The 72089-nt window shown below is 32.4% G+C and overlaps 2 protein-coding genes across 4 annotated transcripts; one reads left to right on the top strand and one right to left on the bottom strand.

Annotated features, from left to right (window-relative positions):
• Positions 1-26940: 26940 nt before the first annotated feature.
• Positions 26941-29545, top strand: LOC101507213 (protein FAF-like, chloroplastic). Its single transcript, XM_004506168.4, has 2 exons — positions 26941-27109; positions 27661-29545. Exon 2 carries the CDS (start codon positions 27666-27668, stop codon positions 29247-29249), a length of 1584 nt encoding a protein of 527 aa, XP_004506225.1. The 5' UTR covers positions 26941-27109; positions 27661-27665; the 3' UTR covers positions 29250-29545.
• Positions 29546-33070: 3525 nt separating this feature from the next.
• LOC101507530 (serine/threonine-protein phosphatase BSL3) lies at positions 33071-50342 on the bottom strand. 3 transcript variants are annotated; one of them, XM_012717376.3, is made up of 22 exons: positions 49286-50342; positions 46375-46435; positions 46200-46278; positions 46016-46095; positions 45847-45941; positions 45646-45745; positions 44351-44420; positions 41964-42065; positions 41796-41877; positions 41155-41334; positions 38902-39178; positions 38102-38339; positions 37839-38009; positions 36986-37224; positions 35804-35888; positions 35620-35718; positions 35343-35542; positions 35182-35257; positions 34135-34270; positions 33909-34048; positions 33583-33705; positions 33071-33495 (listed from the first exon to the last, which is right to left on the bottom strand). In XM_012717376.3, exons 1-21 carry the CDS (start codon positions 49701-49703, stop codon positions 33622-33624), a joined length of 3012 nt encoding a protein of 1003 aa, XP_012572830.1. In that variant the 5' UTR covers positions 49704-50342; the 3' UTR covers positions 33071-33495; positions 33583-33621. The 3 variants fall into 3 exon arrangements, with proteins under 3 accessions (XP_012572830.1, XP_004506227.1, XP_004506226.1); XM_004506170.4 differs by having other exon boundaries at positions 33071-33705; positions 49286-50004; positions 50085-50342; XM_004506169.4 differs by having other exon boundaries at positions 33071-33705.
• Positions 50343-72089: the final 21747 nt, after the last annotated feature.

The raw sequence follows: 72089 nt of genomic DNA, 5'->3' as shown, positions 1-72089 counted from the left end.
ATAGTAGTACGATACATGCAATTGTTAATCAAAATTAATTATAGGTCAAACACTACGCAATTCCAAACTTTATAGCTACGTTACAATAATCAATTGGTAAAAGGTTTCAAATAGTACACTAAACTTTATTTCCAAGGTTAAGGTCCACTAATGATCCAAACTAGCTAATTCAATAATACTAGTTTTTTTTTATTGAAGGAATCTAGAAATTCGTCAAACAGGGACGGATAAAAATAACTAAATGTTTAAATATGTTTTTAATTTATGTAAAATACCATTTTTTTTACTTTTAGTCTTTACAAAAGATACAATTAGTTTTTAAGGTCTTTGTAATTATACTATTTTATTTTCTTTTGGTCTTTGATGATTTATTTTAATCCCTACTAAATTTATTCATATAGAAGTTGACTTTTGCAACTTAATTTTAGTTGTATAAGGATTAAAATAAATTAACAAAGACAGAAAAACAAAAATTGGTGTTACACTAGTGTATATATCACATCAACTAAGAAAAACCAAAAAAATTACATGGACAAAAAACAAATGGTATATCTGCAGATATTAAGAGCATAATCAAACTAATTAATTAATAATAAATTTAAATAACATTAAATTACATTTCAATAATAATTTTTTGGGAGAAAATAAAAAAAGTTAAATAAATAGATAAAAAATAGTTAACACAATTTTAAATAGATTTAATTGTAGTTTTGATTATCTTATTTTTACTAATTTTTATCAAAATAGTAAAAATAAGTTAAATAAAAAAATGATGATTTGACATATTTTAAATAACATGACATATTATCTCATAATGCAGAACCATTTATAATAGAAATCGATTTTGTGATTCGATAAAAATTACTATTAGACCTTTTAAATATATAGTAAATGGTGTACGTAATTTTTTTTAAATAATAGTCAAAATGCAACCTTAAATTTTAAAAATAATAGATATAAAATAAATAAAAATTCAGGAAAAAATTGCTGAAAGCAAACCGAGATATGCGGCTTAATTAACGATTCACTACGCCAAAAATGACATTTAACAGCGCCCCTTTTACAGCGCTTGCTAAACACAAGCGCTGTTGTAAATATATTTTAAAAATAACGAAGCCTTTTACAGCGCTTTTGTTGACAAGCGCTGTAAAACAAGCGCTGTTGTAGGTCATATAACGTTTGCGCATAACGTTATAAGGCTTTTACAGCGCTTGTCAAAAGAGCGCTTTAAATGAAGCGCTTTAGCGTATTAGTTACAGCGCTTTTTTCATAAGCGCTGTAAACACATGCGCTTTCAAATATTTGAACTACCTTATACAGCGCTTTTTTCACAAGCGCTGTAAAATACATGCGCTTTCATTGAATTTAACTACCTATTACAGCGCTTTTTTCACAAGCGCTGTAAACTACATCTTTCAAATAATTTTATACGTTGGAAACCCTCATATCCTCTACATCTTTCAAATAATTATATACGTTGGGAACCCTAATATCCTCTACGTCTTTCAAATAATTATATACGTTGGAAACCCTCATATCCTCTACATCTTTCAAATAATTATATACGTTGGAAACCCTCATATCCTCTACATCTTTCAAATAATTATATACGTTGGAAACCCTCATATCCTCTACATCTTTCAAATAATTATATACGTTGGGAACCCTAATATCCTCTACGTACTGTGCGGCCATCTACGTTGTCTAAGGTATTTTTTACACATGATCTGTTATGTTTTGAAATTGTCAAAAATTGTCAAAAACTCATACCACATGATCTGTTCTGTTTTGAAATTGTTAGTTGATATTGGTTTCTTTTTGAAACTTGTTGATATGTTTTGAAAGCTTATTATTTTTGTAACTGCATTTATATAGGTGGTATAATATGGATAGAAAATGGATGTTAGCCAATCGATTGTCAAAAGAGTATGAAATTGGAGTGAAGGAGTTTGTTGAGTTTGCAGTGAAGAATGCAAAAGATCCAAATAGAGTAGTTTGTCCTTGTTTAAAATGTTGTTTTGGAAAACGTGTTAGAGAAGATGAATTAGAAGGACATCTAGTATGTAATGGAATTGATCAAAGCTACACATGTTGGATAAGACATGGTGAGAAAAAAAAAAGGAAACATTAATTTTGAGAATAGTTCGACATATGCTTCAACTGACTTCGATACAGATACATATGAGCCGGACCGAGTTGATGAGATTGCAAAAGCAGTTGAAGAAGATCTTCGAGATTGTCCTAAAATGTTTGAAAGTTTGTTGAGTGATGCAGAGAAAGAATTATATAATGGTTGTACTAAATTCACAAGACTGTCAGCGATATTAAAGTTGTACAACTTAAAAGCGAGTAATGGATGGTCTGATAAAAGCTTTACAGAATTATTAACACTCATAAAAGATATGTTGCCAGATGATAATGAACTTCCCAGTCGAACCTACGAGGCTAAACGGATTTTGTGTTCTATTGGAATGAGTTACGAAAGGATTCATGCGTGTCCTAACGATTGCATTTTATTTCGAAACGAATATGAACTACTTAAGGCGTGTCCGAAATGCAATGTCTCTCGATATAAGAAGAAAGAATCTACTCCAGCAAAAGTCGTGTGGTATTTTCCTATAATACCAAGATTTAGGCGCATGTATCGCAGTGAAGAAGATTCAAAACACTTGACATGGCATGCAGATGAAAGAATTAGAGATGGAATGTTTCGACACCCTGCAGATTCCCCACAATGGGCAAAAATTGATCACGAGTATCCTGAATTCGGGATAGAGTCAAGAAATCTAAGACTTGCACTTTCTACTGATGGAATGAATCCACATGGTCTTCAAAGCATCTCACATAGCACGTGGCCTGTGATTTTGGTAATATATAACCTACCTCCATGGTTATGTATGAAGCGTAAGTTTATGATGTTGTCTCTGTTAATTTCTGGACCCAAACAACCGGGGAATGATATCGACGTATACTTGACTCCTCTAATCGAAAATTTAAAAAGTATGTGGGAGACAGGTGTGGAAGTTTATGATGGGTATAAGAAAGAATGTTTCAATTTGAGGGCTATGTTGTTCGGCACAATTAATGATTTTCCAGCATATGGTAATTTATCAGGATATAGCATTAAAGGTCAGTGTGCATGTCCTATATGTGAAGAGAGTACAAATTGGATGCGGTTGAAACATTGTAAGAAGAATGTGTTTCTTGGACATCGTAGATTTTTACCTTATAGTCATCAGTATCGTGGGTGGAGAAATGCATTCAATGGAAAATCAGAGGAAGGTAAAGCTCCTTTAGCACCGACTGGATATCAAATACTTGAAAAAGTACAAGGTTTGACCAATAAATTTGGCAAACCTTTTGCGGGAGAGCTGGTGAAAACTGGGTGGAAGAAAAAGTCAATTTTCTTTGAATTGCCATATTGGAAGTCATTGTATGTAAGACATTTCCTCGATGTGATGCATATTGAGAAAAATGTATTTGAAAGTGTTATTGGTACGTTACTCAATGTTCCAGGAAAGTCTAAAGATGGCGTCAATGCAAGATTGGACTTGGTCGATATGGGAATAAGAAATGAACTGGCTCCAGTAAAGAAAGGAAATCGCACATATCTACCTCCAGCCGCTCATACTCTATCTAGAAAGGAAAAAATTGTTTTATGTAAATTTCTACACGAAGTTAAAGTTCCAGAAGGATACTCTTCGAACATTAAAAATTTGGTTTGTATGAAAGACCTCAAGTTAAAAGGTTTGAAGACCCATGATTGTCATATTATAATGGAGCATTTGCTACCAATAGGTATACGTTCCATTTTACCTGAAAAAGTTCGACTAGCCTTAACTAGATTATGTTTCTTCTTCAGGGAAATTTGTAGTAAAGTGATCGACCCTCAGAAATTACCGACATTGCAGAGGGAAATTGTTGTTACTTTGTGTGAGCTTGAAATGTATTTCCCACCATCGTTTTTTGATATAATGGTTCACCTTACTGTTCATCTGGTTAAGGAGACACAACTTTGTGGGCCAGCTTATATGAGATGGATGTATCCGATAGAACGATATATGAAAATATTAAAAGGGTACGTAAAAAGTAGAAGTCGACCAGAAGGTTGTATTGCTGAACGATACATTGTTGAAGAGGCTGCTGAATTTTGTACTGAATATCTGTCCAATGTTGAATCCATAGGGCTTCCCATGTCTCGTCATTCGGGAAGACTATCAGGAGAAGGGATAACTGGAAGGAGACTACTGACTATATCAAGGACAGAATGGGAGCAGGCACAATTGTATGTTCTGCACAATGATGATGAGGTTCAACCGTATGTTACAATACACATTGATCAGTTATCTCGTTTGAACATGAATAGGAATCAAAATTGGATAACTCGAGAGCACAATCGAAGTTTTGTAACATGGTTAAAAAATCACATAATGTCAAAATTTGATATAGACCCCGGATCAATTTCAAATAGATTGAGGTGGCTAGCAAATGGTCCGAGCTTACATGTCTTTTCTTACACTGGTTATGTTATTAACGGCTACACATTTTATACCAAAGAACAAGATGATCAGACCACTATGCAAAATAGTGGAGTCACTCTCGTAGCTGAAGCGATGCATGTCTCAAGTGCAAAAGACAAAAACCCAATATATGCAAATCTATCATATTTTGGGGTTATCGAGCGCATATGGGAGTTAGACTACACAATGTTTCGTGTTCCCATATTTGGTTGCAAGTGGGTCGATAATAATAATGGCGTTCGGATTGATGAGTCAGGATTCTTGCTTGTCGATTTTAATAGGGTGGGATACAAAGACGAGCCTTTTATTTTAGCGTCGCAAGCTCAACAAGTGTTTTATGTCACTGATCCTTCTAATGATAAATGGTCTGTTGTCCTATCGACCAATAAAATAAGTGATGATAACAATAATGATGAAGATGTTGGTAATGATCTTTTATTTGCAACATCACAACAACCACATGAAATTGATTCAACTGATGATGGTTTATATCTTAGAGATGATCATGATGAGGGAATTTGGATTAATCCATCGTTTCGTATTGTAAATGGACAAACAAATGTGAATGTCACCAGGAAAAGAAGAAGGGCATCTTAATGTATATATATGTTTAATTGTTTTATATAAGCTATGCATGTAATCTGAACTGTGTTATTGTAAATATGCATGTAATCTGAATTGAGTGTTTTATACTAAGTTCTGATTAATTTATTTTCTGATTAATTTATTTTCTGCTTATATTTAGCTTGATTTGAGTGTTTTATACCAAGTTCATGTAACAATGAGTGTTTTATATTTAGCTTGATTTACATGAACTGAACTGAATATAAATTAGTAATTTACATGAACTGAACTGAACTGAATAGAGAGATTCTCTTTTGCTCAGTGCATATATATATATAGATTCTTCAGAATACTCATTTCTAATAATTCATCATCTCCTAAAGTATTGTGATAAAGACAATGATAACAATATTTTTAATCCAATAAACAATGATAAAAATGTTTTTAATGTCATCCCAACCCAAATAAACCAAACACAAAAATAAAATAAAGAGACATTTTACAGCGCTTATCTTAAAAAGCGCTGTAAAAGATCCTTTTAAAAATGCCCTCGTCAAACAAATAACATCGACTGTGGGTACTACGTATTGAGATTCATGAAGGAGATTGTTGAGAAGAATAAAACTATTATCCCAGAAACGGTACAGTATTTTTATTATATGATTTTCATATATAAATTATCTATATATTTGATACTAACTTAATATAATATGTTCAATTTTTATATTGCAGTACTTTGACAATTCCAGTCCATCATATTCTGAGGAAGATCTGATGGAATTAAAGGAAGACTGGTGTCAGTATGTGCTTGACATGCAAATTATTTGAGTTTCTGGGAAATAGCTTGCTGCTGGGCAAGGGATCTGAATATTATATGGTAGCTAGTGCATATTATGTATATTCTGTTAGTTATGTTATGTAAATGATCATAGGACACAATATATGAACATGCATATGGATCTGAATGTAGTTTAGGTTGTAAATTAGGTTATATATATATGTATCTGAATGTAGTTAATTAGGTTGTAAATTAGGTTATATATACGTATCTGAATGTAGTTAATTAGGTTGTAAATTAGGTTATATATATGTATCTGAATGTAGTTAAATAGGTTGTAAATTACAGAGTTACATATATGTTAATTAAGTTACAGAGTTTTGATTTCTGTTCTACTGATTGTGTGAACTGCTTATGGTATTTGAATATGTTTTGTTGTTGTGTGCACTGATTGTGAACTGATTTTGGATACAAAGATAAAAGACAGCGCTTTCTAAAAAAAATGCCATAAAAAGCTAAAAAGTGCTTTTCATTTCAAATATTTAATTTACAGCGTTAAAAAAAAAAACACATTTTACAGCGCTTTTTTTAAAAAGCGCTGTAAAATGTTGTTGTAAAGCGCTATAATGGTGTACATTTTACAGCGCTTTCTTGAGAAAGCGCTGTAAAATGTACAACAAAAGCGCTGTAAATTGCAGACCCATAATTTCATATAATGGGTGTGCATTTTACAGCGCTTTCTCAAAAACGCGCTGTAAAATGCAGACCCATAATTTCATATAATGGGTGTGCATTTTACAGCGTTTTTGTTAAAAAGCGCTCTAAAAGCAGACCCATAACTCATAATGGGTGTGCATTTTACAGCGCTTTTGTTAAAAATCGCTCTAAAAGCAGACCCATAACTCATAAATGGGTGTGCATTTTACAGCGCTTTGTTGAAAAAGCGCTGTAAAATGTACATAACAAGCGCACGTTATATTTACATGTTTTATAGCGCTTTTTTAAAAGTGTTGTTGTATCTTTTACAGCGCTCGATTCCACAACGCTTTTTTTAAAAAAAAAACGTTGTAAATGGATTAAAAAAAGCGCTGTAAAATGCAGTTTTTCGCATAGTGATTGATAAGTACCGCAAACTTCCATAATGCTTTTTGGCGTGATAAAGAGTAACGAAAAGAAATATGTAATTTTGCCTTCTTGAGATTTGGTTAAAATGGAAGAAACTAAAATAGTCTTATATTGTTTAAAATTATAAAATAATAAAGATTAAAAGTTATATGACTTTAATTTTTCATTATAATTCACCATACTTTAAATATGTATATGGTTCTATTATTTTCTCTTATATTTTTGTATTAGAGTTTTGTGAGATGTAATTCAAATATTTGCTTTGGAGAATGCGTGTGTATTGGGGTTAGGTGAGAGTATGAGAAAAGTCTATGTATTATAACGATATTCATATAGTGTTATTCTATAGTTGTCGTAGTTTTTTTCTTTTTGATTTTAGAGTTTTTTATTTTATATTATTATGTTTTGATTGATATTTTAATTTTTCTAATTGTTTGTTTATTTTTTCAACATTTATTTTTGAGTCAAGTGTGAGTGGTGAAGTCTCACGTTGAATAAAAATATGATAAATATTAGATATATAAAAGTAGTGATTCATATAAATTAATGTTTTAAGTTTTTTGATTAAAATGTAGTATTAAAAACTTTTGTGAATTTTATAACATTTGATATACTATTGCTCTCGTGCTCCAAAGAATAGTATACTCTTGAAATAGTAAAAGATTATATAAGACAAAGAACAAAAATCATTTTAAACCAAATATTAAGGTGCACCGTGAAATTATTTCCATGATTTATTATATGTATATTTTTTGAGTCATTTAATTTTATATGAAAATTCTTTAAATTCTTAAATTCTTTAAATTCAAGTAAAGCACCAAAACAACTCAAAGAAGCAAACTAAATACCATAAGTTTAAACATAACTTAACCTACACAATGTGTGGGTGAGATATTCTTGAATATTTTTTGTAGAGCTATAAGAGAAATATCTAAAATATCATACATGTAATCCTAATATGAATCAAACACTCTAACATGACATAAAATACATTTGAAGATTCATCTAGTTTATACAGTTAACACGTCTGATGAGTTGCTTTCGAAAAGTGTGTCTAGAGTTTGATCAAGACATCATATTGAGGCCAAGACAACACAAAATAAAAGCTAGAAAGACAAGTCTACAACTTTAATGAAAATACAAAGATAGAAATAATACATACAAAGATTAGATATCTAACAATTCTATCTACATAAAAATTGAAGTTGAGACCCCTTCATTTAATGAACATTTACATTCGAAAAGAGAAAGACATATCGAATAAATAATAATTAATAATAATAATTTAATAGAGATAGACATTTATTATTATTACTATTATTATTATTATTATTATTACTATTATTATTATTATTATTATTAAAATTATTATTATTATTATTATTATTATTATTAAAATTATTATTATTATTATTATTATTATTATTATTATTATTATTATTATTATGTGTTTATCTTTCTCTAATTAAAATGATCATTTAATAGAGAAGATTTTAAGTGAAAAAACAATATACATTGTATTTCTATCATGGTCTACATTGTATTTACTCTAATACAATTCTTTACTTTTAAGTGAAATCCTGTTAATTGTTTTATCAAAAAAAGAAAATGATATAGCACTTTACAAGAATGTTAATGTGAAAAGCATGTATCACTTATCAATAATCGTTGATTAGAGCCTTACTGACTGCATTCATATATCTTTATCCCTTTCACCGCCCACATATTTGGAATGTGATTCTTTCTCTATTATATAATATTTAATTTAATATATAACATATACTAGTATATTATTAGTAAAGGACTTTTTTAAATAATTTTGTAAAAGCATAAATTCCACCAAATGTGCTTAGGTTTCGCTCGTCCGAATTTGGTAGGATCACCCTTCTATTTTTTGGTGAGGGGAAGTTGATCATGTGAGAGCAAGACCAAAATATCCAACCCATTAATTAATCAATATTTCTTGATTAGTAAGGAACCTTTTTTTTTTTTTGTGGCAAAAGATTATTAGGGACTTGACATCTATTACATCATGATTCACTAAAACAATATAAACCGCAATAGAATTTTAGAAATACAAAATATGAAATTTATCTCTAATTGTGTATCTAAATTTGATGATTGATGAATTAGTGATTAATTTTATTTTTCGATTTTTACATGATACAAGCTCCAATTAAGCTTTGCTCTGTTTGGTAAGAACAAAGACGTGGTTTATAGCTATTGAGTTAAAAGGCGTTTTGGGGTCATTTTAGTAGGTTAAGAGTAACTATACATGTGGATTGAATATCGTTAGCATGTTTGGAACTGCGTTTCTATTGTTTTTCTCGTGTCCAAAAGCCATTTTAAAGTGAATATTAATACAAAGCTATAATTTTTAGCGTTAGTCGGATGTGCGGCTATGTCGTGGAAACAAATAGTGACCACATCTTTACACAATTTTAAGACACTAAATGTAAGAAGTGATATTATTTATATAGTGTTTGACATTCACTTTTACATATAATGTGAGACTCTTAATCATATTTTCTACTTTTCAACATGTGTAAGTTCATTTCACATTTTGTATTTTTTCACAAATGTGAGTTCGTTTGTTCATCAAGGTGTGCTCGCCTCACGGATTTTTTTTCCTCAACATACATTTGCATCATCGTTGACACTATAAACATCAACAGAACTCTTCGTTTGACCACCATATTGTCAAGAAGACTTTTGATATAAGGAATTTGTAACCTTTGTCGAACCATCGGCTCTTAAATTGATGTCGGATAATGATGGGGTTTGAAGACCATTTCATTGGGTTAAGAGTAATCAGCTACATAAGATAGTTGAACACTACATCTTCACCCAAAAATTTAAAGTATTAAGTATATAGATCATCTTACTTATTTGATGGTAAACATCTAGATTTTCATTCAATATGGACACTTACCTCACACTTGATATACCAACAATAACAAGTAAGTTCCCATAATCTAATAAGACTTGTTTAATAACGATTCTTGTAGAGTTTATAATGGTTTTCTTACTAACGCATAACATTTTTTGATATACTTCTTGAAATAACATTTAAGCACATACCATTTTTCTATATTTTTTCACTCATTAATCGACATCGATTATAATTTCATGAGTTATCAAGTAACTTAAACCAACTTATTTGATTTTTTTCCTAACATACTCTTAGCAATAAAAATTATGTGTAAGAGAACATAGTAGAAAAATATGAATCAAATATTATTTTAATCTCTTAAAGTGTATAACGTTGTTACTTTAGTTTCTCATACAACAAAAAATTCAAATTAATCTTCGAATTATCAAAACATAAGTCAATTTAGTCTCTGACGTCATAATGATCACATACTATTTTGACAGTAAATTGTATCTTTTACGAACTTTTATTATAATAAATTATATCTTTCAATAACTCTGTTAATTATTTAAAGACTAATTTAATATTTTTTCGAAATCAATTATAAAATGCTTAAATATTACACTTTCATGGACGAAAATAGTAAATTACCACAAAAATGCAAGTGAAATTTTACAACATTTCTAGCTAAAAGAAATACTTTGCTTAAAATAGATATTTTTATAGATAGTTAATTGGATGGATAAATAAAAATAAAATGTAGCTGATCAAGCAAGCACATATACTCAGTGGTGGTTGCCAGTTGCCATGTAAATATCTTGGAGTGGCATCTGCCTTGGCACTCTACAAGTCGACCATTTGGTTCAAATTGAAAAGAAATAGAAAAAATAAAAATGAACTTAGTTGATAAGCTTTGTAGGTTGAGTGGTGTTGCTTTATAATTTATTATATAGGCAGACAAGGCGCATCTGGTTACTCTATTTGCATTCCTCAGTTTGTGGCAAAACATACACTACTACTATACTTGCCTTTCAATTTCTCAATGTATTCATTATTAATTAAAAAAACTTATGTCACATGGTATTTCGTATGCTTTGGTATTATTCTATATTAATAATTATAAATATAATTGGTCTCATTATTTAGAAATAAAATATAAATAAATATTATCTATTTTTATTTTTTATTTTCACTATCATATTGAGTGATACTTAAGCAGAAAAAAAATATTTAAAAATAAATGTTATTAATAATTTTTAATATAATTTTAGTTATTTTTATTTTATATTATTCTTTAATGATTACTATATGCATAACTTTTAAAATATTATTATATTTTTTTATTCATAATAGTGAAAAACTCACTAATAGTTAAAATGGGTAGTTTAATAAAATGATTTTTCTGTTTTTTTATAATTATTACATTTCTTAATATTTATACAACAACTTTAAACGACATTTGTTGTGAGACAAATAAAATAATGTCAATTTATTTGAAATACCCATTGTTTAATTTAATTTAATTTGAAATATTTCGACGAATCAATTTATTAGTCATCCAAAATAATTTAAATATAAACTTAAATTTTTATTTAAATTGGAAAAATTAAATGTGATCAATGAATTTTTTTCATAGGTAATTTACTCATTTATATTTCATTTGAAATGGAGTACTACATGCTTTAGTTTTATTTTTATTTTTATTTTTTTGCTTTGAATTGATCAACATCATAACCTTTTTAGTATGCACCTAGTGGTGGATAAATTGGTCCTATATGTGTGTACAAACCACAAAACTTCTATACGTACAAATGCAAACTAAACAGAGACAAAAGAGGGTCAAGAAAGATAAAGAGAAATGAGGTGAGGCTTGTATAAAAAAGGGGTCCTCAAAATGAAGACGTGACGAGCATTCATTTGTTTTCCCACATACAAATATATTCCATTAAGGCTATGAGATTGTGTTGTGTGTTTTTTAGCCGCCAATCATATCTCTTCCTACAAAGTTGATTCCTTTGCTTCCTTCTTAAGCCATAATTTCGACCAATAAATGTCCTTTTCTGTCTCACCTATAATTGGTAACATTACTTATGTGCATGCTGTCCGTGCTTTTTCTTCATTTAGTAAGGTTATGGTGCAATATTGTCATTTCTTCTACTCTCTCTTTATACAACAATAGTATTCTTAGACTTAATTAAAAATTAAACTAAAAATAAAATTAAACATGTGATTTTTTAAGTTAGATTTAAATCTCATATAGAGTTTTTAAGATTTTTTTCACAATTAAGTCATTTTTACTTCATTGTTAACGTTTCATTCCGTTAACAAAGTTATTCTTTATGTAATAGCTCGTTTTCATTTTTAAAAGAACTCATTTGGTCGTTAAGTTCATCATTTGTCTGTTAGGATTCTTTAATGTGCATCTCCTTTCTTATTGTATTTCTGTTCAAACTCAAAAATTTCAGCTTTTTCTTCATCCTCTTTATTATCTTTTTCTTCTTCATCGTCTTATAATCTTCATCCAACATCAACTTGGAGATCTTGATGGTGGAGGTTTCAGAGGATAGAGGGACTTCAAAATACCTAAATATTTTTTACAAGAGCATGTCATACATGACTATGTTTTTCTTGTAGTCCTTCGTAGTGGCATCAATCATATTTTGCAATATGATGAAGGGTAGGTTGACCCTCTTGCACGCGAGGATATGATGAATGATCAAAGCATCGTTTTCAGAGACGTACTCGTGACTTCCACAGTGTGATAAGATGAAATGTTGGTTGATAATACTAAACACCTTGCATATGGGCTTTAGGGATGCATACAAGTGGTTTTTGCAGCCCTCCTAAAAGATTTCAGCATGCACGTCCTTCTTGCTCAGATTGAGAAATGAGTACCCGTTCTTACCGAAGATGGACGGTCCATCATTTGGGAGGTCAAGGATGGTGGCTAGAATATCAAGGGTTAAACGAATCTCAATACCCTTGAGAGTGGTCACCAAGAACGACTTCTTAGGAAAGGTCTGGGCTCTAGAGTAGAAGGCCTCACTACATCCGGGTAATAGCAGTCAGAGATTTGCATAAATTTGGTCCAACCAAGAGCATCTGTGTCGGTTTTGATAGAGGTGCCCTCGATAAGCAAGTTTTCAAGCAAGAAAACTCGACCAATTCCTACAGGTCGCATGACCCACTTTGCAAAGTAGGTTTTATGTAAGGTTGATAGAATGAATGAAGGGAAGCGTATTTTGGGGCCAATTTTGGGAGGGTGGGTGGGAGATGGAGAACATTATGGATTTATAGTAGGAGGAGTAGAACGTTCTGGTGAGGCAGAAGGAGAACATTTTGGAGAAGGTGGAGAACGTTCTCGAGGCTTTTGCTTAGGAGAAGTTGTTTTGCCTCTTTGGGGATTTTTTAGCTTTTTTTTTCCAAAAACTGGGAGAGAGTAATGGTAGTTTTGACCTTTTATTTTTGTGTTGGTGAAGTTTTAGATGAAGACGGTTGAGAAGGTTTTGAAGATGAGAATATTTTATTCATGGATTTTCTCTTTTGGTTTGGGGGTGTGGAGAAAGAAGGTTCAATTTGGAATGAGGAGGTGGATGGTTCAGATGGTTTGATACATGTTGATGTCTTTGTAGGGTTTGATGTGGAAGGCTCAGAATTGTCACTATCAGAGATGACAAAGATTGTAGGTTTTGAGGGTTTAACCTTAGAGGTACCGATTCCAGCGAATACTCTCATAGAGCGTCTCTTTGACTCCATATGTTTAGGGAAGGATGAACGAAGGTGAGGGGGAACTTCATTTAGGTTTGGAAGAGGACATTGAAAGAGAGGGGGAAGAACAGTTGACAGTGGGTTAGGGTTGGAATCTTCTCTAGGGCTGGATTTAGGAGAGGAAGATAAGTAATCTGAAAAGGTTTTATTAGACGGTTCTTAAGGAGGAGTTGGTCTTGGTGGAGGTTATGGTGATCGATTGTGAAATGGTGAAGATGAAATAGATGAAGAGGACGAAGGTGCATTAGGGCATACGTTATTTCGAGTAGTCATTTTAGTACGAGCCATTTCAATTTTTTTTTTCAGAAAATGGTTTGGAGGTTTTGAAAAGTTTGGGAGTTCCAGATTTTGGAAGAAGAAGAAGAAAATTGTTTTTAGGGAAGATGAATAACCGTGATGATGATTTACAATTTTTTCACTTTGTTGGGAAAGTGAAGTGACTGATTGGTGTTGGAAAAGAGGAGAAGTGACAGTGTGGCAGTTCTTTTGCATACAAGAATACACGTCTCATTAATGCCACAAAAAATAGATTTTGCAGATTTTTTAGGGAAAAAAAAGGAGAATGATGCGCGCTGATGAGCAGAAATAGAAAATGATGCACGTAGGAAACGCAGAACGTTTAACGTTCTCCATTTATTGCTGAATTAGATTTTAATGCAAACTAGTTGGATTTTTTTTATAATTCTCAGTTTTTCCTTGATAAAATTAAAACTTTCCTCTACAAGGGTCTTGGTAAAAATATCAGCAAATTGTTTTTGAGTATCAACAAATATTAATTCAACTTCTTTTTTATTAACAAGATCACGAATAAAATGATGTTTTATTTCTATGTGTTTGGATCTTAAATGTTGAATAGGATTTTTTGACAGATTTATAGCACTTGTATTATCAGAGTAAATTGGAACACTTGAATAACTTACAGAGTAGTCTTCAAGTTGATTTTTTATCCAAATAACTTTAGAGCAACAATTTGCAGCTGAGACATATTCAACTTCGGTTGTTGAGAGAGCAATTGTGTTTTGTTGAGAAAACATTCTTATTAATGCTTTTGTAAGAAACTCACATGCTCCACTTGTGCTTTTTCATTCAATTTTATATCCAGCATAATTAGTGTCGCAGTAAGCTACAAGATCAAAATGAGAACCTTTTCATACCAAAGGCTAATATTAGTAGTACCAATGAGATATCTAAAAATTATTTTGTCGATAGTTAAATGAGATTTTTTAGGTGCTGATTGAAATATAGCACATAATCCTACTGCAAACACAATGTCAGGTCTACTAGCAGTTAAATAAAGCAAAGATCCTATTATGCCCCTATACTTTGTTTCAGAAATAGATTTTCCATTTTCATCTTGGTCTAATGAAGAAGATGGATGCATATGAGTAATCATAATTTTAGCTTCATTCATTTTATATTTTGTTAAGAGATATTTAATATATTTTTCTTGACATATAAAAATGCCATCTTTATGTTGGTTAATTTGCATGCCAAGAAAATATCTTAATTCTTCCATCATACTCATTTAAAATTCACTTTGCATGAATTTTGAAAAAGCATCACACATTTTCTCATTAGTTGAGCCAAGGATAATATCATCGATATACACTTGAACAATAAGTAAATCATTTTAAACATTTTTCTTGAATAGTGTAGTGTCAATCTTTCCTCTAGAAAATCCATTTTTTATTAAAAAGGAACTAAGTCGTTCATACTAAGCTATTGGTGCTTGTTTTAAACCATGTAGAGCTTTGGTGAGTTTAAAAATATGACTTGGTTTTGATTGATCTTCAAAACCGGGAGGTTGACGCACATAAACTTGTTCATTTAAAAAACCATTTAAGAATTTACATTTAACATCCATTTAAAAGAGTTTAATAAGTTTATGAGATGCATATGCAAGAAGAATTCATATAGCTTCTAAACTTGCGACGGTAGCAAAAGTTTCATCATAATCTATACCTTCTTGTTGATTGTAACCTTGAGCAACCAACCTTCCTTTGTTTCTCACAACCTTACCTTCTTCATCTAGTTTTTTTTTAATACCCATCTTGTTTCTATAATGGTTTGATCGTGTGGATCTGGAACCAGATTCCAGACTTCATTCTTCATTCTTCATTCTTCTCGAGTTGAAAAAGTTCTTCCTTCATCAATTCAATCCAAGATTGATCAACTATGGCTTCTTTGATGGATTTTGGTTCAATTTGGGAGATCATTGCCATGTTATTGTTGCCCTCATCCTTGAATGACATTCTTGTTCTAATTTCATCAACAGTATCTCAAATGATTTGATTTTGAGGGTGACCACTAATCGTTCTCCAGCTTCTAGGAGGAGAATGAAACGAAGATTGTTTATCAATCTGGGTTTCCTAGAGAACATTTTACTACTATTGTTGCCCAGAATGTTATTCTTCTTCCTCATCTTTTTACTAATATCAAAATCATCAAATAATATATGCATGTTGATTTCAATAATTTTGGTTTTTAAATTGAAACACACGATACCCTTTAGAATCAGTTGAGTAACCCAAAAATATAGCTTTGTCCGATTTTGCATCAAACTTTCCAAGAGTTTCTTTGTTGTTCAAGGTATAACAATATAAACCAAAAATGTGAAAATATGATATGTTTGGCTTCCCATTTTTCTAGATTTCATATGGTGTTTTGTTTATGATCTTTCTTATGGATACATAGCTTAAAATATAGCATGATGTATTGACAACTTCAGCCCAAAAATATTTTTCAACATTAGTCTCTTCCAAGATTGTTCTTGTTATTTCTTGTAAGGTTCTATTTTTTTTTTCAACAACTCCATTTTGTTGAGGAGTTCTTGCACAAGATAGATTATGAGCAATACCAAGTTCTTCAAGGAAGGTTTTAAAAGAGGCATATATAAATTCTCTTCCATGATCACTTCTTATAGAAATTATGCTAGAATCTTTTTCATTTTGTACCTTTTTACAAAAGATTTTAAAGGCATCAAAAACATCATCTTTTTGTTTTAAAAATAATACCCAAGTGTATCGTGAGAAATCATCAATAATGACAAAGCCATATTTGGTTCCTCCTAAACTTGTTGTTTTAACAGGGGGAAATAGATCTATGTGAAGCAGCTCAAGAGCTCTATTTGTGGATATAAACACTTTTGAACGAAAACTACTTTTGACATGTTTTCCCTTAGCACATGTTTCACATACTTTATCTTTTTCAAAATTCAATTTTGGTAATCCTCTAACAAGTTCTAGTTTTGAAATTTTTGAAATAGTTTTCATGCTATCATGTTTCCGCTTATGCCAAATCCATTTATCTTTATTGATAGACATGAAGCATGATTCATCAGGTAGTTCTTCAAGATATAAAACATAAAGATTTTTCTTTCTAGTTCCAGAAAACACTACTTACCCATATTTTGTTGTTATGATTTCACAAAAGTTAGGTTTGAAAATAACTTCAAAGTCATTGTCACATATTTGACTTATGCTTAAGAGATTATGTTCCAGACCTTCCACATATTAAACATCACTTATTTGGTCAAAATTTTCTTACCAATTATTCATTTACCTTTAACCCGAGCTTGATTATCATTCCCAAAGGTGATTGATCCTCCATCTTTCTTGACGAAGGACATGAAACAGTTTTTATCACCTGTCATATGTCTTGAACAACCATTGTCCAAGAACCATGGTTTTTTCTTAACACTTCGAAATCCAACCTACATGTTTTGTTACATTAACTTTAGGTACCCATTTGGTCTTGGGGTCCTTGAGGGTTAGTTTTGAATTTTGATTCCTTCTTAATATGGCATGTTGATTAAAAGTGGTCAATCTTAGAACAGGACGAACATCTAGTGATTTGTTTTTGAAAAGGTTTAGAAAACTGAGTTTTAACTGGTTTTGGTAAAATTCCAGAACATTCTCCTTTTACTACATTAGCTGGAGACTTTTTTTTTCTTGATTTTCTCATCTATTTTCTTAAAATAACATCCCAATCTTGCTGCAATATGAACATTTAATTTTGCATTTACCTTCTTTTCTTTCCAAAACAAGAAAAATTTCAATATATTTTAATTTTTTGAGTTTGATTGCAACCAAGACCAACTTTATCAAATATACCTATTTGATATCCCATGATTTTTTGAAATGTTTAAGTGACTTTAATGAAATTTGACAAATCATTTTTAAGAAGTTAACTCCAGCTTTAAGGAGAACGTTCTCCTTTTGAAATGCATAATGTTCTAGACTTTCTTGATTTTCAATTTTAAAATCTTTGAGCTGAGATTCTTTCAGATTTTGAATGATCTCTTTAAGCTTATCATTGAGAGCTTGAGTTTTTTCTTTCTCTTTTTTTTCTTTGTGAAATATTTCTTTTGAAGAACTACACTTTTTAACAAGAAAGATTGAATCATTTAGCAAGTTGTCAAATTCTTTTCCCATTTGTTCACACAAAAGACAAGGTTCATAATTTGTTACCTCATTTTCTTCAGTATTTTTTATTAAGCATATGTTGGCTTTTTCATCAGATTCATCTTAGTTATCCCATGTGGTCATCATTGATTTCTTTTTGAAAAGGAAATATGTTTGAATCTTTTTTACTTAGGGGACATTCAGATTTGTAATGTCCCAACTTATTACACCGTAAACCCTAATGTCCCAACTTAGGGGACATTCAGATTTGTATGTTTGAATGTTTTGGGACTTTCTCTTTTGTTTGGAAATCCCTTCTTGATCTGATCTCTTTTTCTCATCATTCTTTGAATTCTACAAGTGAGAAGGACAATTTCTTCATCAGCATCTTCATGTCCAGTTTTTTTTTATTCTTCTTTTGTTTGTGCTGATATACTTTCTTAAGATTCTTTCAAGGATATTGCTTTTCTTTTATTGGTTGGTTTGTCTTCTTGTAACAATACTTCATGTACTCTTAATGTTCCAATTAGTTCTTCTAATGCAAACACTTCAAGATTTTTGGCTTGGCTTCTATCTGTCACCATTGGTCTCCATAAGGTTGGAAGACATCTTATGATCTTTCTCACTATGTCTTGTACTGAGTAAGCCTTTCCAAAAGAACGCATCTCATTCACTATTGTTGTGAACCTTAAGTATATTTCATCAATGGTTTCTCCTTCATTCATTTCGAACAGCTCAAACGTCCTTATGCCAATGTTTATTCTTGTTTCTTTGACATGGCTTGTTCCTTCATGATGATTTTCCAGTGTATCCCATACTTCTTTAGCAATTGTGCATTCATTAACTCTTCCGCTTTCCTCCTCGCTCAAGGCACATGATAAGAATAATTGAGCTTTAGAATTTATGAGTACATTAGTTTTATCTTCAGGTGTCCAGTCGGTTTCTTTCTTTTCAGCAGAGATTGAATCATTTTGATCAACTCTTGGTATGAAATCTCCATCTGTAATGATGCGCCACATTCCTGTATCTTGAGATTTCAGAAACAGCTGCATGTTGTTCTTATAGAAGTAGTAACCAATTCCATCAAAATAGGATGGACTGTTTGAAAATCCTCCTTCCACAATGTATTTTTCTTTTGACATTTTTTTTCTAGATCTTTTACTCTAGCACTTGTTAAAGTGTTTACTCTTTAGAGACCTTGCTCTTATGCCAATTGACATAGCAATGTCAATTTAAAAGGAATGGGTTTTGAATTGTAAATTCACCTATTTAAAATTTTCTGTTAAAATCTTAAGAAAACAACTCAAGAATGATTTTGGTTATGAAAACATAAAACGGAGAACGTTCTTGGTTCTAGAAAAAAAAATGGAGAACGTTCTTGGTTAGTTAAAATCACAGTTACAGTTTGTCTATTTAACTTTATAATCAAAATGACTGAAAGTAAATAGAGATAAGGAAGAGATACTACACAAAGATATATCTTGATTCACCCAACTCGAGCTATGTCCAGTCCTCACAACTATGAGATTTTCCACTAAGTATTCAAACGGAAAATGTTCTTGGTTTTACGAGGTTCTTGGTTTTACACAATTTTTATTATGATCAACCTTGATCTGTAACAACAATTCCTTTCCACCCAGAAAAGATTCAATCAAGTCACCTGTCAATCTTGAGAGGATTTTACAATTCACCTTTTAACCATAAAAGGATTTTTACAACAATAATCAAACTATAAACAACCCTTATAATTTTGAGTTTACACAGTAATGATTTAAAGAGATTGGTTGAATCTGATTACGCTCAACTCGTGTTTGAGATTAGATTCTTGATAAAAGAACTCAATAGTACGATCCAATATATGAGAATGAATTCAGAATTGTTTCTTTTGCAAATGAGAAGCTTTCAAGTATGTAATTGTATGTGATTGATGAATTTCCTTAGCACTTGAAGTTATGTGTTTTCCTTGAGCTTTGGTTCCTTTTATAGGCTTCAAGGAGGTTGGTGACAGCTATTATGACCGTTGAAAAGGTACCTTGTTGTCATGTGTCAGACTTGATCGAAGACCAGACTTTTAAACATTGAATTATTGTTTTGAACATTCTGTGTTTCTGCTTGTTTGTTAACAATGTCTGATTTGTAGCTTCTCGTTCTTGATTGTGATGATCATTTGTTTATGCACACAAACATCTCAGAGATGTGTTTAATCGATTCAGATTAAGATTGTCTTTTGAATCATGCAAACAGGCCAGAAATGATGAAATAAGATTGGAGAATGATGGTCAGTAAGTTGGAGAATGTTTGTATCATTCTGGACTAATATCATCATACATGGAGAATGATGTTGTTCATTCTGGAGATGGTTGTTAATCATTCTGGAGAAAGATGTTAGTTGTTGAAGATCATCTGTAACATGTTGAAGAATGTTTATCAGTCTAGAGACTGATGTTACACTATTGGAGATTGATCATTTGACATTTTTACTTTGAGTTGTATCTTTGATCCTTTTGAGTGATTTTTTTGTTCATGTGAGAGTTGTACATTCCTAGTATATGAACCATAAATCCATTTGTAATTTACAAGAACTTTCCTTACATTAAAAATGTTATTGGTTCAAACTTGTTCATTTTTAGCTCTTTCTTTGAACTGATTTCTCTTTCATTTGCTTTGTACCTAACTTGGATACTTGGATTATTACACTCAAAAGCACATGTTAAATTAACTTATAATTAGAATCATAATTAGCGTTCTTGAAAACCAAATTCCTATATAAATTATATACGTGACAAATGTTATTTTGGGATTTGGGATTAATTTATTATGCCACAAATGTTATACGCAACATATATGTTTATATTTAACTTATTATTTGTTTACATCAAAATATTAATTTGGGATTTTGCCTCAACAAGTCTTACACCGGAAAAATATAAATATATATGTGTATTTCATTGTTAATGCAATTCTTGAAAACCAAATTCGTATATAAATTATATACGCGACAAATGTTTGTTATTGGTTAATTATTTAAAAAAATGTATTTCAAAAATTAATTAAAAGATAAATAGGTTTAAGTCGTACAAAGAATAATATTTATCATTGGTCAATTAGTTGAACAAATCTTATTTCATTGAATAATAGATAATATTTTATTACACATTGAGTTGGTAAAATTTCTTAAGGGAAAAAGGGACTCAAGAACAACTAGGTTAAGTTTAAAGTAGAAGATAATAATCACAATCAAGATACATAATAAGATTGGTGGTGAAATGTTTTAATTACATGAAGAAGGGTATTGGACTTGAAAAAATTATCACATGTGTAGAAGATGTCCTCTTTTTTATTGTACTTGGATTAAAAACTATCTTGAACTTTGAGGTTGAATAAATTGAAATGAATAAGGCATTTGTTCATACTGATTTGGAGAAAGAAATCTATTTAGAGCTTTTTTTATATATATAGACAAATGTTAGTAGTTAGTTAAATTATCATTTTTAGACTTTTCTCCACGGTTTGAACCGTGGTCATTTGACTCCTTCAAATCTTAGATAATAATTCACAACCAAGATACAAAATAAGATCAATAGTGAAATATTTTAATTACATGAAGGGTATTGGACTTGAAAAAATTCTCGCATGTGGGGAAGATGTCCTCTTTTTAATTGTGCTTGTATTAAAAACTATCTTGAAGTTAGAGGTTGAATAAATTGAAATGTACAAAGCATTTGTTCATATTGATTTGGAGGAAAAAATCTATTTAGAGCTTTTTCTTTTTTTATAGATAAATGTCATTAGTTAGTTAAATTATCATTTTTACACTTTCTCCATGGTTTGAGTCATGGTCATTTGACTCCTTCAACCCTTAGATCAAACTAATTGAGCTACCCAACCCTCTATTCAGAGCCTTTAGATGCTCCAAATTCATTCATGTATCGATCTTCAATTACAATGTCCTACAAGTGAAAAAAAAAATGAATAGATGAAGAAAGTTATACTTATGCATCTTCAATTTGTAATTAGATGTATGTTGTGGTATGCATAAAGATGAATAATTCTTGTGATTTGAAGTTGTCATTTGATTTCTCTTGAATCCTGATAAAGATCATTGTTAAACAATGAAGTGAATCCTCATGTATTAGAATTATTTTCATGATAAACTTAGTTATGTTTTCGAATTGATCAACATGTATTAGATTTCTACACAAAATCATATATGGTTGACTATTTTGAACATAGAAAATCTAGTTTTGCATATTGAGTTACCTTTATCGAGTAGTGCCTTGACAATCAAAATTTAAAACACAAATGTGTAGGTTTAACTGCCATTAAAGCTAGATATGTTGCTGCTATTAAAGCTTTCAAATGACTTTTGGGTATAAAGAAATTCTTGCAATATTTTAGAATCTTTATATAAAAAATCTGCATGGCAATTGAGTTAGATAGTTTGTCTTCTTGGATTTGTAATAGTGGTGCAATTATTAGTTACATGAGAGACTCGCACTTAAAAGTAGATTACTATAATTTTAAGTTTGAGTGGTAAATTTCATATTAGAGAAAAATGTGTTAAATGAAGAATTAATATACAAGAGAGATGATTTGTAAACTCAATATCTTTAAATATTGAATAAAACTGTAGTATATACATTTGATGATTCTAGTATTTAATATGTTGTTGTTCCTCGTAATCCTTTGACTCCTAAACATATTTATATGTTTTAAATTATTTATCGAGTTTAAAATATTATCATATTAAAGTTGCTTACAAACTAAAAATAATTTAAGTTGTTAGTTGAGAATGGTCATTACTCAAATTTAAGGTGAATTGGAGCTTAATTAGTCAAGTAAGGGATCAGTCAAACTAGAAACCATTAATAATAGAATTAAGAAATTCTTTCTTGATTCTTTTGAGTTTCGCTAAGGTTATATGAATGTCAAGACTGATCAAAATCAGGTGAAATAAATATTTCGACATCTAAAACTCATTTCTTTATTTAAATTTCAAGATACCAAACACAACTATAATATATAGCACGCCCAAAAAAAAAAGAGGTCAACGAATGAATTGTGTTAGAAAACATCGCAAAATGGAGAGGAAGTAGCTGACTAAAAAATAAAGATAATTATTGTTAAGAGCAAATAGCTAATTGATCAACTAACTCTTATGTAGGGATGACAATTAGACCCAGACTCAATGGGTATCCACAAAAAAAAAAATCACAATGGGTAGGGTAAAAAGCCGAATAATGTGTATGGGCATAGGGACGGGTAATTACCCACAAAATTAAGCGGGTATGGGTGCAGATACGGATACTATAGTATTCACCTCGCCTCGCACCCGCACTTATATAAATATACTATTTACTTATTTATTATATTGGTGTTTAGTTTAATTAATTATTTTCTTTTATGTTTTAACATCTATTAATATTATTGGACCACTACAATATTTATAATTGAAAGATAAACGTTTGCAAATTTTTTAAGAATTTGATTATGATGAATATGTAACTATTTGTGACTTTATAACTAAGAGTTATGTCTTATTAACCGTGACTTTATAACTATACTTGCGACTTTCTATCAATTGTTTTTACAGATCTCGAATAATATTGTCGTATGACTTGCAACTTCATAAATTATTATTATGAATATTAGAATGTGTATTGTAACGAGTGTTCATTTGAAATGTTTTAAGTTAGAAAATATTTTGGTTTATAATACTTTATGATTAGAGTTAAAAATATTTGAATAATTTTTAAATTTAACCACAACAATATCATTTATTTATCGATATATTTTCATTAAAGCGTGGGTAATAGGTATGAGTACGAGCACTTAGATACCCAAAGTGTAAGGGTACGGATATTAAAATTGATACCCAAGAGGGTACGGACACGGGTAAGGGTATTTTTTTAAACTGCGGGTCCAATGCAAAAGACTTATGTCTCGGTGTTGCAATGAGAGTAATATGTGTCTCAGTGCAACATTATATTTTGTTAAGTCATGAACATGCTTTCTTTCTTCTTCATCTAAGCGTTCAACATATGCATGTCCCTCCAAAGTATCAGGTAATTCATGGTTGTGAATTCCACAAATTACTTTAATTATCCATCTTGAACCATCTTTTAATGGTTTTGATCTAAGCTTGAAAGGACAATCATACTTTTTTGTTGAACTTCGAGTTGAACTAGCAACATACTTGTATTTTTTCCCTTTGTCACAACCTAATATTAATTTATTTCTTCTTCCTTTCTCTCATGTCTCTATATCTGGTCTTCTGATAATAACAGTAACTTTATTTTTTATACCGATTTCTTTTGTCCAATTCACAACAGCATCCCTTGTATCAAATATCTGAAATAAAATAAATTATAATTAATCACAATAATATATTTTTACAATATTAATTATATTTATTCATATTTGATCCGTATCAAAAATATTTGTAGTATCGACACATGTTTTATCCATTAATAGTAGCAGTTTATCCATATCTGTTAACATTTTAAAAAATTAATAAAATTCAAAAAACTTAGAAAATAAATTTAAAAAACTGTTATGTACTGGAAAACTTGTATTTGAAGTTTTTCGGAAGCCACTTATGTACCGGATAACTTGTCAATTAAGTTTTCCGGTACACAACTTTTTCCTTCTATACCGGAAAACTTTGTTTTAACTTTTCCAGAATATACCTTATGTACCAAAAAACTTAAAAAAAAGTTTTTCAGAATTATACTGTGTACCGGAAATCTTGTTACAAGTATTCCGATAATTATCAGAAAACTGAAACTTACCGAAAATCTTTTTTACAGCTTTAGAAATGAGAAAAGAGTGAAAAAAATTTACTTTAAATTTTGTGAAATAGTAAAAAAAAAAAAAATTGAGAGTATTTTTGGCATTTTAAAATTTTTTTGGGAATACAAAGTAAATTTTTCAAAGCATATAGATAATAAACAAATTGTAAAAGTGCAATTATTATTACTACATGTGTTAAAAAAAGAGGGGGTAAGTTTGGGAAAAGAATCTTCTATACATTTTGATTGTCCAGGATCATGTTCTTCGCCGTCTTTCCTCCGACAATCCAAATTGATGCTCTACATTTCTTTTAATTTCTTTTATAATATAGTTTTATAAATATAAAAGTGATAGTGTGACATTAAGTGGGTCTAATTAAGTATCATTTATATATTTTAAGTTACTTCAAACATCAAAAACAGTGGAAAACTAATGAATGAAAATGGAGATGATTCTAATTTCAAATTTCCAAGTAAATCACAGCAATTGGATTAATATGTACTTCCACTTATATATTTAGAGATAATTTGTTTTAATCAATAAGAGCTTATAATTAGTCATGATAGAGGTAGTATCATTATTAACATGTGGTTGATTAAGGTTAATGTACTGTTATTTTAAAATTAAGATTATTTTATCAGTAAACAAAAAGATTAAGATTATTTTAGTGATTACAACTAAATTTTTATACAAAGTCACAAGACTATAAATTACTTCTTAATATATATATATATAAATGGATAATGTTGCTTATAAATAAAGTCGGAGGAGTATTTTTTGAATTTAATATTGTTGTTATTTTCTAATTTGTATTTATGATAATAAGAATCAACAAATAATTAATAAAATTATTCTTCTCTTTTATTTTGTTATGGGTTATACTCAAGTCAACTCAATCCAACTAAAGATTATCCAATTAGAGCATAATAGCATGACCAAAAGGAATATAAGGGAATGACCACCAAAGCTCACCTACACCTCTTCCCAAGACCACACGATGGCAATCATATCACGATCTTAGCTATATGATTGTATTAATTATCATCTATTATCAAGAACAATTGTTTGAAATTAGTAGACGATTCGTAAATCAAATATCATCGAACTCATAATCCTAACATAGATCTTTCATAAATCTCATCGAACATCTTACGAAAGAATACTTGGTGTAGAAGAAAAATACACATTATTTTAACCTTAAAACCTTACACTCTGTATAACACAAATTTATTTGATTGTTAGAGAATGTAAATCTACACTACCTCCAATGAAAAAAAAAAAATTTGTCATTGCTATTGTTGAGTAGTCGTTCATCACTTTTTTTGCTACAAATTCAAATAACTCTAGAGCACTTTTATTTATTTGTTTCTTTATAGTTAATTTGATAAGTGGAATAATTTTAATAGATTAAATTTTTGATCATAATCTATTTCACATGACTCAGTTTAAACCATAGTATTTCTTAAATAATATAGTTCATTTAATAAATAAAATTTTTAATAAATTAAGATTTTAATAATATTATATTAATTTCTTTGGAAGAATCTAATACAACAATCTATTGTGCGGAATGAGAGCGAGTAACAATTGGAGTATTTAGTGATACATATCCTAGTATATTTTTTCTTATGATAAAATATAATAGTATATCTATCACAGACCAATGATTTAATAATTGTCCAATAATGAATCAAAATATAAGCCTTCATCCATAATATCCAAATCCTGTTTCAATCACCAAAAAATTCTCTTGCTGAAGATATTTTTTTACAATTTTTATAAGTATAATAACTCGTATTCAATGATAGACTTTATCAATGCTTGATAATTACATGTACATAAATTCTACTATAAGATACTAGTACAGGAATTCATTGATAATTTAAAAAAAATAAAAAATAAAGAAACATTATCATTTTCCGAATCCATCAAAAACCTATGTCCATAAACAAATAATCTAAAAGAAAAAAAGACTCTTTTAAGTAAAAAATAAAAAATAAAAGACTGGAAAGCAATAAAGAGTGTCATTATCATGGTGTAAAATGGGGTCCACTGAACATGGTTCTTTAAAGCTTTTAGAGCCCTACAAATACCCTCATTCATTCTCCCTCTTCATGCATTGCCATCAACCAAACCATTCCTTCCTCCTTCACTTTTATATTATATACATTAATTAATTAATTTTCATCTTCTTCAATATTTCATTTGCAACTTGCACTCTCACAGTGGTCTCTACCTCTCACTAGAGAGAGACCTCTGTTGTTTCTTTTGCTATCTACTTCCAAAGGTAATTAATCATCATTTCATTCGTTATTTTTTTTCATTTTATTTTATTTTATTTTATTTCAATATTTCACATACTTTGTACTTTTCCTACTTTGTGTTTTCCAAAACAATACCCCACATGCACGTTACCCAACTCTTCCTTGTTACTTGAAATTCTTTTAATACTATTAGCTATTTTGATTTAGTTTTCTTCGATTCATATAAAAAATTAAAATATGTTGTATACTAGTATTTCTTAAATTAATTTAGTAGTATTTATTATTCTCTATAAATTATGTTAAATTACTTCATTTTAAGTTTTACATAAAATAATTTTTTTTATAATTATTTTATTTAATTAATATTATTTACTTCATTGAATATATCATTACTTTATAATACTATCATTCTTCTTTTTAAATTTATAATATTTTTTTTAATTATGTGAAATAATGAAATGAGACACTCGTAAAAACATAGATGAAGTATATTAAGTGAGGAATATTTTTAAAATTGGCTCCTTTTGGATTTAGTTATTTTGTGCTAAAAATATTGTATTGTGTATATATGCAGTTACTATGACCATGAAGATAGAAGAAGAAAGTATGGTGAATAAAAAGCAAGGCATAGTCACTATTTTAAGCTGTGAAAGTGACACTAATTTGACAGCTTCTTCTCTTAGAAGAACTCTATCAGCTGACATGTCTTCAAAGAAATGGATTCCTCAAAATGAATCCATTAACCCCATCAAAAAGATTGCATCATCTCAACAACTCTTTCAGTTGTCAGATGATTACAAAGAAACTAAGATTGCTGATGAAGCTGAAGCTGAGAGAGAGAGGCTAGAGATTTGGAGTTCAATCCAACGTAACAAAAATGAAGAGCAACAAAAAGGTGGGTCATTTGATACTTGGAGCTCACTCATGTCTTTGAAGACTAATGATGAAATTTCCAAATCTCTTCCTCCTTATATTCACCCTCTTGCGAAGAGGACGAAAAGTTCTTTGTCTCGAAAGAGCCTTGAAATTTGCACTGAGAGTCTCGGATCTGAGACTGGTTCTGATGGGTTGGTGTCATCTAATTCTGCATCTGAATCAGGAGATGCAGAAGAAGATCAACAACAACCACAAGAAGAAGTCAAAAAAGTCAAAGAAGACGAAGATGAAGAAGAAGAAGAAGTGGTGGAAGTGGTAAGGTATAATTATAGTAGTGTTGCTACTACTAAGAAGTTGCACTCACCACCACGATCTTTTCCTCCACCACTTCCATCACTCTCTCGCCAAGATGGCCCTTCACTTCACATGAGGCCACACCGCGACAATGGAAGATTAGTTTTAGAAGCAGTGTCTCTTCCTTCGCTGAACAATTTCTGTGTTCGGCGTCAGGATGGTAGACTTGTCCTCACTTTCGCTAATCAAAACGAAGATGTTGAAAATGAAAAAGAAAATGATGGCGTTGGTGAGTTGGATGAGGAATTTGAAGGATTCGGAGAAGAAAAAGAAGATGAAGACAAATATGAAGATGAAGATGAAGACGAAGATGAAGAAAATGGAGAATATGAGAGTTTAATAGAGAAAGTGACGTTAATGTCTTGTTGCAAAACTACTATAAAGAGAAGTGTTGATGGAATAGGATCTTATAATAATAACAAAGTGAATAAGCCAATTGGATTAGTGAATAGGAATCCAAAGTGGTCAAAGAAGTTGAATAATGATGAAGAAGTGGATAACAACAATTTTGAAGAGGAAAATGTTCAAGTTGTGGAAGCTAGTCAAATGGTGAAATCACTTCCACCTAGACCAAGAGTTGCTAGATTGATTCCATCACCACAAGGTGTAGCTCCAAATTCATTCAATTTAAATTCTTATCAACATTATTGGAGGACCACAAACCCAACAACAACAACAACAAAAGGTGCTAATTATCCACTTGGCCATTATCAAGAGAATAACATCATCAACAACAACAACAATAACAAGATTGTTGTGTCTCCAAGGGAAATGAACATGAACATGAACATGAACCATGTCTCAAATGAGAAGCAACAACTTTTGGTTCTTAGAGGAAAGAATGGTGATTACTTGGTTCATAATTTGAAGAGTTGCAAGGATTCAAGAAGGTCATTTCTATTTTGGGAACCATATTGCATTGCTACCTCTTGAGCTTAATACACTCAACAAAAACTCTATTACTACTACTACTATACTACTATTTGCTAATTAATCCAACAACATATCCATTGCTTAAATTATAACACTATTTAATTATTCCATGTGTATCCTTTTTATTATTATGCCTACTCTGTTCAACTCTTTGTAATGTAGTGTAGTCAAATAAAAAAAAAGGGAAAGTCAGAGAAAGGGATAGTGAGAATTATTACTACTTCATTTGTAACATCTGAAAAATGACTTGAACAGTGTCATATCATATTAATATATCTATCTACTACTCTATGCTATTATTTTTTTTAGTTTTTATTAATATTGTTTTAACTAATTATAAATAAATAAATAAATAAATAAAAAAGGTAGTTCAACAATTGAACTCTAAATCTCTTAATTAATACTCTTTCAACATCTCAATTCATACCACAAAACAAAGCATGTCACAAAATCTTATTATTGTACAACATAATCTTAGCTCATCTTTGACTTGGTGGATTGTCTTGTCCTGTTCTAAATGATATCATCTATCTATCATAGTTGTTTCTTTAGCTTTTCAACTTTTTATGCTTTTGTAATCCACAAGCCAATGAGGTTTTTGAATGGGTCTTGTCTTGTCTAATTGGTCTTATTTTTTGGGAACACTATGATCATTCCTTGATTTTATTATGCCCCTCCTAGATGATGGGTGACTAATTAATATTAATTATATATATAATATATAATATATAATGTATAATGATAGTAGTTTTAAAATGAAAGGTGAGAATGATAAATTTTGACTAATAGATAATTATAATTAAAAATTATTTAAGTAGTATATGATTATTTAAAAAATTTATATGATTTTTTTTTTTAATCTTAGTTATTCGTATAAAGATTGAAGCGCAGTCGTCGATATCTAAAATTGATTAATCTGACAACCAACAGTTGAGCATCAAGAAGAGAGACACTAGCCATGCATGCATCCCTCAAAACTTTGGCAAGGGCCTACAATTACAAAAAGTAAATATTATTGCCATATGTATTTGCAGTGCCATCGAGATATTTTAAAATGAGACGATTAAAACATGATGTAAAACAAACGATTGAGATGGTGATGGCAGCATTCACATTATTATAAAGTATAATATTAAATAGCCCAACCGATACAAAAAACAGCACATTCATGTTATGTCTAATCTAATGCCTTTTGGTTATTAGTTGTGTTTGACGTGCGATTATAATTTAATTTGTTTGATGTTGTTTTTTAAATTCCCTTTAAGTGAATATTATGATTTATAACTATTTTGATTTACTCTAACAAAAAAATTAAGTTTGGATTCATTTAATTCACTTATTGTTAATTTTTATTAATTCTCTATGTTTCTTTTAATTTAATTTTTAATTTTTTTTGTTGGATCGGAAGTTTATATTATATAAATTTTACATCTAAATTTTTATATAAATTTAAAATCATTCAATATATTATTAAAACTCATAATAATTAATAGAATCAATACAAATGTAAATTGTGATGTATTTTAATAACATATCAAATTATTTAAAATTTTACCTACATAATTTATTTAAACTTTCAATTCAAATGAAAAATTGAAGAAAAAGAATATAAAATTAAGAAAAAATAGAAAGAATTGAGAGAACTTTGAATCAATATATATTTCAAATTCAAAAATACTATTATTATTTACTATTATTAGTAAATAATTTATATCTCACATCTATTTTTATATAATTTGATTTTTCACATCTATTTATTCTCACTCATTCATATATTAGTAAATTCGTTAAATTCAAACTTTTTCATGGCATTTGTTTCCATCTAGTAGTACTATTAGTTGAACGACAGCGGCAAGTGCTGAGAGCTAAAAGCTAATAGAAACTAATTAGAGTCAATACTTTTAAAATATTTATCATTATACATAATATTCGTCTTTTCAATCTAATTTATATTTAATTTATTTATTTTAAATAAAAAAATCATATAATTATATCATTCATATCATATCCAAACAATTAAAAATCAATAGATATTCAAAGTTTATCACAAAATTTTAATTTATTGCTTTTGAAATAAATTAAAAGTACAGGTTTATTCAAATATACTATCTTTATTTTTGAAATTTTAGCTAAATTTAAATATTTTATCTTTATTATATTTTGGATTTGGTACCATATTTTCACGCTACTATATTAAGGTACAGGTTATCGGTTAGCAAAAAAAATTTATACTATGATGTGATTTATTTATTAACTTGTGAGGTAATCTCATGGTCAAATGATAACACTAACTAAATGAGAAAGAGAAGGAAAATTAAAAATAAAAATTTTAAAAGAATTACTTCAATAATGAAATTTTTTTTGAAATATTTTCTGAATTGTAAATTCTATCGTCGGTGTATTATATGTATAGAATTGTTTTTATGGATAAAATTGTGGTATTATGTTATCATTATCGAAATATATATTCGAATTTAATATAGAAAATATTTAAGTTTAATATGAGCAGGTGACATACTATTTGTACCTCTTTCTTATTACATAAATTAAATTAACCAAATGGTATGAAATGAATGGACACCCTTTGTAAATCAATTAGTGTGTTTATCATATTAGTCCTATAATATAAATAAGGGAGAATTACTTCTCAAATTCTTTATCTTGTTTACAAATCACAAATAATAGTTCAGTTTATTTTTTTTATTTCTTGTTTCAATTTTTTATCTTTTGAAAAGCCCACAAAGTTATCATTTTTCCATTTTCTATGACAAAATTTCTCCCAAAACTTATTATTTTCCCAAAAACTTCTCCCACAAAAATGAGTATAATCATAGCCCGTGTGTGTGGCAAATGATTGTTGAAGATTACATTAATCCTGAAAGCCACAAAAATGAATATAATATGTTTTACAAGAAGTTAACTCAATACTTAACCAAAAGGACCAACTAAACCTAACATTACCACGTAAAGGGTCAAATTAACTGAAGAATTAAATATAAATTTTAATATATCGGTCAATAATAAATGTATTGCATTTTATGTTTGTTAACATATCACAAGTTCTTTATAGCGTTAATTCAAGACTTAATATAAGTGACCAAACTTAAAAAACGTATGGAACAAATATCAAATTTAACTAATATTAATTTATTTGTCAAAATTTTGAACAAAATCTTATAAATAAGAAATAAACGTATAAGTGAGTATTCTTATATTTACGTCTCAGACGTATGAACTAATTATGAACAGTTAATATTGAACGTAACAAACTTTTTATTGACATAATCGAAACTATCAGACTTGAGTTTAGATCATTTAATTAAACAAGCTTAATCCTAATATGGAGTTCATTAATTTAATTAAATAAATGAGTTTAACATGACATTCAATATATTGAGTCAATAATTCACAAATAGTTTGGCTCATTTACACCCATAATTGCACCCTAAATTTAACGTAACCCAAAGGGGTCCATTATCACTTTTCAAAGCTACTTTTTGTAGAAATTTCTGAGTTTCTCCATTTTAAGAACGAGCCACATAAGAAATGGGACCCAAATACCACCTACAAGAACGTTACTATAACATTATTTGGAAAATGTTGGTATCAACATTCCATTATGGCTAATTTGCACGGTAACTATTCTTATGAATGGAACAACTAAAATTTTATGTATAAATAACTAGTAGTCATGCAGTAAGGAGGTCTCAGATCACATGAACAAATCTTCAATAATAATAATAATGATGAAATATAAACTTAATTCAGTCCCCCAAACTCTTTGCTGCACAAGGAAAAATACATTTTTACCAAAATTCACATTTGTCAGAATATGCTGATTCACACAATTAATTGTACAGTACATGAATGATAGTAACACAAAGCAACACCTATGATACACGGACCCCCCAAGAAAGATTTCTCATATATCTCACCATTGCAGTAAAAAAAATTAAAACCCCATTGTCCTCATGAATGAATGATAACATGGGGCGATGAGTAAAAATATGTAAAATCAATGAGAAAAATAGCCAACACTGACAATCCATGACACAGACAACCATTAACTTGATTCTGTACCTATGCCTCAATTTACAATGGGTGGGTGGAACCCCGAATTCAACTGCTAGCTTCGTATATGTGGTGAACCTAGCAACAGGTACCGATTTTGCCTCTCGAACGTGTATCTTCTAAAGGGATGCAGAGTGACTGGTGAGAACCAGGACTATGAAAGCCTGCAAGCTTTCTGCGGTATTAAAGATCAGAAGCTCGCATACCCCGTAAATGGCATCATGCTATGTACATAACACAGAAATTCAGGCAATAGCACAACCTGTTATGGCATAAACGTTGGGGGCATTCGTAATTATCACTATATCCAAGCCAGCGAACCTCGGTCATTTGCTACTGGAGGACGACCTCTGGTTGGAGTTGGTGGTCTGTTAGCATTCAACTCCTGTACATATTAACCCCCAAAAAATTGTTTGCAATAAGTAAATTGCAGAAAGATAATTCAATCCCATACTATTTTGCAATAGGTCAGTTCAAAATTCACTTAGATGTGATAGTTAACAATGTGTATTTGATAGGTACAATATTAAGTAGCACTAAGAAGGAGCCAACTGCAAATCATTTGATGAATAATATTTGAAGGAATACCTGCATCCATGTATCTTCAATATGGCGTTCTGGTGACGTTTCTGGTGAAGAAAGTGCAGGTGGTAATGGATGAATCAGTTTAGGAACCACCACAAGATCTCTACCCAAAACTAATATTGCCCCAGCATTATTTGCGGTACCTATTTCCACAAGTGCCAATATTTAATAAGAAAGATCGTTTAAGGAGGGAAGTGCAATATACAAAGAACAAGCCAGAAACAAATACCGCAGTAATTTGTAGCTGAGAAAAGAGTGATCAAATGTCCCTGTGCAAAACGCTCAAAGCCATCCATCACACATTCGTGTGCACGAACAATCAGTTGCAGATCATTGTTATTGCAAAATTCCATGACACGATCAGGCTGCAACAGGAAACACCAATTAGGAGGCCATAATACCATGACAATATAGACAAATTAAATCTCTTGATATAGCACAAATAAAGAAATTATAGTACAGACAATATCTATCTAAAATCAGAAGTGCCTGTAACTAACTACATCCATCATAAAAGGGAATCTTAAAATTATAGGAAATATAACGTGCTGCCATTGACTATAGCATCAGTAATCGAGAAGGGACTACATGAGAGATGTACAAGCAGTACAACTCCTTGAAGCTACAGTACAAATAAATGGAAATAATCAGTTCTGTTATCTTTCCTACTCCGTGTCTATACATAAAGTGTCACTGGCTAAATATTGGTAAAAATCAAGATTTGTTCCCTCTCTTAAATCAATCAGGATCGTTTGATCCCTGTGTAAACCTAAGCACTAATCATTGGTTATAAAAGGATCAAGTGTATTGTTTCTTATTTCTGCATTTAGCACATAGAGATTCTGAGGAGATTATGGCTCCTCAATTTTTTAGGATTAGTTTGATGAACAGACCTGGTTTTCTCCTATTTATTTACCCTCAGTAACCAATGAAAATCATTTCGCCGCACAAAGCATGGCTTCAAATATAATTGTCTAATAGATGTGCCTTACTATTGCAAACGTTTTAGGGATAAACATTGTACAATTGAATTTAAAGTCTTATACAATGCTTCAAAATTCAGTACACCTATTCATCAATAGGATTCCTAGAATGACGAAACAATTAATACATGAGCATTCTAAGTTGATCAAATTCAATCAAATAAACTGTATTAATCAGTATTAATAAATCTATCATCAAATGTAGTATCTATTCATATAAATATCCAGGCAAATTGCAACAAATAAACAAAATAATAACCATTTCACAAAATAAGCAGGTAAAAAGCACTCACCCCAAAAGTAACTAACCCCGGACCTCTAGCATTTGGCCGCAGCCCTTCTACGCTGTCATTCTCAGTAGGATCAGACCTAGAGAACCATTTCATGCTGTCATTCTCCAAAAAATCGTAAAATAGATTGTCATCAATATGTAAAAGAATACAAATGCACTAACCACAATAGATCCATCAGCACAATTGATCCTGCTTCCATTGTAATAGGACGCTGAATATTCTCAATTTGTTCCAAGTGGTTTATTGAACGACCAATACCCCCATGCATGCAAATAATTTTTTTCTCAATTAGAGCTGCAAGAGGAAGCCAATTAAACAGACGGTTTATCCGGTGCCATGTCCAAATTCCATCCCTCTCACCCTGATCAGAAAATTAGAATGTTTCTTCAGTACCCACAAAATAATATAAAATATTTTCCCATGTATGAAATTCCTTACCATCCTCTCAATGCACTCAATTCGAAAACCAAAAAGGGCATTAATATCTGCAGCTTCATGGTTTCCACGTATTAAATGAACATTGTTTGGATATTCAACCTGCAAATTTCACATAATCATATATAAACCTTACAAAATCAAACATGATAAGCAATACAAAGAAACAACTATACATCCATAGTACCTTCAAAGCAAGCAAAAGGCTTATCGTTTCCAGGCTGTGTTGGCCCCTATCAACATAATCTCCTAGGAATAGATAATCGATATATCTGATTGTCATCGACACAAAATTAGCAAGAGAGAAAATTGAAGGCCTAGATCGTTAAACATGACTAGCTATAAAAGAAGAAAAAATCGGGCACTCGTTATTATAATTTATAACAATATACTATTAGACCAACGTATGAAAAATCATTCGTTTATATGCACTAAATCTAACAACTTATCTAGTAACTAGTAAGCTATGCTATCCAACGAAAACTGTCGCAACAAATTCCCAATCGAAGCACAATGTTGAGATCCCACATTTACAAGAGATATGGTAAATGAAGTCCTTCATCTTATAAAGGCTTGGGCAATCCTTACCTTTTGAGCTAGCTTTTTAGGCCTAAATTCTAAAATGTTTTGGGTTGGGATTAGGTCTAGCCGAAATTTTAAGATCTTTGAGGGCAAAGTTAAGCCTAGTCCAACTTTTAAGATGATATTAAAGCCTATCCTTGATATTTGCATTACAAAACTATTGCACAGCACACAGTATTTATATAGGCTAGATCTTCTAACTGATTTTAGAATTTCTAACAGCACTAACTAAAGCTGACACACAGCGGCTAACTATACGACATGAATTCATTGCTGATTTCACAGCAAGGATGCGATGTGTGCGGCTAACTATACGACATGAATTCACTACTGGGTCAGAGCTCATTGCAAAGCACAAATACCAATACTAATACTCTAGATGTTCAGTCTGGGACATGAGGAAGTGTGTAAAGATTCCACATCCACTAGAGGTATGGCCATAGTAGTCCTTAAGTTATACAGGCTTGGGCAGTCCCCACTTCTTTAGCTAGCCTTTGAGGTTGAGTTAGGATCAACCAAAAATCTAAGACAAATAAAGTAATGTTCAATCTAGCATGGATTCCACAGATAATCAAACAGAAATTGGTGACAAAGTAGCACAAATAATTAAAGAAACATGTTGTCGTTTTGACCTCTCATTACACTAATAACCATGCTTTAGACACAGGTAAATAACCTATTGACCTTCTAAGCTACAAAATAGACATCAAAATGCACCCCATTAATGGCCGAAAGTAACTACCCATTACTCACATATAAAACCATCCCTGGGAACTAAGGAACTTACGCAATGTCACCAGCAGTTGATGGAGCGCCATACTCATCAAAGAGGCGCATGAGATCCCCAAACTGCCCGTGTAAGTCACCAAATATTTTAATTGGTGCCCTAAGCTGTATGACAGTTGGTTCACTAGAAAATATCCTCTCTGCACTATCACAAAGATCTGCAATTTCATTGCAATCCAAGAAAAATTGCCGACGAACTGGTGGTTTCCAGCCACGGGGCTTTAAGAGGTGTGCTATGACCTACGTAGAAGGTCAAGAAACTTAATTAGAAACAAACTGAACATAAAATGAAGCCAAGCTTGATGAATTCAATAAAATAAGTATGAGAAGTGATTCAACAAAATAGGTATGAAAAACCCAATGGGAATCTATATTCAGTACAACACACTCGGATGAGGATGTGATGGAGTGCAACAACAAAAGGAAAGTTAATGAACATAACTTATCAGATGTTCTGCACCTGACCCATTGCAAAATAATTAAAGGAAATATCAAGGTTAACTCATTTCTGTTGTTTTAAACCAATTAGAATAATGCATTTGGTCCATTCCTGAACTATTAAATGATATTTAAATATATATATATATATATATATGTGTGTGTGTGTGTGTGCGCGCGCGCGCGCGCATGTGTAACTTTTTGAATAGACTTTATTTTCATCATCTGATGATGTGTTTTCACATCATTTAAGTTTGATAATGATAACCACCATTAGAGAGGTTGAAGAATTTAATGAAGTGACAATACAGAAACCATGGTGTCAAAAATGTTACGGTAGAATGAGAACATTTTCCACCATTGCAGGTACATGTATCCTTTGCACTCAGTATAACTAGCTAAAGAGACAAATATACCTTCTTTGGGACACTATTGATAGACATCTGTCGATCTAATAACTTTCTAGCAGCAGTTGCACTTTCTGGAGTCCCATAACTGACCCGCCTGCCTTCATTTTCGAACTGATCAATTGAAAGCTGCCTAACCATGCCACCTAATGCTCCACCAGTCTCTGCGGCAATAACCACCTGGGAAAAATTTCGGACAACATTGCACTTGAATATTTCATGAAAGCTTGACAGTATAAATTTTCCTTTGGTAATCAAGATGTACTACTCACAGCTCTGTGATGCAGCCTGACTCCACCAGAAGCAATGCTATTTGGCCCTGCAGATTCAGGCTTAATCATGGAAGATATTTGCTTCCCACTAGGGGTAGCCTCAGCCCCACGGTCCCGATCAGGTGATTCAACTTCTCCATTCTCTTGGCGTGCCTTGGCAGCAGCCAGTGTGGCACTGATAGCTTCAGCTTCTGCCGCAGATGCTTCAACAAGATACTCAACTCCTTTGCTAGTTCTCCTGTTAAAAGTTTTTCATAAGTTATGAAGCCAAAGAAGTAACAATTTAATATTTCCCCCAATGAGACAATAAAAACTACAGTAAATTATACTTCCCTCAGCCGAGAGATACTTAAATCACGCTACTCTCTTCTCTATTTTCAAAAATCACACTTCCCTCCCAATCCCATGATAGATTAATTAAATGTTAACAAACCTCTTCGGGGAAGTTTTATTTCTGACTTCCAGTATAATTTTGCAGGTTTAAGAGTTCAGATGATAAATGAAAATTTTGGAAGAAGTTCCAAAGCCAAATAGTAGGAGATTTTTCGTTTAATATTTTAAAGTATTAAAATTAATAATAGGGTTTTCACAATTAATTGCCAATGACACTCATAGTTGCAACAAAAGGAAAAATCTATTGGGAGATTAGTTTACATTGAAAGTATTAAAATGAAGCTCATTTCATCTTACAAGGGAAGGGATTGTAATTTAAAAATTTATGGGAGGACAGTATAATTTAAGTATCTCTACTCAAGGGATAGAGTGTTATTACTAATTAACCTAAAAGCTATCATACATACCTAGACCCCTGAAGCAAGGCATTTTCAGTGCTGATATCAGTATACATGTCACCATTTACAGGAGGAGCAACTGGATTTCCCAAAACAACTGCGCCATCAGCAGTTGCATCAGACATTGTTTGCCCTGTCCTATCATCAACAAATCCATATCGTCCTGGTACTCGTCCCATTTGTACATCAGACGCAGCTGCTGCAGCAGCAGCAGCATGCGAAGCAGCACTTGTTGTTTCAGCAGCAGCAAGATCTTCAGCAACAAGCAGGTCATCCAGCAAGATTCCTGCAGCATAAACACAATGCATTATGATCAGTCCTGCTCATAAGGTAAAAAAGTTAGAACTTACCACAAAATAAAACTGTGGAGTATGAAAAACATCTAAGCAGGGACGGACCTATGTAGAAGCTAGTGTGGGCAATGGTCTCCACTTATAAATGTGTGTGTTATTATAATAGTCTTCAAATGTATTAAAATTATGAAAACAAACTTAAATGTGTCTTTTATTAGTCACTATAGTCTTTAAAAATGTCTTTAGTTAATTAATTTAGTCCTTATTTTTTGTTAGTTACTTTGGACTATAACACTGCTAACAAAAAGACATTCAAAAAGGTGTTTGTAATTTTGATAAATTCATATACTATAACATTACATGCGACAACATTTAAAAGAGATATATGGTGCCTCCACTACTAAATTCCTGGGTTCATCCCAGCATCTAAACTTGCCAAATGAACAGGGATTGATGGGAAATGCTCAAGAACAGCCCAAATAATATTATCATAATATAGATCAACAAGATAATTTGATGTGTGCAGAAAACAGCAACTGAGTTAATGAGAATTATCTCTCATAATTGTTCCCTCATGTTATAGTCTATGCCAATCTAAGTTGTTAATACATAATAGCGCTGCAATCGCACCAGTATGGCACAGAGCAATCGCACCAGTATGGCACAGAGCAGTGGCAGTGGCTGGCCACCACTGTGAGGGTAGGTGCAGCGCAGATTAAAATTACAGGTGGAGCGCCAGAGTTTGCGGCACCGGCGGGATTATTGGAGTGGCACAACAAAACCACGTCAGTGTAGGGTTTCAAAACCCAAAAATACCTTTAAAATAGAGACGTTTTCAGGGGCATTTTCGGTATTCTGTGCACTAAAAACTCTATCCGTTGTTTCCTTCTCTATTCTGCTCAAATTCCAAAAGTTCCCTTTCCTCCAGAACTTCCATTATCTGTGAGCAGAACAAGAATGCAACCCAACCTCTGTCAACCCAGCCTCCGCCGATCCAGAAGTCGTTGACCCAGCCACCGCATCTATCTTCTCCTAGCAGCACTCCTTCTGCGCAACCCAGTATGTATTTCTGCCTTGCTTTTATTTTTTTTCCCTTTTTTTGAGAATAGAACAGTGGAGGCACATAAAGGGTGTCACTTTTAATTTCTCCCCTCTGTTTTAGGCTAATAGCGCGGAGCAGGTCTTATTTATTGTGTTTTTCCCCTGTTCAGCCACTGCAACTTCAACTTAGAGACTTAAATTTCTGTTTCCTTGACTTCTGTTGTATTTGTATGTATGTTTTCATTGCTAATTATGAAGATTTCGTGAACTGTAAGCCATTTGTTTAATTTTACATTAATTATGTGCATTTATAGTATTAATCGTGTAGTTTGTCCAAAAAGGGTTCAAATAGTGGTCATTCCACCACACACTATCCCTGTTTCGGGGTCGACCAGGATTGACAACTATGATGCCAATGGTAAACTAGTTGAATAGTAATACCCCGTGTTTCTCTCAACAGTCTAGATAGATATGCTCTACACAACTCTATTTTTCCAAAAGTTTCTATCTCCCAACTCTTCTAGCATCGTTTAAGAATTATTCATATTCTGATAGAAGACAATAAAATTTTCTACCACCATATCCAAAGAAATGAATTTAATCAAGATTTAGTAAATAAAGCATGTAAACCAAACACGGAAACAAAATCCACCATCAAAGTCTTATGCCATATGATAGAGTTATAGTGAAGAACAGAATGAGTCAAGGCCCACATCCTGACCCAGTACTCTATCATCATATCATGAATCAAGTACAATAATAGACCATTTAAATCTAAGTGAAAACCAAAGAGAGAAAAGTAACTAAATTGTCACCGGATAGCAGGCTGACCTAATGAATTGCAATGATCAAGCTGCCACATGACTCAAGCAAATAGGAAATAGATTCCATGAAAATGAATCTACAAAAAATCAGATTTATGACTTACCCCCACGTAAACCACCATAAATAAAAATTAGGTCACCAACAGCAGCAGCTGCATGCCTGCAACGCCGGACCAACTCCACTGAGGCATCTCCACCAGCTGCATCAGCACTGTATCTACCCGTTCTTGGACTAGTAACAACAGATTTTGTATCACACCAAACACCAGCAGCAGTGTCCAACACTACAATGGAAACAATAAATGTTAAAATAAACTTCTGAATATAGCATCGACCGACACAACAATAAATCTTGCCTTCACCAAAAATAAAAAGAACACAAAATTACCATTTGTAAAATATAACTAAAGGTTACAGCAGCAACTAGGCACCAGCAAGCTACCCTACAAACAGTAGCTACAACAGTAATGAAACTCCAAAAGTATTTATTATTATTACTTAAACAAAGTCATCCAGATTTCCACAAGAATACCCTCTTTCTACATTTCACCAAAAATAAGTCACTCTCTTTGTCAAAATATGAAAGTTGCATGTACACAAGAATGCAGGAAGAAATAAGATAGAGAGCAAAGACATAAGAACCCATAGCTAGTTTGGTATACTTGCAATCATGATCAAACATGGCTAAACATCAATGTACCAGTCAATGAACACACAAATTTTAAGCACCACCACAATCAATTACCTGCAATACTCGACGAATCTTCTACCATCCGTCCTCCACCAAGAGCCCCACCAGACACATGGAGCCTTGCATTAACAAACACCTAGAATCATCAAAAAAGTAAATTATGGTCCTTGGAATATATGAGCAACTAAAAAATAGAATAAAATAAAAGGAACTGTATCTCACCGCTGCATGCTGATATCTTGGAGATGGTGAGACACCAGGGGCAATTGCCCATTCCCATCGGCCATCTCTATGCTTAGCGAGTCCATATGCACTAGCCAATGGCTGTATTATAAAATTTGGGAGGAGGGACATGGGGGAATCAATATACGGCAAAATTTTAGAAGTAAACAGTTTAGATGAGTCACATAAAAATATCTATAAGAAGTTTAACAAAGTTACATGAATCACACAAGTAGTGTTTGTTTATAATAAAATGGCACTGGAACACAGAAGGAGAAATTGATATGAATATCATCTGCTTGAAGGAAAGCATCCAATTTTAACTTGCAAGTGATAACCTGCCTGCCTGAGCAATTAGTGATCTGGTGGAGTTATTGGAACTTCAATACCCAACCACCAAACAGTACTCAATTAGAAAAGCATTCAATTATTTACTGGCAGATTCCATCCTTATCTATAGGCAACTCAGATTCTGAAATTAACTCTGTGAGCACTAAGATTCAGCCACGATACAAATTCGGAAGGTAAAGGCCAAAATGAACAATAAAAATATGAAAGAGAGCAAGAGAGAAACTATACTTGGTCAAGCAAAGGCAATCTACGAAGATATCATTGTGTTACTACTAGTTAATTGGATTTGTGTTGCAGAAAAAAAGTGGAGTTGTATTGGGTCTTGGAAACTAGGTGTCTAAAGATATTGCTTGGACAGTTTGAGTGGTTATGGCATTTTCCCCTAAAGTGTCAAGAGTTGCCTTTCTAGGGCAGCAAGTTATTAGCCGTAAGTATGATTTAAATTAGGTCGATGGAGATATCAACCCAACAATCACTTCTATTCAGTCTCAAACTTATCCATTGGTGTTCATCTCCCAGAGATAAGTGTCTTTTAGATCACTGGTTACTCTTAATCTATGTGATGGCATCGTTCCATAATTTTATAATTTTGCTACTACATGGATTTTTTCCCTATAAATAATTTCTGTTGTACTGATGGTTTTTGTTAAATTGGGGTTATCATTTTAGCAGAAATTGGGTGATAGAGGCAGATAAGTATCATTCTTTGGATTTGTATGAGTGTACTGACTTCCCTGCATATTGTAATAAGAGTTTAAACTCTGGATTGTTCTTGTTTACCTCTCTTCAAATTTTTCACTCACTCCCTAGTTCTCAAGGTTCCTCCTAGCAAAAACTATCTGGGAAGTCCACAGCTCCTACTCTGAAGAAGTCCTTGGCTTAAACAGCACTTGTTAACGGGCTTAATACAAATTATCTGCTACAGATTTGCATGCCTCACATTGATCCCTCCCATGACATGTGAGTAATGTGCAATTCAAGCTCATAAACAGCGAATTTCTGTATTGAAAGGCAGCCACCAATCTACTGATCAATCCAGATTTCAAAACTGTCCTGTTGCATGCCTAGTATCATTGTTTTGTCTGTTTTATTATTTTTTCAACTCTTGAGAATATCTTGTCCTCACCCCTGGTGTCCTTACATCTCAAAGTTTAAATAAAGAAAACCAACAAGCGCAGACCTATCTAGTGTGTGAGATCAGACAACTTGAGCAAACTATCATAGTATCATATCCTACCTCTTTAGCTTAAGATAAACTCTTTTCTTCAACAAATACACAAATGTAAATTGTAATTAACTCTGGATGGGTCACTGTACAAGCAAGCCATTGACAAAAGGATAAAGCAAAAAGTTATTGTTGGGATGTGGTACTAAAGTGTTTTGGGCTGATTACTGTTTACTCTCATTGAGCCCAGGCTGGGGTCAATTATTCTTTGTGCCATAAGGTTGAAGCTAACCTCAGCTGCAAGTTAGTTACAAGCAACCGCTTCTGTTGATATTGTTGAAAAACGGTTTTCTTCTTCAACCAACACATATATATAGATTCACAATTCTGTGATTAGATTAATTAATTTTCATTCTTCATTTTGTAAAGGGAGAGAAAAGAGAGCTTTAAGAGAAAAGTTGAGATCAAGCTTATGAGAGTGATCTTGTCTCATTATAACACTTTGATTCATAATGAAATCTTCTTAAGCTCGGATTTAGTCCCTCAGACATAGGAGTTAATCTCTGAACTGGGTTAACAAATTCTTGGTGTTGATTCTTTTCTTCTATATCTGTTTTGTTCAATTGGTTTCTGCACATATAGTAAAATTCTGATTTCTTCAATTTGAAATCCGTGTGAATCAATTCTTGCTGCATGCAAGCTTTGATTAATTCAGAGTTCTTAATTGAGTTGATTTTAATATTGCATCAAGTTACAACAGATATCAATGACAAACTCAGATACTTTTATGACGAAACAATTTAAAGATTCTTTGGTGAACCAAATTAACAAAATGGGAAAGGGACAAGTTCTGAGCAGACGGATAACTCACAACGCTATTGCCATCCCTCCCTCCACAAAGCAGAAGAAGCCCATCAGAGCGTGCACTTGCAGTTGCATACCTACCCAGAAGTAAATGAAAAAACAGCAACTCAACCTCACATTATAAAAAATTTCAACCACAACATGATAGCCAACTATAAACAAATACAATAAAAGTTTTCCAAAGTTATTTCATGATGACATCAACCATGGTTCATAAAGTATTCTACTGTGCTATCAGAAGACATAGCAACAGTGAGCTTACTTCATTCCAGAAATAAAACATTGATATTTCTTAACGATGTAACTAAAATGTGTCAAGATTGATCATATAATAAGTAAATAACAAAGGAAAAAAGCTCACCCAAAGTCAGTTTGTCTCTAATATGAGCAAGTAAGGGTGTATCCGCCCTTCGATCATTTAGTGGGTTAAAATCACGAAGAGCTTTATTAAACTGAAAGTGAATATGCATCATATTCCCTTACTTGCTCATGTTAGAGACAACCTCAATTTAAAGCAACCTTTTCCATTACAGAATGATAGTATTTAAAATTTCACACTTTGCTTCCAAAATATTCCACATAATATGTCAAACTTCAATTCATACAGCCCAACTCAAGATTTGCAAAGTCATTGTCATCACACATAAAGGCAACCATACATAAAGGTGATCCTGCTCTGATATCAATAAGCTCCCAAACTGAAGAAAGAATAAAGCAATGACTAACTAATAAACCAGCCAGAACAGAACACACAAAGCAATAGTAAACAAATGAATATTATGCTTGACATAGCTGAACTAGTAAAAGTACAGAAAACACAGTTTTCACTCATTCTGTATATATAAAACCAAATGTATAGATTGAAAAAAAGAAGAGGGAGAGAAATAGGACATTTAAAACAAATATAAAGACATTATTGATCTTAGACGTGAAAATAGTTTAAAACCAGGTGGAACCCTCTCATCGACATCCAAAATTATACAATATGATACCAAGCGAAACAAAACAAAAAAATCAACCCAAAAACATATCAACCTAACAAACAAACATATTTACATAATCTAACAAACTGGAAACAAAGGGCCAAATTCTATATTCTAATGAACCTAGTTAATGACTGCCCTCACACGACCTAGTTCAAGACATCAAAGCTTTGAAACAAGAAAAACTGCCCTCAGAACCTATCTCAAGACATTATAAGTACGGAATAGGAAAAAGTGTTAAATACATAGCATTTTAAACTAATATGAACATAGTGAAGTCAAAATATTAGTCAAAAAAGTAGAATGGTGGACTCCGTACATGCATGGGGGCGGACCCTCTCCTTCTGGCTCCAATTTGCGCCATTCATATGGCTTGGCAGCTGTGTCTAAGGCCCATACATCAGCCAAAGGTCTCTTTCCTGTAAAACAGGGATAAAACAAACGTAACATACAATACAATAAATTTACAATCAGAAAGCAAACAACTGAGTCAAATATGCAAAAGCAGTTGGGTGTCTACCATCATTGCCTCCAATTGCCATGAGATACCTCTGCCCCACCAAAGCCATAACATGGCCATAGCGTGGACCTGGTCCAGGCCCTGGAACACCAACTCTACATAACATCCAGAACTCACAGATCAGATAAATGCAATTATGAAGGTGGTAAAGATAGGTTACTAGTCTAACCTATGCCATCGTGGTCGTTGCTGTGTGAGATCAAGAACATGAAGGTCCTCTGCTGACAAACCAGCAGGACCAATGCCGCCCTGTATTAAGATGCAACATTCCACTAAGAATAAAGCTAATTATTAATGGAAATGAAACATAAACCAATACTGAGTAAACATAAGAGATAACCTTTCTACACTACCTGAATAACTACCATCGTTCCCACAGCAGTGGCTACATGTGCAGCCCTTGGGGTCGGAGGCTCTCCAAAGGGAGTTATCCTGCATTAATTTTTTCAATTAAGCGCTAAAGCAATGCACATAAGGGCATACAAGCATTAATCAAGGCCGAAAAAAATAATCTAGTTGTAAGTTTACCTAGACCATTTATTAGTCAGGACATCATAACAGTGGACGTCAGCTGTGGCACCAGCTAAACCTGCAGGGCAAATGTAATATGCCAGTCATGGTGAATTTCAAGCATAAGCACTTATTTATTGAATCAATATCAGTTCTTATTCAAAGGAACAAATGTATAAAAGCTAGACAAACCATTACTCAACTTGCACTATCCCTCACAAGGTGAGAGAATGTAATGCCAAATTCCCATTAAATTAGGAAATTTAAGGCTGTGTTTGGATTGAAGTTTTTGCATACACCCGTTTGATTAAAATTCATTTAGCACACAAACATTTGGTAACAAAAATGATCTTGTTGTAATGTGATTTGTGTTTGGAATTTTTTTTTTTTTTTGCAAACGTATGTTACATAAAATGAAATTTGTTTAACTGATATTAATCAAAAGTACTTTTGGATACGTAATTACCAAAAAGGTATTAGCATTATAATGTAGTATCAATAGCATATTTAATATCACTTTGTCACATAAATTAATTCTAATCTGCAAAAAAATTAATAAGTTCCATTAACAAGCATATTCAATTAATAACTATAATTTTGGAAAGGTAATGCACATTGTTGACACATTTAATGTGAAAACCACTTTTCTTAATTCTTGTGAATTCATCAAAGAGGTCTTTACATATAGGGACAGAGGTAGTATAAAATAAATCAGAATTGCTCTTAATTCACCATTGTCTTTTTCATGGTTTTAAAAGATATGCATTAAACAATTAATAACCTAAAGTAATGCAACCTTCTGTTCTTTCAGATCTTAAGCAATTCTTGTCATCCAATCACACACTTATATTTAAATAAATAAATGACGTGAGGACATTGAAGGGCATCCAAACGAAATAGGAATTCCACTTTCAGGTAGAGACAGAAGGGCTTGGAACAGGAAACCAAAAAGGCATTAAATCATGATATAGAGCAAGTATTATTGCTTGCCTAGAACCTTTGTACTTGTAGCCTGATAATAAATAAGAAACCAAACATTCTTAGTCTGGTTTTCTTATTCTTATTCTTTGATCGATGAAGTATTTTAAATGTTATATAATTGAGATTATTACAAAATAAATAAATTATCACCTCACAAACAGCAACAGTCAACTATCAAACATGTGAAACCAACTCATGTTGTGGAATTAGGGAGAATTTACTATTGACACTGCTTCTTTATGTGATTTATGAAACCAGGCATTTAGGTATTCAGAAAACATACAAAGAAGCAAAGTATGCAAACAACAATATCTAAACAAATATATAACAGTTCCTTTTTTAAAATCCAATGTTCTATGAAGTGAAAGTAATATTTCCTCAATTCATAATCAGCATTTCAAAAAATATATTTAGCAGTGTATATATGACATATGCAAGAGGCAATGGGAAAATAGGAAATTAAAATTTTCAGACACACTGTACATAGTCCACAGTAAGTGGGACTACGGGTCCACTGGCCCAACCAAGCTATGAGTGAAGCCATAAATGATAATTTAAATAGAACCTGACACTCAAAATAAGCATAGAGGGAATAGGGTAGTAATCGACAAAATTAAATTAAACTGATTGGCCTGGAATAAAACAGAATCAAGAATAATTGAAAACAATGGAAAGAACCACTATCCATGGTTTGGACACTATTCTGACCAAAGAAAAGATAGTCAACAAAATGATGCATTTCCTATCGTATATTTTTCGCCACTTCCTGTCCTATTCTCTACAAAAGGGGGGCAGAGAGCCATGCAAATGAAAATAATTTCAAAAAGAAAATTTACAAAGTTCCAATTTTATTGACCAATTGAAAAAAGGGAAATCAAACTGCAAAATTGGTAATAATTGTATACATTTTCAACATATTGTTTTCGTATTGCATAACTGCATTATGAATAGATTTGAATAAACTTCTCAAGAAATACTTATAGAAAAAGAGATATTAAAAGACTTTTAAATATTAATATCTCTACAAGTTGAAATTAGCTTCAGCATCTCAATTTTTTCATAAACACTCTCAATTAACTTCTTCAAAATTTATAAGCACTTTTTCGTAAATCAAAATTTATTAACTTATTTTAACTGAGAGTTTGTTGTAAGTTATGAGTCTATGTCCCCATGAAGATGTAACCAAGGCAGTTTTTAAGGGAGCCACAGTTTCCATGACTACAAACATTTAGTGTATGTTTGGTTTTTCCATGGCAAAAATTGATTTTGGTTAAAAGTTGATTGAATGGAAAGTGGTTTATGGTTTGATAGATTGGTGTAAAAATGAACTGAATAATAAATTTTTAGCTAAAAAACATGTAAAAGTGATTTTGGTTAAAATTTGATTAAATGTAAAGTGATGTATATTTTGATACATTCATGTAAAGTGAGTTGAATAATAAACTTAAAATTAAAAATCATTTTTGGAGGCAAAAGCTTCAAATCTCAATTTCAAATTAGAATCTATTTTGTAGACAAAAGTAATTCAACTCAAGAACACTCAAACATGTCTAAAATCAATTTTATGTGTCTACAACCACTTTTACCTCGCATAAAATTGAATCCAAACATACACTTAGTTCATAAAGGCTAAAAACAAAAAACTGCTTCCAAAATTGTATAGGCCTGGAAACTATCCCTTTGTCATTTCATTTGCATTTCCATAACCTAAAAACAACAATGTAATCGGGGCCTTTGCACACATCAAAAATAACTACATAAAAACCTACTTGTACAGCTAAATTAAATTCTGCTTTAAAAGACACCAATCAAGCATACAAAGCATCAAGCAAAGTTTCCAGATTTTAATCAAACTAAATACCAGTTCCAAAACACTCACCAACTGCATCTACATTACTAGCTGTTTCAAGAAAAAAACCTAATTAGCACATGAAAGTAAAATACTTACGTATGCCTGCATTTCCTGCAGATGAAGGAGTCCCTGAAGCAGCAGAATTTCCTTCGAGTGCAGTCGCACCACCGAACAAAATCAACCTCGGACCAATATATCCCGGCGTTCCATCCTCTCCCACCGCCGGCACAGCCGTCAACGTGTGACCACACCGCGGCCCCGGTCCATCCTCCTTCTTCTCCAAAATCGCATTCACAACTGTATAACTCGGCGCAAGCCTCGGACCAACAACCGGACTGTGCTGCACCTGAGCAGCCGCAGCTTGCTGCTGTGGTTGTTGCTCCGCTGGAGATCCACCGCAAGACGACGAAGAAGAAGACGGCGTCGGCGTCTCCCCTACCTGCTCTCTCTCTTCATCGTTCTGTACAACTGAGTCGTGATCGTTCTCCGATACCATCGAAGAATCAACATCCATTGTTTAACCCTAAGATTCGAGCAACTCCGTTAAGATCGGAGCTAGAATTTCCGCGAAATCGCGTCCATAAGCTAAATTTCACACGCCGCACGATTGAAAACCCTAACTCAGATCCTCAACTCTTCAATTCAGAGAAGAAAATAAAAAATAAAAAATAAAACTCGTAAACCTTCGCGAATTCGATTAGGTTTTTTTCTCTTTTTCTTTTCTTCTCACTCTTTCGTTCTCTTTCTAACGAACTCGAAGATAGAAATGAAGCGGTGAACGAAAACGAAACGGAACGGAGAAGAAAATCTCAAGCCTTCAGCAACACAGACACAGTCGTTAATCAAAAATAATTAATAATTAATTTAATTAAAAAACAAAAATAAACTCAATTACTTTATCTGAGACGAAAGGATTGGGTTTTTTCTCTAAAGTTTTTTCTTGCTTTTTATTTTTTTTATAAATAATTATTTTGTGTTGATTCTTTTGTTTTGGGGTATAAGAGAAGAGGGTGAAGTTAGTGACCGGAATATGCCGGTAGGGGCTTGAAAGGAAGAAATTTGGGGCGGCGGAAGAACGGAGAACGGAGAAGAAGTAACCGGAACAACCGGGGATTAGTTTAACTATCAACGGTGTTCACCGGTTCCTTGTTCTAAGGAAAGTTGGCCTTATACAACTGGGTTGACAACTAAGCAAGGCGACCCCACCATCTTGTTTTTCTCTTTTTTAACGCATTGTTTTTTTTTTTTTGTGACAAATTATCGCATTGTTCTAAAAACAAAATTTGGTGTCCACGCACTATATTTGGAAGACAGATAAATCTTTTTGGTCTATATTTCTTTTTTTTACAATTTTTTTGGTCTATTGTTATTTGGGTGTTTTATTGCTAGTTATCTTTAAGTTTTGATTATAAAAAAAAATATTATGTGGATATATTAAATTTTTTTATTAAATATTGATATAAATTTATTTTATATTGGTGATATATAATTTTTAAACTCTATATAAAATCTACAAAAAAGATTAAAAAAAAATCTATTTTATTCTCAAACACGTATGTGTATCATTTTTCGGAAGGTTTTTGTGTCAGCCATCCTAGAGCAATAGTTATATATACATCGAAATAAAAAATATAATATAGTTATAATATCAAAATATTATAAATATTATACAATACATGTAATGATTTATTGAAGTATCTCATTATCATTAACAAATAATGATAGAATACAAAGTATTTATATGTGAATACAAATGAGAAGTAGTATAACAGATTTAAATGTGAATCAATTACTTTAATTAACTAAAGGAAATAAATAAAAGAAAATATTGTCACGTAGAACTAACAGGATTAAGTCAATAATACAAACTAAATTAGAATAGAAGTAACTATATCTAATAACCTTTCTCAAACTATTGCACATAAGTCCATTAAGCCCATCTTAGAATAGAAAATTTGAAATAACTTGGGAACTAAACATTTGGTAAAAACATATGATAACTATTGGATAGAACTTATAGGCAATAAATGAAACAACTTTGGTTGAAGCTTATCGCAAACAAGAGATCAATCAAGTTTGATATGTTTGGTGTGTTTGTGAAATTATGAATTTGTCATGATGTGTTTAGTTGGCTAGTTATTAATGTTGAGACAAAATCTCTCTCAAATGATTTTAATGATAACAGAAATACTTAAAGGATTATGATTATGGTTAATGACTAATCTGTGTTTTTGAGTGAACTCACATAAGAAAACAGGTTATTAATCATTAAGACAAAAAGGAGAAAAATATGATTCAAATCTGGAGAATTGAAATTCAAGAGGATGACCTCGTAAGAGGATGAAGCTTCAAATCGGCATAATACTCATCATCACCAAAAATGTTTTTTATTCATTAAAGAAAGGAAAAACGGTATTAAAGAATGAAGAAATAAAGCATTTGAAATAAAGAAGTCAGAAGGCAAAAGAATAGATACGAGCATGACCAGTACTATGTAAGAAGATGACAGTACTAGGTTGGAGGACGGTTCTATAAAGTCCACATCATTCTCAAATGTTGAAAGCAACTCATCATATCATGTGCAAATGCTATAAGCAAACCTATATATCATTCTTGTATGATTGAAAAAACAATGTGGAGTCAATCTATAGAAAGGAACAACATACAAGCCAAAAATAGAAGCATTCACATGTCTTGAAGAAAGGAAATTTGAACTACGTGCTTGAGGATGGTTCTCTCTTGTCAACATCACTCTCAAAAGGTGAAAATGACTTAGCCCTTCAACTTTCAGAAAGGTTGTAGCCCACAAAGTCAAAGATATAACCTTACATATCTTGAAGAATGAGAAAAGAAAATGACAACTCAAGATCAAGTTCCAAGGAGTTTGATCCTCCTGCTCGAGGATGGACTGCATATGTCCAAGGACAGCTGGATGGCAATTCTGCAAATATGATCAAAGACCTTGGACTTTTTTATCAAGTCCCCAACGGTCATAAGATGTTTGTCACATGAAAAGAGCACCACAAGATCTCTATAAAAGGCAGGGAGCTCTTCATTATAAAACACACAACAATATTGCATTAAAAGATCAAGTATCATAAAGCTATCAAGAGCAATATTCATCCTATCTTCATACTTTCTATAATCCTACATTAGATCTTTGAAATATCGTTTCAGAAAGTGTTTAAGAAAAGAGAAACAGTCACATTCATATCACTCTGTAATTTCCAAGTGAGTTACACTTGGAAATAGTTGAAACTTGATTGTAAGCTTGGTGAGGCTAAAGAATACACAAAGTGTAATCATCCTCTGTGAGAGGTTGATCAGTTTGAACATTAGTGAAATCTCACAAGTGTGTGAGGACTTGACGTAGCCTTCATTGGGTGAACTAGTATAAAAGTTGTGTGTGTTATTCTTTACATTTTCTCTTTCTTTTGCTCAGCTCTAACTTAAAGGTTTAAATAACCATCCTCGAGTTTGCATCCTCTTTGAGAGGATAGTTTTTAAAACACGAGAAAATTATTTTTAAACAGCAAAATCCCTATTCAACCCCCTTCTAGTGATATTTAGCTACATCAATTGACATCAGAGCAAGGTTCTCTAGAAAATTACACCTAACAGTGTAAGAAAAAAGATCCAAAAGGAAAAATGTCAAAAGCTAAGTATATTCCTGAAGGAGGATCATCCAGTCGACCTCCCTATTTTGATGGCACAGATTACTACCACTGGAAAGGTAAGATGATATTATTTCTCATATATAACAACATGTGGTTTGTGGTTAAAAACGGGGATCATGTCATCAGAACCAACAACACAGACGCAACCTCTGATGAGAAACCTCAAGCACAGTGGACTGCAGATGAAAACGCTAAGGTACTCATAAACTCTAAAGCTCATTTATTTCTAACGTGTGCTTTGAACAGGGAAGAATATGACAGGGTTGAAGAATACAAAAATGCTAAGGAACTCTGGGACACCCTAAGGATCCATCATGAAGGATCAAGTCACGTAAAAGAAGCAAGGATTGACATAGGAGTAAGAGATTTTGAACTATTTGAAATGAAGGAGGAGGAAACCATTGATGAAATATTCTCAAGGTTAACAATCATATTAAACAACTTGAGATCTCTTGGAAAGGTATACTCCATTCAAGAAAGGATAAGAAAAATCCTAAGGAGTTTACCAAATGAATGGAGGCCAATGGTGACTGCCATTACAGAAGCAAGAGACTTGGCCAACATGAAATTGGAAGATTTAGTTGGAACTCTAAGAGCTCATGAACCATTATTGCCGGTTGACAAACCAAGCGGAAAAGGAAAAATGATTGCTCTAAAAACAAGTCAAATAGAAAGTTCATCCTTTAAGAAGACTAAAGATGTCATGAAAAAGGAAAGCTCAGAATATCCTCTATCTGAGGAAGAGGATGAACTCGCTCTAATTTCCAGAAGAATTCAGAGGATGATAAATCGAAGAGGATAGGATAGAAGATCTCCTCAAAAAGAAAAAACTGACAAAAGTCAGATAACTTGTTTTGGATGCAACAAAATGGGACACTATAAAACTGGGTGTCCTCTCAAAAAAGGAACTCAAGAAGATTTCCCTACTGATTACTTGGGATGACACTGAAGAGTCATCCTCTGAGCAAGAAAAGGAAGAAGAGGTCAACCTCTGTCTCATGGCAAAGTCAAAAACTGAAAAGTAAGCATTTCAGAACTATGTCCTTCTTGTGAACAGTTAGAAATTGAATTTAACAATCTTTTAAATGACTCAAACACTTTATCTCATAAATGTGGTTTCCTCAAAAATCAACTTAATGAAATAAAGAAACTCAATGAGGAACTTCAAGCTAAGAATGAAAAATATGAAGAAAAAAAAAATCATTCTAGATTTGCAATTGTCTCATGAGAAACTATCTGAGCAACAAAAACTTTTAAATAAAAAGAATGTCATAATTCATCCTCCAAAAGAGGACAGAAAAATAAATTTTAAAAATAGAGGTTGAAGAACTAAAAAATGACATTACCAACTTTATTAAATCTATTGAAACATTTCAAAAGATAATGCGATCTTAATTTGGAATCTTTGACAAAGTTGGTATTGGATTTAAAAGTTCTCAAAAACAAAAATTATATGAAAACTTTTTCTTGCCAAAAATACAAGAGGATAGGCCAAAATGCATTTTTTGCAAAAAAACTTGGGCATACTTTCAAAAACTGTCATGCTAAGAAGAAAGCTGACAACATAAAGAAAAGATGTTCATTTTGTGGTAAACATGGGCACCATGATTCTATTTGTTATCACAAAAAGAGAATCCTCACAAGAGGAAAAACAATCCAACAAGGACCCAATGCTATATGGGTACCTAAGTTACTTTTAAACTCTGGCACAGGATCATCCTCTGATCAACAAAAGAAAGCATTGGTACTTAGACAGTGGCTGCTCAAGGCATATGACAGGGGATAAACATTGCTTTATTTCCTTGGAGATAAAGGATGGAGGATCAGTCACGTTTGATAAAATGATAAAGCTCAAATAAAGGGTACATGTATTATTGGTAAAAATAACTCTGCCAAAATTGAAAATGTTCAGTATGTGGATGGTTTAAAACATAACTTACTAAGCATTAGTCAATTATGTGATAGTGGATTTGAAGTTATTTTTAAGCCTACTCTATGTGAGGTTAAACATTCATCCTCGGGTAGAGTTTTCTTCTCCGATTTTAGAAAAAAGAATTTATATGAACTATATCAAGATGATTTACCTACCGAATCTTGTTTTGTATCCATTGATAAAGATAAATGGATTTGGCACAAAAGAGTTGGTCATACAAGCTTACAAACTATTTCTAATCTATCAAAGTTAGAATTAGTTAAAGTTCTTCCAAAAATTAATTTTGAAAAAGACAGAGTATGTGAAGCTTGTGTCAAAGGAAAACAAGTTAAAAGTAGCTTTCACTCAAAAAATATTGTTTCAACAAATCATCCTCTTGAACTTATTCACATTGACCTCTTTGGTCCTATCAAAACTCCAAGTCTTAGTGGAAAAAGATATGGTTTTATAATTGTTGATGATTTCTCTCGTTTTACATGAGTTTTATTTTTAAAACACAAGGATGAAGCTTTTGAGGCATTCCACCATTTCTGCAAAAAGATTCAAAATAAAAAATAATAAAAAATTGTCTCGGTGAGAAGTGACCATGGAGGTGAATTCGAAAATGAATCCTTTAAAAATCTTTTTGAAGAAAATAGTATTTCTCACAATTTTTCTTGTCCAAGAACTCCTCAACAAAATGGAGTTGTTGAAAGGAAAAATAGAACTTTACAAGAAATGGCTAGAACTACTTTAAGTGAAGCCAACATTGAAAAATACTTTTGGGCCGAAACTATTAACATTGCTTGTTATGTTTCAAATCGTGCATCCATTAGAAATTTTTTAAACAAAACTCCATATGAACTATGGAAGGGCCGAAAATCAAATATTTCATATTTTCATATATTTGGATGTAATTGCTACATTCTAAATAATAAAGAAAATTTGGGAAAGTTTGACCCAAAATCTGATAAAGGTTATAGAATATATAATCTTAGGACTCAAACTGTGGAGGAATCCATGCATGTTATTTTTGATGAGTTTGATGACTTCTGTTTAGAAAATTTGGATAAATATGAAGAAGATGAACATTCATCCTCTCAAGCACCCAGTCCAAATGAAGAGGATGATTCTGATCCATCCTCTCAACAACCTCCAAGAGGATGGAAAATTGTCACACATCATCCTCCTGATCTATGGGAAAGTTTGACCCAAAATCTGATAAAGGTTATAGAATATATAATCTTAGGACTCAAACTGTGGAGGAATCCATGCATGTTATTTTTGATGAGTTTGATGACTTCTGTTTAGAAAATTTGGATAAATATGAAGAAGATGAACATTCATCCTCTCAAGCACCCAGTCCAAATGAAGAGGATGATTCTGATCCATCCTCTCAACAACCTCCAAGAGGATGGAAAATTGTCACACATCATCCTCCTGATCTAATCATTGGAAATACTGCCGATGGTATGAGAACCAGAAATTCTCTAAGGGAAAATACTATCAACATGGCCATGATATCACAAGGTGACAAATCATGGGTTGAAGTTATGATGGAGGAGCTTTCTCAGTTTGAAAGAAACAAAGTGTGGAATCTTGTGCCCTGTCCTTTGGAAAAATCCATCATTCGAACTAAATGGATATTCAGAAATTAACTAAATGAGGATGGTGAAGTCATTAGAAATAAAGTAAGATTAGTGGCACAAGGTTACAACCAACAAGAAGGAATTGATTATGATTAAACATTTGCACTCGTAGCAAGACTTGAAGCAATAAGAATCCTTTTAGCTTATGTTACTCATAAAGGTATCAAACTATTCCAAATGAATGTCAAAAGTGCCTTTTTGAATGGTTTTCTAAATGAGGAGGTATATGTTAAACAACCTCCTGGCTTTGAGGATGAAGAGAAGCCAAAGCATGTGTTCAAACTCTCAAAAGCTCTTTATGGATTAAAGCAAGCTTCTCGAGCTTGGTATGAGAGGTTATGTTCTTTTCTTAAAGAAAATTGATTCATAAGATGACAGATTGATACCACTCTTTTCAAGAAAACTCTTAAGGAGGATCTGTTGATTGTTCAAATATATGTAGATGACATAATATTTGGATCCACAAATGAAAATATGTGTAACGATTTCTCCAATCTCATGCAAAGTGAGTTCGAGATGAGTATGATGGGAGAATTAAAATTCTTCCTTTGTTTGCAAATTAAACAACTAGAGGACGGCATTTTTTATATCTCAAGAAAAATACATCAAGGATCTACTCAACAAATATAACCTGAGTTCAGCCAAGAGTATGAGAACTCATATGCACCTATCCTCCATACTTCACAAAGATGATGAAGGAACTCCAACATATGATAAAGAGTACAAAAGGATGATTGGATCTTTGTTATACTTAACAGCTAGTAGACCTGACATAGTCTTACAATAGGTCTTTGTGCAAGGTTTCAATCCTCCCCTAAAGAATCTCATCTCACAGCAGTAAAAAGGATTTTGAGATATCTTGTTGGCACAATCAATCTGAGAATTTGGTACAACAAATGTTCAAATCTTGATCTCATAGCTTATTGTGATGCTGACTATGCGGGAGACAAAGTTGAAAGGAAGAGCACAGGTGGAGCTTGCCAATTTCTTGGAAAATCTCTAATAAGTTGGTCATGCAAAAAACAATGTACCATTGCTCTTTCAACTACAGAGGTTGAATATGTATCAGCTGCACAATGCTGCTCACAACTACTATGGATAAAAAATCAACTAGAGGATTACTCTCTAAGGTACGCAAAAATTCTCATCCTTTGTGATAATACTAGTGCAATAAATCTTTCAAAAAATCTCATTCAACATTCTAGATCTAAACACATTAAAATTAAACATCATTTTATAAGAGATCATGTTCAAAAAGGGGATATATAACTAATTTTTATTGACATTGAAAATCAGTTGGCAGATATTTTAACCAAACCTCTTCAGGAGGATCAGTTCATAAATATATTGGAGAAACTCTCAATCATTAATTTGCTCAAAATTATTTGATTAATCTCTTTTATGCATCAATATTATATTTCTTTTATTGTAATTATTTATTTTTTCAAACCTACAAAAGATCTTTTGTTTATTTTTTAAAAATAAACAAAATCGTTAAAAATGTCAAAGGTTGCGAGGTTGGAAATAAACACCAGAGGACACAGTGTCCATTTTGGTGTAACTTCCTTTTGTCACATTAGACAAGAAAATGCACGCGCCTCCATCCATTGACCAACATAGGTGACGTTGCCTCCTTGATTCTCGTTTTGCATTAAATGCATCAACAGCTCCACGACCCTGGCCTGTCTTATCCATCATCACCTTAACCTCATAGGGAAACAACTATCTTAACTGCTCCCTTCTCCCAACGGTTACTCCCGTTCAACTTCCATCCTCCTCTACTTAATTCTTCTCTCCCTCTTTCTTTCTTTCTTCTCATCAACCTTCACCATCTGAAAAAACTCTACACTTCACTCCAAAAGTTTTCACAAAATGGCTCCACCAAAGTATGTGCAAAACGCAAAATTTCTGCTCAATCCTCAAAAGACACACTAGACTATTACTCTAGCACAAAATGAGATAGTCACAAAGAGGATCATCCAGAAACCATTCATCATGAACCGTTAAATATTATTCCTCCTCCATTGCAATATGAAAATATTCTTTCACCTTCTTCTTCTCTTAAAACCACAAAAACCTTATCCTCCTTCGCTCCCATAAGACGGTCCTCCAAGATTATGTCTGGAGTTGTTTCATCTAAAAAGGTGTTTCCTCAGGACAACACAATTTATGTTGTCAACTCTGATGATTCAAAAACAACTCTATATGCAGAATCTATACCATAACCACTTCTCTGAAAAATCTCCTCTAAATCTTCAACACCCAAAAAGGCCAAACCACCTTCGAAAAAATTACCATCCTCCTCTTCAAAAATTTCTGCCAACGTCTAACTTTTTGATTCCTTAATCTTGGTATTATCAGAAAACTGGTATTCTCAGTGTCAAGTCACTAGAACAGTTGTCCTCCAAAACACCCTCATTTCACCCCCAAAACCTCAGGTGGCTTCCAATCTACTTCCCATTTGTTGCATTCTTCACAATATATGTGTGCATTCTATTGTGCCCCGAGCTGGCAGTTTTGAAAAGGTCACTGAACTTGACCTTTTGATCATGAAGTGGTAGATTGGAGCCTCATTCTATTATGTTTCTACTCCTCTCAAAACATCACCAAATGCACCCTCTGCATCCAAGAAGAAGAAAACTCGTCACTCCCCCTCTATCAATCTACTTTATGAACCAGAAATTGCTCAACCTCTAATAGAGGATGTTCCTCAACAAATCTTTCAGGAACCCGTTTTGGAACTTGTGCCCACTTCATCTCCATTGTGTGAGTCTATTGTTCCAACACCGCCTTCGTCTTCACCAATCCATACTTGTTCCTCTTTTTGTGTAGCTGATCCTTCACACGAGGATGCAACCGAAATATCCTATCTAAATTTGATGGAGGATGGTGAAGAATTGTATTTTGACCTGAATGTGTCTTATCATCATTTCTCACCACCAAGTCCTCCTAAGGATGTGCCTGTTGAAACTTCTCAATTTTTGAACGAAACTCTGGATACCACTCTTCCTCATCCAACATCTATTGTAATCATTGAAGAACCTCTCCAACCTCTTTCTGAGGTCACTGGTCGGTTCAACTCCATTGATTCTTTGTTTGCTACCACAATTAATAAATCATCAAAGGATAAAGCTGAGAGTTCTTAAAACAAAATTTATAGTGTCAATGATAAACCCAAGGAATCGAACTCCAGTAAGAGGACCGAGGAAAGGAAAAATCACAAGAAGATGAAATTTCTCAAGACCATTAGGAAGGATCAGAAGAAACTTCTTCAAAATTTCAATACCTTCAAGAAAACAATTGCTCATTTTGGTCTCATCCTTGACTGGGTTACCAAACATTTGATTCCCACTGTTACTCATGGAGATCCTCCTCTTGAGCTACCAACCCAGCCTTCATCTGCTGTTCATATCCCTTCTCTTTTATCTTCGTTTGACGAGCCATCCTCCTCCGAGTAGCTTTGTGGCTCATCCTTTTTGTTGCTGACCAATTCAGGGGGAGATAGATTATGATCATCTAGCTATTTTTTATGTTAATGCTTGTTTATGTTTATGCTATTTTGAACCATATTTTGTAATATCAGTTTCATTAATATGAACTATCTTTTTGGTTCACATCTTTTGTTCAAAATATTTAGCATATGTTCAGGGGGAGTAATTTTTAAGAAAAATATTACACATATAATTTAGGGGGAGCATAAACATTTCATGTCACAAACTTATATCCCATAATTTATTTCTCATATTTAAAATCATAATCTAAATAATTTTGTCATCATCAAAAAGGGGGAGATTGTTGAGACAAAATCTCTCTCAAATGATTTTAATGATAACAAAATTACTTAAATGATTATGATTATGGTTAATGACTAATTTGTGTTTTTGAGTGAATTCATATAAGAAAACAGGTTATTAATCATTAAGACAAAAAGGAGAAAAATCTGATTCAAATCTGGACGATTGAAATTCAAGAGGATGACCTCGTAAGAGGATGAAGCTTCAAATCTGCATAATACTCATCCTCACCACAACAATTTTTTTTATTCATTAAAGAAATGCAAAACAGTAGTAAAGAATGAATAAATAAAGCATTTGAAATAAAGAAGTCATAAGGCAAAAGAATAGGTACGAGCATGGCCAGTACTATGTAAGAAGATGACAGTACTAGGTTGGAGGACGATTCTATAAAGTCCACATCATTCTCAAATGTTGAAAGCAACCCATCATATCATGTGCAAAGACTATAAGCAGACCTATTTATCATTCTTGTATGATTGAAAAAACAATGTGGAGTCAATCTACAGAAAGTCAACAACAAACAAGCCAAAATTAGAAGCCTTCACATGTCCTCACGTGCTTGAGGATGGTTCTCTCTTGTCAACATCACTCTCAAAAGGTGAAAATGACTTAGCCCTTCATCTTTTAGAAAGGTTGTAGCCCACAAAGTCAAAGATATAGCCTTACATATCTTGAAGAATGAGAAAAGAAAAGGACAACTCAAGATCAAGTTCCAAGGAGTTTGATCCTCCTGCTCGAGGATGGACTGCATCTGTCTAAGGACAGCTGGATGGAAATTCTGTAAATATGATAAAAGACCTTGGACTTTTTTATCAAGTCTCCAACGGTCATAAGATGTTTGTCACATGAAAAGAGCACCACAAGATCTCTATAAAAGACATGGAGCTCCTCATTATCAAACACACAACAACATTGCTTTAAAAGTAGCTTTAAGATTCTTGATCTTTTTATGCAATGTTGTTGTGTATTTGATAATGGAGAGCCTCTTGGAGAGGTTTGGTAAAAATATCTGCTAACTGATTTTCAGTGTCAATGAAAATCAATTCTATGTCCCCTTTTTGAACATGATCTCTTATAAAATGATGTTTGATTTCAATGTGCTTAGATCTAGAATGTTGTATGAATTTTTTTTAAAGATTAATAGCACTTGTATTATCACAGAGGATGAGAATTTTTGCATACCTTAAAGAGTAATCCTCTAGTTGGTTCTTTATCCACATTAATTGTGAGCAGCATTATGCAGCTGATACATATTCAGCCTCTATAGTTGATAGAGCGATGGTTCATTGTTTTTTGCATGAACAACTAATGAGAGATTTACCAAGAATTTGGCAAGCTCCACTTGTGGTCTTTCTTTCAACTTTGTCTCCAGCATAGTCAACATCACAATAAGCTTTGAGGTCAAGATTTGAGCATCTTTTATACCAGATTGGTAGTGCCAACAAGGTATCTAAAAATCCTTTTTACTGTAGTAAGATGAGATTCTTTATGAGAGGATTGAAACCTTGCACAAAGTCCTACTACAAAGACTATGTAAGGTCTACTAGTTGTTAAATATAATAAGGATCCAATCATCCATATGTACTCTTTTTCAGATATTGGAGTTCCTTCATCATCTTTGTGAAGCATAGAGGATGGGTGCATAAGGGTTCCCATACTCTTGGCTGAACTAATGTTATATTTGTTATGTAGATCCTTGGTGTATTTTTCTTGAGAGATGAAGATGTCGTCTTCTAGTTGTTTAATTTGTAAACCAAGGAAGAATTTTAATTCTCCCGTCATACTCATCTAAAACTCACTTTGCATGAGGTTGGAGAAATCTTTACACATCTTTTCATTTGTGGATCTAAATATTATGTCATCTACATATATGTGAACAATCAACAGATCCTCTTTAAGAGTTTTCTTGAAAAGAGTGGTATCAATATGTCCTCTTACGAATCCATTCTCTTTTAGAAAAAAACTCAACCTCTCGTACCAAGCTCGAGGAGCTTGCTTTAATCCATAAAGAGCCTTTGAGAGTTTGAACACATGATTGAGCTTCTTTTCATCCACAAAGTCAAGAGGTTGTTTAACATATACCTCCTCATTTAGATAACCATTCAAAAAAACACTTTTGACATCCATTTGGAATAGTTTGATACCTTTATGAGTAGCATAAGCTAAGAGGATTCTTATTGCTTCAAGTCTAGCTACGAGTGCGAATGTTTCATCATAATCAATTCCTTCTTGTTGGTTGTAACCTTGTGCTACTAATCTTGTTTTATTTCTTATAACGTCTCCATCCTCATTCAATTTGTTTCTAAATATCCATTTAGTTCCAATGATGGATTTGTCCAGAGGATGGGGCACAAGATTCCACACTTTGTTTCTTTCAAATTGTGACAGCTCCTCCATCATGGCTTCAACCCATGATTTGTCACAAATTGTTTGATCAATTGTTTTGGGTTCAACTTGTGATATCATGGCCATGTTACTATTTTCTTTTAGAGAATCTCTGGTCCTAACACCATCAGAGGATGAATGTTCATCTTCTTCATATTTTCTTCATATGACTGTGTACTTTAGATTGGTCCTCATGGTTTAGACTGTGTACTTTAGAGGATGAATGTTCATCTTCTTCATATTTTCTAAACACTAGTCATCGAACTCATCAAAAATAACATGCATGGATTCCTCCGCAGTTTGAGTTCTAAGATTATAGATTCTATAACCTTTTGACGTTGTGGAGTATCCTAGAAAAATACCTTTATCAGATTTTGGGTCAAACTTTCCCAAATTTTCTTTATTATTTAGAATGTAGCAATAACATCCAAATATATGAAAATAGGAAATATTTGGTTTTCGGCCCTTCCATAGTTCATATGGAATTTTTAAAAAAAAAATTTCTAATGGCTTCATGATTTGAATGAACATTCTTTCTTTATGTTGTCAACTTTCTTCTTAGCATGACAATCTTTGAAAGTATGCCCAAGTTTTTTGTTAAAAGTGCATTTTTGCCTATCCTCTTGTTTTTGAGAACTTTTAAATCCAATACCAGTTTTGTCAAAGATTCCAGATTGAGATCCCATTATCTTTTGAAATGTTTCACTAGATTTAACAAAGTTGGTAATGTCATTTTTTAGTTCTTCAACCTCTATTTTCGGGATTTCCTTTTCTATGTCCTCTTCTGGAGGATGAATTTTGACATTCTTTTCATTTAAAAGTGTTTGTTGCTAAAATATTTTCTCATGAGATAACTTCAAATCTAGAATAATTTTTTCATTCTTCTCATTCTTAGCTTGAAGTTCCTCATTGAGTTTCTTTATTTCATTAAGTTGCTTTTTGAGGAAACCACATTTATGAGATAAAGTATTTGAGTCATTTAAAAGATTGTCAAATTCAATTTCTAACTTTGCACAAGTAGGACATAATTCATAGAGGATACTTTGAGCTTTCCTTTTTTATGACATCTTCAGTCTTCTTGGAGGACGAACTTTCTATTTGGCTGAATTTTAGAGCTATCATTTTTCCCTTTTTGCTTGGTTTGTCTGCCAGCAACAATGGTTCATGAGCTCTTAGAGTTCCAACCAGATCTTCTAATTTCATGTTAGCCAAGTCTCTTGCTTATGTGATGGCAGTCACCATTGGTCTCCGTTCTTTTGGTAAACTCCTTAGAATTTTTCTTATCCTCTCTTGAACAGAGTATACGTTTCCAAGAGATCTCAAGTTGTTTAGAATGATTGTTAACCTTGAGAGAACATTTCATCAATTGTTTCATTCTCCTTCTTCATTTCGAATAGTTCAAAATCTCTTACTCATATGTCAATCCTCGCTTCTTTTACTTAGCTTGATCTTTCATGAATATTCTTCAGAGTGTCCCATAGTTCCTTAGCGTTTTTGCATTCTTCAACTCTATCATATTCTTCCCTGCTCAAAGCACACGTTAGAAATAAATGAGCTTTAGAGTTTGGGAGTACCTTAGCGTTTTCATCGATCGTCCACTGTGCTTGAGGTTTCTCGTCGGAGGTTGCATCTGTGTTGTTGGTTCTGATGACGTGATCCCCGTTTTCAACCATAGACCACATGTTGTTATCTTGTGATATGAGAAATAGTATCATCTTACCTTTCCAATGGTAGTAATCTTATGATCCTCCTTCAGGAATATACTTAGCTTTTGATATTTTTTCTTTTGATCTTTTTCTCTTACACGATTAGATGTAATTTTCTAGAGAACCTTGCTCTGATGCCAATTGTTGTAGCTAAAATATCACTAGAAGGGAGGTTGAATAGGGATTTTGCTGTTTTAAAAAGTTTATCACGTGTTTTGAAATGATATCCTCTCTAAGAGGATGCAAACCCGAGGATGGTTATTTAAACCTTTAAATTTGTGCTGAGTAAAAGAAAGAGAAAATGTAGAGAATGACACACACAACTTTTATACTGGTTCACCCAATGAATGCTACGTCCTGTCCTGACACACTTGTGAGATTTTACTAATGATCAAACTGATTAACATCTCACAGAGGTTTATTACACTTTGTGTATTCTTTAGCCTCACCAAGCTCACAATCTTGTTTCTAACTAGTTCCAACTATTTCCAAGTGTAACTCACGTGGAAATTACAAAGTGATATGAGTATGATTATTTTTCTTTTCTTAAACACTTTCTAAAAAAGATATTTCAAAGATCTAGTGAAGGATTATAAAAAGTATAAAGAGAGTATGGAAATTTCTCTTGATAGCTTTAAGATTCTTGATCTTTTTATGCAATGTTGTTGTGTATTTGATAATGGATAGCTCCCTGCCTTTTATAGAGATCTTGTGGTGCTATTTCCATGTGACAAACATCTTATGACCGTTGGGGACTTGATCAAAAAGTCCAAGGTCTTTCATCCTAATTACAGAAATGTCATCCAGTTGTCCTTGGACAGATGCAATCCATCCTCGTGTAGGAGGTTCAAACCTCCTTGGTACTTGGTCATGAGCTGTCCTTTTCTCTTTTCATTCTTCAAGACATGTAAGGCTATATTTTTTACTTTGTGGGCTACAACATTTCTGTAAGTTGAAGTGCTAGGTCGTTTTCAACTTTTGAGAATGATGTTGACTATAGATCCATCCTCTTACATCGTACTAGTCATCCTTGTATCTCGTTCAACCCATCCTCGTACCAGTTAAATCTGGCCTCTGACCTCTTTGATTAAAATGCTTTATTTGTTAATTTTTGGATATCGTTTTAACTTCTCATCATGACTAAAAATCATGGTTACAGTGATGATGAATATTATGCATCTTTGAAGGTCATCCTCTCAAGGGTTCATCCTATCCTCCAATTTTGAAAATTTAATGGATTGAGTCAGATTTTTCTCCTTTTGATCTTATTGATGATTAACCTGTTTTCTTATAAGAATTCACTCAAAAGCACATATTAGTCATTAACCACAATCATAATCTGTTAAGTAATTTTGTTATCATTAAAATCATTTGAGAGAGATTTTGTCTCAATATTATGTTCTTATTTCCTTGATTAAGTAGAGATTTTTCGTAGTTCTGCGTTGTTTCTTTATTTTAGTGCAATGCTGAATTTCGGTGAGAAATCAATATGACATATATGGAGTAATTCAGCCATATCTAGAGTTGTAGATGTCCAATTGGAGTCAAACCAAGTGAAATGAAAGCTAAGATCTATAGCTACAAATGTCATGAAGACACCAAAATCAAATTCGGACTTAAAAGAGGAGAAAATTCGTGACGTGCATCATAACACATTAGAACACGTTTTTCTCACTTTTTAGACATCTTTTTGACTATTGGGAAGATGGGATACTTATGCCCTAGTAGAGAAACTCAAAGACGGTCGTTTCTAACACCATTGGAGCAGTTTTATCAAGAATCATTCATGAATCTTTCCTGTAACTCTTCTCTAATATCTATCTTTTCTATCTCTATCATGAGTAACTAAACCCTATTTGTTAGGGATGAGTGATGTTAAGACAAAATCTCAATTTAATATTTTGATGAAAACAAACAAAAAGTTAATTAAGAATGTTAATTATGATTCTAAATGTTAGGTTAATTTAAATTGTGCTTTTTGAGTGTATAAATCAAAGATAGGATCCAAGCAAAGCAAAGAATAAATTAGCATGAAAAGCAAAAATCTAAACAAACAAGAATGGAAAACATTTTTGACAAATTTGGAAAACGAAGAATGTTCTCCAGATCCAAGAATGATCAAGTAAGCTTCAAGAACAATCAATCTCCACTAGTTAAAAGAAGTTTTATTCTCTGGATTTTACATCTATATCATCAGCACTTGGAAAAGAACAAAGAGAGAAGATCACAAATTAGCAAGACCAGACGGATCTGAACATTCTCCAGCTTGACTGTCAAGAACGAAGAACATTCTTGACAGGATTCTGATCATTCTGGACAACAATATGAAAAATGAAGAATGTTTTGGTTATTAAAACTGAAGTCTGGAAAAACGGAGAACGTTCTCCTTTTGACAACATTAATTCAAGAACATTCTGGTTTACAAAGAACAAAGTCTTCTTTAGTTTAATATCGATTTGGGCAATGAAAGTACATCAATCTACATTGCAAATTTCCAATATTTACTACAAAGAAACATAATTATATACTCAAGATAATTCTGGACAGATTCAAGAGAAAATGATCAACAAAAGCAAAGCAATACATCAATAAAAAGCAAGATTAATTCCCAAAGTTGATGGCTTGCGATCGACAAGAACAAGATAAATCAATTCCCGGGTTGGGTGAACCAAGATAAATCCTTGTGTGGTATCTCTTCCCTTATCTATTTACTTTCAGTTTATTTGATTATCAAGTTAAATAGATAAGTTAAATTGTTGATTTTAACTAACCAAGAACGTTCTCTGTTTTCTTGTCAAAAACCAAGAACGTTCTCCGTTTTTTGTATTCACAACCAAGATCAATCTTGAGTTATTTTCTTAAGTTTTTAACAGGAAATTTAAATAGGAACATTAACAATTCAAATCCCTTTTCTTGTAAATTGACATTGCTACTTCAAGTGAAACAAGATGAAACCCTTATTTTTCTGATTTGATTTCTGATTTGACTTCTTATTATAAAAGATCAATTTTGTTACCGTTGTTAATTTTAAATATTGTTTTAATCAATTCAAATATTTTTTGTTCAGTTTTAGTAATTAAATACAACTCGATAGTAAAACGCAATCCTTGAGTTCGACACTCCATACTACCATTTTATTATAACTTGCAATGATTCAGTACACTTGCTGAAACGCTATCAGGTACCTAAGTCACTTTTAAACTCTAACACAAGATCATCCTTTGACCAACAAAAGAAAGTCTTGATTCTTGGATAGAGGTTGCTCAAGACATATGACAGGGGATAAACATTGCTTTACTTCTTTAGAGAAAAAGGACGGAGGATTAGTTACTTTTGAAAATAATGATAAAGCACAAATTAAAGGAACCGATATTATTGGAAAACATAACTCCGTTAAAATAGAGGATTTCCAATATGTGGATGGTTTAAAATATAATCTACTAAGTATCGGCCAATTTTGTAATAGCGGCTTTGAAGTCATCTTTAAAATCACTCTCTGCAATGTTAAACATTCAATCTCAGGTAAAGTTTTCTTATCTGGAATTAGAAAGAAGAATTTGTACGTTTTATATATGGATGATTTACCTATTGAATCTTGTTTTATTTCTATTGAAAAGGATAAATGAATTTGACACAAACGAGCGAATCATACAAGCTTGAACACTATTTCTAAATTATCCAAACTTAAATTAGTTAAAGGTCTTCCAAAAATTAATTTTGAGAAAGACAAAATATATGAAGCTTGTGGCAAAGGAAAACAAGTTAAAAGCAGTTTTAACTCTAAAAATGTCATATCAACAAATCAACCTCTTGAACTTCTTCATATTGACCTATTTTGTCCTATCAAAACTCCAAGTCTTAGTGGAAAAATATATGGATTTGTAATTTTTCACGATTTACTTGGTTCTGTTTTTAAAACAAAAAGATGAAGCCTTTGTGGCATTTCAAAACTTTTATAAGAAGATTCAAAATGAAAAAGAAACAAACATTGTCTTTGTAAAAAGTGATCACGGAAGAGAATTTGAAAATGAATCTTTCAAAAATCTTTTTGATGAAAACAGGATATCACACAATTTTTCTTGTCCAAGAACTCCTTGAAAAAATGGAGTTGTTGAAAGAAAAAATAGAACTTTACAAGAAATTGCTACAACTATTTAAATGAAGCAAACATTGAAAAATATTTTTGGGCCGAAACTATTAACACACAGTGTTATGTTTCAAAATGATTATCCATTAGAAAAATCTTAAACAAAACTCTATACAAACTCTAGAAAGATAGAAAACCAAATAGCTCACATTTTTATATATTTGGATGTTATTGTTACATATCTGAAAAATCCATATCTTGGTCAAGCACTCATTAGTAGGTCATACAAGAAACAAAACACAATTGTCTTATCAACTACTGAGGTTGAATATGTACCTAAGGTACGTCAAAATAATTATCCTCTGCGACAATATTAGTGCAATAAATCTTTACAAAAATATCATACAACACTCTAGATTTAAACATATTGAAATTAAACATCACTTCATACGAGATCACGTTCAAAAACAGGATATTGAATTAATTTTTTATTGAAAGAGATAACCAACTTGTAGACATTTTTACTAAACCTCTTTAGGAAAAACGTTTTAAAAATATTTTAGAAAAAAGCTCTATTACCAGAGTGTCAATCTCGAAAAAAAATTGTTAAATTTTTTTTTGGGGTTCAAAATCCATCCTCATTATGTCTAGGGATGAACCAATTAGTTAAATAACGTCATCCTGATGTCTCATGATGAACCAATAGGTTAAGTAACATCCTCTGTTAAATATGAAGATGAACCAAAAGACTAGAAGTTGAAAAAAAAAATGGCACGCGTCTCGCTGTTGATTCACTCTCTCTCCTCTGCCACCTCCTCGTAACCAATGGGTATTAACTCCCAAAACGTCTACTTCTCCCTTGAAAACATAACTCTTACTCTAACCTGTAATGATTGCACTCTAACTTTTCCCTCTCCCTCTAAGGGTTACATAATCTCTCAAATTCTTCTTTTCAAAAAAATTTCAAAACACTTCATTCCAGAACACACAGATCCTCAACTCCCCTATTTGAAAATGGCTCGAACTAAATATTCTGCAAAACAAAAATTTCTCAGCAAACTCTTCAGATAGTCTATTTGAGATTTTTTAAGGTGATTTGTATCACTCATAAGAGGAATCAATTTCACCAGATCTCGTACAACCTGAACCCGTCATAATCATCCATCATTCTCTATACACGCCCACACCCATTGTCCTCTCATCTCCTTCTCCTCATCTCACCTCCACCAAACCAAAATTTGCCTCATCATCAAAATCTTCTTCATCTGCCCCCACCAAACGTTTCTCACGTATAATGTCTAGAGCACTTTCTTCCAAGAAACCACCACAAGACAACACCATAAATGTCATAGACTTATATCATTGTGAAACAACTAAATATGATATTTCCAAGCCCAAAACCTCTACCTTGAAACCTCTCAAAATGAAGTCTCCTCCAAACCAAAAACTTGTGTATCCTCCTCTAAAATCAAAGCAAAAATTCCTCTGTTTGAGTCTAAAGCTTTAGAAACACTATATACTGAAAAGTGGCAAGACAAGTTCATAGTAAATGGAAAACAATAGATCTTGAATGACTAAAAAAGGTTAGTTTTAATGTTGAAGAAATATTTAATCAGCTAGGTTGGACATCTTTTCTGAAATTAATGAACCTCCATATCCAAAACTCGTCAAAGCCTTATACGCCGCCATTGTCTCTAAGGTGACACATTTCTAAACATCATTCTCAAAGGCATGCATATAGAACTCACTCCAAACACCCTATGTCATATTCTGGACATTCGAATTGGCAGTCGTTACATCTTCACTAAGTTTGGGTACTATTTGTGCAATATCACTTGAACAACTGTTTTAAACAACATTCTCATTACACCTCTCAAACCTCATGTTGCTTCCAACCTCCTACCAATGTGTAGAGTACTTCATATAATATGCATTCACTTTGTCGCTCCTCGCTCAGGAAGCTTTGAAAAGGTCATTGGGCTTGACCTACTGATTATTCATCATCTCATCATTAGAAGCCCTTCACACGTGGGAGATATTATTTTTTGTTTTATAATGAATGTGGCCTTGGTCCCTCAGCTCCATATGGCACGATCCTCGCCAAAATCTTCAAAATTTTCAAAGTTCCACTAGAGGACGAGCAATCCATTTATATGAACAACATATTTTTTGCCAGAAATGTCAATCAAACGAGGCTCAATCCAATCCAATAGACAAGCCATTTCACAAAAAGGAAACTATCAAAGCCTCCTAACAACATTTCCAACTCAAAAAACGATTACAACAACTAAGAAGAAAATACAAAAAATCACCCCCTCATCACAAAAGCCACTCAAATCAACAACTTTTATCACTAGTCCTCCATTTGAGGACGCCTACATTACTCCTGCCACCATTCAAGAACAAAAAATCTATGAGAACCCTACCACATATTTCACCGCAAGACATCTTTTATTTGATTTTGAAACACATCCATCACCAAATCACAACAACGTCTATTCTACATCTCTTGAAGTTAATCTTCTTGTTCAGGAGTTGTTGGAGGATACTACTCTCCAAATCATGAAAGATGGTAAAGAATTATACTTTGATCTAAATCTCACTCACCATCAATTTTCTCCCCCAAAAACTCCTCAGGCTATAGAGCCCATGGAGACGTCTCAAAATCTGCAAGACACCTTTCTTTTTCCACCATATCCGCCTGTAAGTCCCAATCAAAATGCCCAACTATCTTGTACAATGTCCCAAATTTTCACTTTTCTGATAAAGGTAAGCCATGTTGTTGACCCTTATCCATTTCTTCCCATATCTCCTCCATTGTTTGATTCATCCATCCCACCAAGGACAAGTGGTGAAACCTCAAAAATTCACATTCCTGAGGTCACTAGATGATTCAACTCCATCGATTCGTTCCTTACAAAAACTGGTGAAAATTCATCCCAAGACAAAGGCGTATGTTCCCAAAACAAAAGTGAAAGTGTAAATGCAATGCCACAAGATCAACACAACATTATGTTCGAAAAAGAGGACGAAAGCTAAACGTACTCAAAAGGAATTAAGGTTTCTCAAAAAGATCAGAAAACATCAAAAGAAACTATTTGAAAACTTCAACTCTTTTCAATAGACCTTGACTCACTTTGGGCTCCTCTTTGAATGGGTCACTAAACATCTTATCACCACCATTGTCCCCAGATATCATCATCCTGTTCTACCACCTCAACCTCCTCATTCAGATCTTCCTCGTCTTTCAACCTCATCCTCTTATGACGATTCATCTCCATCTAAATAGCTCTGAGGACTATGGCACTTTTTGATGGTTGACAAATCTTGGGGAGAAAGATTATGAGCTAAAATTGTCAACTTTTTGCAGTTTAGAGGATGCTTTTTGAAACTTTTACATTTCAATCGTCTTTATTAATTATGTTTTTTTAACCACTTTGTAGTCATTGTCTTCTTGAACAATTAATGAATTTATATTTTGGTTCAAAATGGTTATCTCAAATATTTATGCATATGTTGCAGGGAGCAAAATTTAAAAAAAAATACAAAATTATGCATATGTTGAGGGGGAGCATAATCAAATCATTATTTATGCAATTTCATTCATCAGAATCATAATCTAAAGAATATTGTCATCATAAAAAAAGGGGAGATTGTTGAGACAAAATATCTCTAAAATGTTTTAAT

The sequence above is a fragment of the Cicer arietinum genome, chromosome 6, assembly GCF_000331145.2.
Source record: "Cicer arietinum cultivar CDC Frontier isolate Library 1 chromosome 6, Cicar.CDCFrontier_v2.0, whole genome shotgun sequence".
In the NCBI taxonomy this organism is placed as follows: domain Eukaryota; kingdom Viridiplantae; phylum Streptophyta; class Magnoliopsida; order Fabales; family Fabaceae; genus Cicer; species Cicer arietinum.
Note: the sequence above shows the minus strand (reverse complement) of the source record. Positions and strands in the feature narration are given on the sequence as shown.

Coding starts and splice junctions, on each gene's coding strand:
- LOC101507213 (XM_004506168.4), top strand. CDS start 27,666: ATGACCATGAAGATAGAAGAAGAAAGTATGGTGAATAAAAAGCAAGGC.
- LOC101507530 (XM_004506169.4), bottom strand. CDS start 49,703: ATGGATGTTGATTCTTCGATGGTATCGGAGAACGATCACGACTCAGTT. Junction 45,942..46,015: donor CAACGACCACGATGGCATAG/GTTAGACTAGTA, acceptor GATGTTATGTAG/AGTTGGTGTTCCAGGGCCTG. Junction 39,179..41,154: donor TTATGGTGGTTTACGTGGGG/GTAAGTCATAAA, acceptor TTTATGCTGCAG/GAATCTTGCTGGATGACCTG.